At 30.6% G+C, this 72,089-nt stretch overlaps 1 protein-coding gene across 1 annotated transcript; it reads left to right on the forward strand.

Moving 5' to 3' along the window:
• Positions 1-17,839: 17,839 nt before the first annotated feature.
• On the forward strand, positions 17,840-53,341 carry LOC122504487. Its single transcript, XM_043615621.1, has 10 exons — positions 17,840-17,969; positions 24,332-24,808; positions 31,985-32,185; positions 37,634-37,870; positions 39,063-39,242; positions 39,297-41,534; positions 48,660-48,800; positions 49,795-49,932; positions 51,259-51,396; positions 52,960-53,341. Exons 2-10 carry the CDS (start codon positions 24,349-24,351, stop codon positions 53,172-53,174), a joined length of 3,948 nt encoding a protein of 1,315 aa, XP_043471556.1. The 5' UTR covers positions 17,840-17,969; positions 24,332-24,348; the 3' UTR covers positions 53,175-53,341.
• The last annotated feature ends 18,748 nt before the right edge of the window (positions 53,342-72,089 follow it).

Raw genomic sequence — 72,089 nt, forward strand, 5'->3', positions numbered from 1 at the left:
TAAAGCACAAGTTTTTAACAAAGTGATCATTCATATATTACGTCACGCAAATTTGGAAAATTTTTAACCCCTCCCCCTACGTCACATTTTGTTGCATAGAAATTGCTAATTTTTACTCAGGACGTCACAAAATTGAAGACCCCTCCCCCCTAAGCCTGTGACGTAATATGTAAATGATCCCAAATACAAAATCATTCAAAAACTAAACTTTTTAAATTGGTCGTGGAACCTATCACAGCATAGATACAGTGGTCGTTAAGTAATCTAAAGGTTTCAGGATTATTACACATAAAAGTTGATAAAATCTATGAGATCAATCTCAAAAAAAAATAAGGAAATCAATTTCCATCAATTTTCAACTAGACGAGTGCATACACTGTGTGACTGTAAAATAGAACTTTAAATCGGACCTACCCTAACTTGTTCGTCTTGAAAAACTGAAAAAAGTAGTATGTTGAAATTTCCCAAACACCCCCAAAATTTAATTTTTGGGGCAAAAAACCGTTAAAATCATGATTTTATTACTCAATCTTATTTTTAATTGACTTCTACTGGTATTATTTTGAAGTGCGAACATTGAAAAGAAAATATTTATTTGATTTTTTATTTATTTACGTATTTTAACTGTGACACACATGTCAGGACCGTGGCAAAATGTCAGGTCCGTGGCATGTAACTTTTGCGCTTTGTTTGCGTTTTCCATCGTAACTTTAGAAATATTCAAAATCTTATAGTTTCCTTTTGAACATATACTTCAATAACAAAAACGTACTAAAACATGTAATGAATGTCAAATTTGGTTCACTATTTTAGCGGAAAAACGTCTTATTCAAAAAATCACAGTAATTTGAAAATCACCCACATACATAATTTTTTTTTATACAACTCAGGCGTATTATGGTCACTTTATCTACCTGTACAGGCGCGTACTAAGTTCTCCCTTATAACCCAGCAGTCAATAAAGAAACCATTATAGCCCTAGGGAGATAAAGGGTATATTATTGACCGCTCACAGGTCAATAAAGTACCCTTTATCTCCCTATGGCAATAATGGTTACTTTATTGACCAGCTGGGTTATATGGGAGAACTTAGCATGCACCGGTACATGTAGCATAGAGTAACCATAATACGCCTTTGTTGTATAAAGCAAAGTATGGAACAAGGGAGGTAACCTCGTTTATTACCGAGCACAATATTGAAAAACGAGTCGTAGCACGAGCGAAGCGAGTGCGATGACGAGTCATAAACTCGGAAAAAAACGAGACATAAACGAGACATAAACTCGGACGTACCTCCCTTGTTGCATAATGTACTATTATTTCCATTTTTGGAATTCTTACTACTCGAATAGAAAAACTAAATACATGAATTTTCAAATTCTATGCAATGTACAGACAAAAGTCTGATCTTATTTATAAAGATTTAGGAATAATTAGTTGAATACTTTAATTTATAATTATACCAAATCAATACAAAATTAACCAAAATAAAAATTTGTAACTTATTGCATTTTATTTATACTTTATAACTTTTTTTAAACAAGAGAAAAAGATTAATAAAAATTATTTGAAGTAAATAATAAATATAAATTAACATGCACCTTCCATAGTTTATTAAGGAACTACTACACTTTAAAAGGCTCTAAAAAAACCAAATTTAAATAAAAATTTCTTAGGTCTTTTATTATAAATATGAAAAAAACTTTTTTGTCTATATTAGTACATATTTTGAGAATAGAAATAATAGTTTGTTTTAAATTTTTATTTAATATCATAATCTGCAGACAGCATCCAGATCGAAACTCCAAAAAGTTAATTGTCCAATTGCGGACAGTTTATCTCAAGATTGACAAATCAGAAACAGAAAATCCAAACTGCTTTTTAAAAAGGAAGGTGTCTTGCATAGAAATCACCCTGGTCCGACTCCCTGCTCTTATAATGAAAACTAGTTACCAGCTTAGTGACTTGTTCTTCTATCTGCGAAAATTGACCACGAGGAGGCGCTGTCCGCGTCCTGCTCTATAAAAGGCTGTTTTTATACATGCGAAATACTTGTAAATGGTGTAAATATTTTGCATTTCACTTTATTCGGTAAATTTAAATAATTTTGCAAAAAAATTTCACTTAAAAGACACTTCAAATGTTATGTTCTTTAAGCTGAAAAAGGTTTTATTTGAAATATGCCGAAATATAAGGGACGTTCGTGCATAATCCCAAATTGTAAATCGGGTTATGCATCCTCAAAACACAAATAAAAATTACATTTTTTTTCTGTTTCTGAAGGAGAGGAAAATGTAAAAAATGGCAAATTGCTGTTCGACGAGAAAATTTTATAGTGAAAAGTGGCCAAGTGGCATGTGAAAAGCATTTTCTTCCCGAGGATATCCTTTGGAAAAGAGACGTTAAGGACCCTAAGGAAACGTAATGGCTACAGTAAGTATATTTTATTCGATTTGAATTTATTAATAAAATAAAATGTTTACTAGAATTGAATACACATTGTAAATATTTAAAGAATATTTTATATAATAATTTTTTAACTAATGTTGATCATAAACATTTGAAAATATTTTCAAAGAAGTCTATGTATTATTTTCGTATTGTGTACATAACGTTTATAGGTAAATACTAATTGAATTATAAACTATGGGGAATATCTTAATTTTTATTACGTAGTACGTAGTTAATATTTATTGTGTCTTTTGTTATAGGAACATTACAAAGTACCACGTTTAAGGAAAGGAGCATTGCCATCGATATTTCCGAATTGTCCGAAGCACTTAACCCTCCGTCCGACACCTGGGTCCAGCCAGACCCCTAGGCTTTTTAACTTCATTTAATTATATTTATACACGAACTAGAAACTTGTGCTCTTAGTTTGTTTCATAAACTTCATACGTATAGCTAACGATTTACAAAAAAACTAGTCGAAAAAGTCTATCTTCAGAATATTTTATGAATCTTCGAAATACAGCATTTTGTAGTCGTCAGAATAGGTGTCGGACGGAGGGTTAACAGAAAAGTCGAAAAGTAGAAAGCCTCCTAAAAAAAGGAATATAGAACCAACCAATGTAAAGAGAAGAAAAATTAGTGACACTTCTGAAAAAAATTTGAATGCGGCGACGAAAGACGTAGACGTGCAAAATAAAATGGAAATTGATATTCCAGATACACAACTCGTTAGCCCTGATCTAGAGACCCCGCTGAAAGTCGACAATCTTACTCCAGAGGCTCCAGAGACACCCCTTAATGTGCCTATTTCAGATGAAAATGAAACAAACTCATCTAGTACTGGAAATTTGACAGAAATAGATCGATTAGAATTATTTGAGACAATCTTTTCAAGTAAAAATTCGGTTAAATTTCCTGTACCTTGATCGAGATGCGATATAACCGAACGTGACATCAAAGCTATTCAATTTTCTCATTGTACCGCTCGTAAGAATAATATACGAGATATTGTAGAAACAATTAATAGTAAAAAAGTTGTCTTATTTCAGGACATGTCCATGCATATTTATGTTATGAATATTAATGTGAAACCTGAAAAATTGGGCTGTACCACAAAATATATTTCATCGACAAAAGAATTAGAAGAAGTAATTGACAAAATGCACAAATCAAAAATTTGCAATGGATGTGCATCGCCAGATTCCGTTCGAAATATTGAAACGTCTTTTGCAACCCGAGATGGACTTGGAGTCTTACGACATAAAAATTGTTGCCTTATAACAACAAAGCAACAACAATTTCGAACTTGTCCTGACTGTTTGAAAGGAAAAAGCACTTTATCCAAGAGAACAATAAGAATTCATAACCAAAAATGTTTGCAACGCATCGTACTAAAATGGAGTCCAAATAAGGAGAGAAAAGACAATTTATTGGCTAAAAAATTGAATATTTCTACAAGAAAGGCAGTTAGGTCAGAAGGACAATTGAATTTGCTTAAAAAACAATTTAAGGAAACTCGAGATGAACTTAAATCAGTAAATGAGTTATCTATACAAGTTCAATTAGACAAACATAAATTGGTTGATAATGAAAAACTTGTAATATCAGAAATTTAAAAAGCAGCGAAATGTAAAAGTGAACGTGGGCGTCGATATTCAGATGATTGGTTGCTTCTCTGCATTGTTTTTCACATGCGGTCACCAAAAGCGTACCGTCTAATACGAGAGACTAAAGTATTACCTTTGCCTACAGTCAGTACGATTCGACGGTAATTATGTTTTTTATATTTAATTACAATTATTTTAATTCATTCTTTTTAAATATTAATTATTCTATGTATTTTTTACAGTTACTTATCACTAATAGATACACCCTGCGGATTTAATAAGCAATTATTCGCTGCTCTTGGTGAATCGTTAAGTAAAAAGCTTGAAATTGAAAAACACGGCATCCTTTTGATAGATGAAATGTCTACCAGAAGAAATATTAGATTGGATCCAAAATCAATGACTTATAAAGGTCTAACAGATTTTGGGGAAGGCTTATCAGCGACAAATGTGGATTAAATGGCAGATCACGGATTGGTTTTCCTATTTCAACCGTTAATGAGTGATTCAACTCAACCAATTGCCGTTTTCACATCCAAAGGACCAACAGAAGGTATTGTTTTAACGAAACTAATTATTCAGGCGATAGAATTGCTCGAGAAAGCTGGGTCGAAAGTTTAAGGAGTCGTTACTGATGGAGCATCCACAAATAGGAAATTTTGGAAGGAGGTCGGATGTATGGCGACTTTTGATAAAGTGAAAAACTGTTTTCCTCATCCTACAGAAGAAAGTCAAAACGTTTACATCTTCTCTGATACTCCACATTTGATCAAAACTATCCGAAATCGTCTTTTTGACAAAAGAGAATTGAAGGTATTTACATTTAACTATATTGTTTATTCCATTCTGGCATTTTCTCAAAAATTCTACTTTTCTGTTTAAGGTTGATCCAAATGAAAATTCCGTAAAATGGCAATATTTTGAATCTTTATTTGAGGTAGATCGTAGAAATATTCATGGTCGACTTTGTCCGAAATTGACCAATAACCATATTAACCCGAACAACCTGCTGAAGATGCGTGTATTCCTAGCTGTCCAGGTAGACTATTTCATTTATTTACAAGTAAAACAACAATTTTCATAATTTTTTTTGCAGAAAAAACCCAATTATTTTTATTGTTTTACTAATTGTTTATACTGTTTGAAATGGTTTTCTGATAAAAAAAATATTTGTTTAAATTCAATTTATTAAATTTTATTTGCAATATATTAATATATTAAATTATATTTTAATTATTATTTTGTTAATTAGATTTTTTAAAAACATTACATATGACAATTATAATTGTTTAATGTCTTAACAATTTATAATAAATCTCTCATATTTTTAAACCTCAGATTTTTAGCAACACAACTGCGCAAGCATTATTAAATTACAAGTCGTATTATGCAGAATTAGAGGGCTGTGAAAAAACAGCAGAATTTTGCATAATCATTAATATAAGGTATTCGATGCTTTAAATCGGACAAAGCCAACGAACGGAATCACACTTAAAAATGCAGACTATAAGGTGGAAAGTATCAAAAATATTAATAATTTAAAATCATAAAGTCATGTACATAATAGAAGAATATAATTTTAATCAACAGGTTTTGCAAGAAACCTTAAAATGGCTTTATGATTGGGAGAAAGCCATGAGAGATGGTTTAATAAATGCAAATCAATTTCTAACATCCAATACAAGTGAAGGACTCCGAATGACGTTACACTCAACTATAGATTTGTCCAAAATTTTGTTAGAAACATATAAATTTGATTTTGTCTTGACTGGCAAAATTAATCAAGACCCTCTGGAGGTATTTATTCGTCAATTAAAGTAATTTCTCCAACACTTGCTCTGAAAGGAGTACTTTTCTTGGTAGAAAAGTGTGGCGAAAGTAGAACTTTTCTCAACTGCTCTGAAGAGCGTGGCGAAAGTAAAATTTGGCGTGGCGAAAGTAAATTCAGCGTGGCGAAAGTAATTTTTAGCGTGGCGAAAGTAAATCATGAATTTATTCTTTTTTCTTCTTCTTTGACCGAGATTTATTTTGTATCTAACTTCTTCCCCACTCAAAACATTCGTCTTTTATTATATTAAACATAAGAACATTTTAAATTAAAATTATACGAAACTCACGAAGAAACCTTTCCTCGCAAGGCGTTGGAGAAAACGTAGTGCACAACTCGTGGTGAAAGAATGATTTTTCTCGAGTGATTGCTGCTCTCGCTACGCTCGAGCCGCAAACTTCACTCTCGAAAAATCACACTTTCGCCACTAGTTGTACAATGTACTATTTTTAAACTAAATCTTTTATATTTAATAGATTTTTGAAAAGGTTAAATTAAACATCGTTATTTAATATTTGTAACAAAAGAATGAAAATTCATTATGTCGCCTTTAACTACGTAAAATATTAAAGAAAAAATTTAAAAAATCAGCAAGTGAGAACAAAATCCTTCTTTTGAAATTCTATATATAATACCCTATCATTTATTATAATTATTTTATGTTTAGCGATTTTTCGGGACGGTTAGAATGGCTGGAGGAACGAATGACCATCCGTGTACACCGACTTTTTTGCAAATATTTAAAATACTGTCTGCATTTAGCATATTAAAGCCACCAAAAACGGGAAATTGTTCGACATTTGACGGAAATCCTCCAGTTCCAATTATTACAATTTCGGATTTGGAAGCTTTATATAAAACGAGTTCTAGAAGCGCCTTTGACACGTTAAAAGAAAAATTGACAGAAGTAATAAATTGCGTAACCGCTCACGACTATGCTTTGCCAGCTGTAAATGAGTGTTTATTGTATTACACAACCGGAAAATTAACGGCTCACGCTAAAATGCGTATTCAGTGTCCGAATTGTTTAAGCGCGTTTTTAACCACATCTGACATACAGGAAGACACTATTCCTTTTTTACGAAATGAACTGCTGGTATCTATGCATAGATTTTCGAGAGTAAATAAAGAATTCGTACATCCAAACGCGAGGCTGTATAAACTTCTATCAAGCATCGAGTGCCTTTATTTGAAATATTGCCGTCTCCAAAATTCTTTCGAGGTAATTTTAAATGATTTTATTAATTGTGGAGAGAAGTTTTACTTTCCTTGTCAGGAACACACGGATGTTGGAGTCGAAATGTTAGCTTTCATAATTCAATATTATTTACAAATAAGAATTAGAGATTTCGCCCATCAGGAATTAGCTAACATTAAGAAAATTAGTGCTTTAAAAAAAATCAGCCAAGCTGTATGTTAACTAACCAAACAAATCTTTATTTGTTACAGAGATCACAGAGATAATATATTGTTTAACAATATATTTTTAAAAGTTTGACTATTTATATATATTATATATTTATAAATTTTTGAAATTTTTAGATAAAATAAATTCTATTTTTCAACAAATATGTGTTCATAATTTAAAATTGTTAAATCCTGTCCTAAATTTTTCCTAATGATTTAAAAATATTAATTTATTAATATGAAGTATGTAAATTGATTTAATTTATGTGTTAAACATAATTATTATAATTATTCAATAATTTTTTATTATTAAAATAATAAATTTTAATCTTTTTAATAAATTATAATTTTTTCCTCTATGGATGTGCAAATATATAACTACATTTTTTGCGTATTGCAATTTAAGATTGATTATTTTTTCTAATATTTACTATTAATTTAAAAATTATGAAGTCTAAAGTAATTAATAAAGTGAGTTTTTCTAATTTCTTGCTTTAAAATTTGCGAATTTTTTAGATTTCATATATTTCTCAATTACACGGAGAGAAAAATCAAGCGTTTGTAGTATGAACAGTTAACCTTATTTCGTAAAAGAATGCACAATTGCACATGCGCAATATGCGTAAAACTTCTGCTGTATTTGTATAAATTTCTACGTTATCAGCATAAAAGTTCTACCTTTAACGCATGGGACGTCAGTATACTACGATTGCAAGAGATCCATGCTTTTTTAGTATATGTTTAATGCAACTGAGGTATAAAAACACGCCTTTTAAGCAGGGCGTTCATACAAAATTAGCATAGGAAGTCTCCATACTACAAACGCTTGATTTTTCTCTCCGTGTATCAAAACATATATTTGTAGAGCAGGACGCTAACAGCGCCGCCCTCGCGGTCAATTTCCGCACATAGAAGAGCAAGTCATTAAGAAACACCATTCGTTTTGCCAGTCGGACCGGGGTGATAGAAATTCACCATGAAGACTATATACAGGAGAAGCAACTATAGGTTTTTGGTGGGGCCGTTTTACGAGAACAGGGTTGGCGTGAAATGAGTTGCGCCAACAGTGAATTTGGGCTCTGCGCACACAAGCTGTCTGCTAAATCAGCTGATATGTCATTAGTATGTGCAGAACCCAAAATTCGTTTCTGGCGCAACTCACTCCACGCTATCCTTGTTCCCGTAAAACAGCCCGCAACTCTCTATACATTTGGAACAAAGTTTGCTCTCCTGTATATAGTCTTCTTGAAATTCACCATCAGTAATGAAAAATCGACTAAAATAAAAAAATAGCAGATGTTTCAATATTTTTTTTTAAAATACACTATGTTTTTCAGTATTTTTCTAGTCTGCAAAAATTTTGTTTTTAATTTTTTGCTTATTTTCTGGTGAATTCACACACAGGACATGCTAACAAACCAAACGACTTATTATTTATTAAAATCGGTTTAGTAGATTCAGAGATAAAGTGTCCGCAATTTAAAAAAACGTTATTTTGAGAAAAGCGCGTTTAAACCTTATATGTCTGGTTAGAGGCCATCCATAAATTACCTAAAATTCTTTTGAAAATTGAAACCTCTCCACTTTTTATTAAAACGGTTACGGAAAATGACCATGTACCCCCCCTTCCTAGAGCTCACAGTTTTTAATCTAGAGAGCTAAAAATTGGTATGCATATGTATTTTCAAAAATGGATTACAGGAAAAATATAGCGGAAATGATTTATTTTTATATTGTTTTCATCGAAAAACTAAAATTTCTTTTTGCAAGCTCGAAAATTCTTTAACCCTTGCTGGTTCTCTCAATTCTTAATCTATTGGACTGGCGATATAAATTTTTATTAATTTTTTCGTGTAGATTTCAACAAACATACAGAAAAAATTATTGAAATTCATCTTCATATTTTTTTGCGAAAAACTAAAAAAAAATTTCGTTTTAAAAAAAAGTGTGTACCCCCCCTTGGTTTTTACAATTCTAGGCCTATTGGACTACAGTTTTGCTTATTTGATGTATTTTCATGTGTAGATTTCAGGAAAAATACACCGAACATGATTCAATTTTATCTTAATATTTTTTTCAGCGAAAAACTCAAAATTTTTAAAATTTTCGTCAAAAAAGCGTGTTTTTTACCCTAGCGCCCACAGTTTTTTATCTGAAGAGATGAAAATTAGTTATTTATTTATTTTCACCTGTAGATTACAGAAAAAATACAGCGAAAAATATTGGAGTTGATCTTTATATTTTTATCAGCAAAAATGTAGAAGTTTTAAACGAGGGTACGGAACACTCGGTTTTAGTACGAGTTCTACTCGCACTTGTCCGGTTTTTTTTATATCAGACACTTTACATACATTAGCACTAATGTTTCTACTGGTAGAAAAGCTACTCTACAAAAATCTGGACCCCACCATCCTCTTAAAGACTTACTTAATTTATCAATGGCTCTTTATATTTATTGAATAATTTTTGAAACATTTACTTTTATTTTTTACAATTTGTTATGAATACTTTAGGAGGTGTTTTCTAAAGTCATAAGGAGTTAAATAATAATAATTAATAATTATCCCGGTCGGTTGCCAGGCGGATGAATGCCAGTAAGAATGTACTTTCGACTCTTTAAAAATTATTATTAACACAAAAATTGTTTGAAGCATGATGGATTTTGATATTTTTAATGTTATAAATTTATTTAAATACATTTATTATTATTAATTTTTATTACAAAAAATAAAAATAGCCAAACTTATTAGATTTTAAAAAATATTTGTGGTACCAGTAAGAAGTAAGGAATTGAAAAGTATTGAACATTTTTAACTTTTTACAGAAAATGCTAAATTATAAATATTTTTGAATTCCGTTTCTGTCCAATTCCTATGTATTCCTTTTTGAGGCAAAGATTTCTTGAAAGTGAATTCCAATTAATTCCGTTTTAATATTTCTTTAATTTTTGAATTTTTGTGAATTCCGAAATACTGTGTGATACTCGGTAAGTTCAATTCCTGCCTATTCCGTTTTAATATTTTGTAATTTTTTAATTCCTTTGAAGTTTGCAACACTTTGAGATAAGTGCTTCTAAAATTCGGTAGTTATAGTACAGTTTAAATAGCTGAGCGGACAAGCTGTTTGACTCCGACAATGAAACTTGAGGGTTCAAATCTTCGAACCGACAAATTTTTTTTCCGCTTAAAATATTAAAACGATATTCAAAAGAATAAACTTAGATTCTTTTCGGCTTCTCCAAATGAAAATGAAAAGAATTGGTCAGAAACGAAATTCAAAAGAATTAAAAATTTTGAATTCTTGTTAATTCCTTACTTCTTACTGGGGTAAGATTTTTAAAAGCTTATCTTGTCGAACTGGTCGTGGAATCAACCACAGCATAGATAAAGTTGTAGTTGAAGAATCTTATGGTCCATAGAGTTGTCGTATATAAATCCATGTGATTGATTTTTCTCATTTTAAATAGTCAACAATATATTATTCTTAAATGTAACACATGTTAACGTCACGCTCAAGTTATAATAAAAAATTAAACCATTGAAAACCTAAATTTGTCGAACTGGACGTGGAAACTACCACAGCATAGATAATGCGGTCGTTGAAACATCCACAGTTTTTAGAATTATCACACATAAAAATTGATAAAATCTATGAGATTAATTTCCCACATTTTTTGACTAGACAAGTGCATATATTATTCAAAAAAGTGTAACACAAGTTTAAATTCACCCACAAGTTTTTAACATACAGAGAACCATTCAAAAAGTAAATTTTTCAAACCAGTCGTGGAACCTACCACAGCATAGATAAAGCGGTCGTTGAAAAATTTGATGGTCATACAGCCATCGCAATTCGATATAAGTAAAATCTATGTGATTGGTTTCTCTCATTTTTAAACAGCCAACTTGATATTTTTCTGAAATGTGTAACGCATGTTAAAAGCACACTTAAGTTATAATCAGAAATAGAAAATAATACCATTCAAAAATTAAAATTGACAATCTGTACGTGGAAACTACCACATCATAGATAATGCGGTCGTTGAAAAATCCAAAGATTAAGAATTATCACATATATGGAAATTGATAAAATCTATAAGATTTATATCCCCATTTTTAAACTATTTAAGAGCTTATTATTCAAAAATGTGTAACATATACTGAAAGTAACTCACACGTTTTTAACAATACACAAAACCTTAACTTGTCAAACTGGTCATGGAATCTACCACAGCATAGATAAAGCGGTCGTTGAAAAATCTAAGGCTGGAGTCCCATGACAGCGTTTTGCGTTGCGTCGTAATAGGAGAGAAAAAGACGCAAATATACGTTTGCTGCATTCTCTCTCATTACAACGCAACGCAAAACGCTGCCATGGGACTGCGGCCTAAAGGTTTCAGAATTATCACATATAAAAATTGAGAAAATCTATAATATTTATTTCCTACAATTTGTAACTAATAAAGTGCATATTATTTAAAAAGGTGTGAGGCAATCTCAAGTTGTGATCAAACATAAAGAAAATCATTTTAAGATTAAACTTGTTAAACTGGTCGTGAAAACCCTGACACCTTAGATAAAGCGGTCTTTGAAAAATCTGATGGTCGTACATAGTCATCGAATTTAGATTTAAGTAAAATCTATGTGATTGGTTTCTCTCCTTTTCAAACAGCCAACTTTATAATTTTCTAAAATGTATAATGCTTGTTAAAAGGCACGCTCAACTTTTAATCAAAATTAAAAAGAAAATGATTAAAAACTCAACCTGTTAAACTGGTAGTGGAAGATAAAACCTAAGGGTGCGATCACATGTGAGCAGAATACGTCGACCGAAAGCAATAAATAATGAGAGTGAGAGATAAACAACAATATCTACCTATCTCTTTTGAACTCATGATTTTCTGTTTTCGACCAACGTACACGTCGGTTGAAAGCAAAAAATCAAACTTCTTAAACTTATTTCTGTACCTATACTGCAGAAACACCTATAGGGTCAGGCTGGAGTCCCATGACAGCGTTTTGCGTTGCGTTTTGTAACTAGGCCATAAGTGTGAGAAAGATACAGATATAGGTTTGCTCTATTTGCATTCATTGCCTAGTTACAAAACGCAACGCAAAACGCTACCATGGGACTCCAGCCTTAGGCTGAAGTCCCATGGCTGCGTTTTGCGTTGCGTTTTGTAACTAGGCAATGAGTGTGAGAGAGATGGAGATATATGTTTGCTATATTTGCACTCATGGCCTAGTTACAAAACGCAACGCAAAACGCTTCCATGGGACTGCGGCCTTAGTCCCATATCACCATATTGCGTTTTGTAACTACACGGAGAGAATGTATTACGAATAACACAAGATTTATATTGGTTCGTTTTTCGCATAGACTTCTTTACCTATTTTTGCAAATGACGGTGATAACACAGCACAGCTTGTGCAAAAGTTGTTCAAAATCCATGAAAAATCATCATGGATTTCTTGCAATATACGCAGTTTTGTGTGTATGCGCTTTTAGTACGTCTGCTCATGCAGTCTCTGTGTAGGCCATGAATGTGAGAGAGATAGTAATACATGTTTGCTATATTTGCCCTCATAGTCTAGTTTAGGCCTAACACAACTGGATATGCAACACTTACAACATTTTGAGGTTAGGAAGTCCATCTCCCGCTCAGCATTTACAAAAAACAGAGCACTCAAGGAGAATTTTTGAGAATTTAAAAAATTTAAAGTTCATTCATTACGAAACAAAAATAATTTATTTTTATTGTTTGTATTCTGTTGCTTATCTTGTTTAATAATATACAAATCAGCTTGAAAGTGGATTTACTAGGTCTGATTGAAAATGAGATAGAAAAGGACACAAATATATTATATATGTCCTTCTCTAACTCATGCTTTGCGTTCGCGAAATAGTTGTGCTTAAACGTCTTGAAGGCGTTTTTGACATTTCTTGTTAAATTTTTTTTCTACCAACAGTCATATAAATGTACCCTTAAACTTAACTACACTTTAGGGTACATTTATACGACGGTCGGTAGAAAAAAAATTTACCGAAAAAGTCAAAATCGCGTTCACACATCGCTTTTCCGATGTAATGGAAAAACTGTTTCTAGCATGAATTTAAAAATTTATATTTTATTAAAATGAATTAACACTGTTTTAAGTAAGAAAAATCAAGTTTTTATTAGATGAATATTGTTTTTAATGATTTACAATAGGAAGATGAATTTTCTTGATAAATAACCATGTAAATAAATATTAATTAACTTTTGTTTAGAAAAGTTGTAAGCAACGTCACAGCTGTTGTTGATGCGGAATTTTGTGTGAAAAAAATCCATTATGAACGTTACTCGTCTAAAATAAATGAAACCAAATAAAGATTTATTAGGGATTTAAATTATCAAACAATACATTACAACTGAATATTTTGTTTACAAAAAATTTACTTGCTTTATGTTGAAGTGTTTTCATACATTTATAGGCTATGTACACAATTACATCTACTACTTTTCGAAAAATAACTTATATACTTATGTACTCTCTAAATCTAAATCAGTGAAAATGTCACTGATTTTTGCAGTGAAAGAAAGTTCCACTGTTTTATCAGTGAATATCACTGAGATAAAAGTGAAAGCGACTGATGTAATCAGTGAATTAAAAAGTGACTGAAATACCAGTGAGTTTCACTGTTGAATCAGTGGCTTTGCAAATCTTATATTTGTTTAATAACTGAGTTTAATGTAATGATTGCAAAATTGTTTCATTAAATTTTAATTAAAATTTATTTATTTTTTTATAATTTATTAGCGGCTGGATCGAAGAAATTTGGGCATGTAAATTTTTCTCGGCCTAAATTTGAGTTCCCTGGACACTCAATTCGACTTCTGAATTTAAATATTTTAAATATGGGGCAAAATTCCTCAAGTGTCCTAACTTAAAATCGAAATCTTTCAAATCGGGCTGATTTTTGCACAAACTTTAGTACCCAGTAAAAAAAAAACTAATTCAAATGAATTGAAACGAATTAACATTTTTGGTAGGCTCCAATTCGTATTTGTCACAAAGCGGGATTCACTCAAGCTCTTTGTATATTCAATTGAATTTAATTCAATATGTACCAATTTGTCCAAACGAATTCGCATTCGAAAGAAATGGCCAAGGAATGCATTGAATTCGTGCTAACGAATTGAAAAAAAATTAAAGGCTCAAAACTTGTCCAGTGAATTGGTACGGATAGAAGGTTCGGAAGTTCAATACAGTTTCACGAATTCAAGAAAATTGCATCATGGCTCCAATTCATATTTGTCACAAAGCGGGATTCACGAAAGCTCTTTGTGAATTCTTTTTAATTCATTTAAATTAGTTTTCGTTTACTGGGTACTATGGGAGAGGACATTACCAATGAAATATTAAGAGATTTTATTAAAAATTGTAAAGGGGGGAATAGGGTAAAGTTTTTGGTAAAATGTGAATAGTGGAATTTGTTATAGCTCTGTAGCTGAAATACAGTAGAGTGGACAAAATTTTGAACTTTATGTTTTTAAAAGGTTTTTCCTCATCTTTCAAATAATGCAAAAATTTATTTTTTTAAACAAAATTTGACTTAATTTTTTCAAAATCAAAATTTTTTTTACTTTTTTTCAAAGAACGGCAGTTTTTCCCTCTTTTTTTGCTTTAAAATAAAGCTTTACCCGAAAAGGAAAAAATGCCGATTTTTTGTTTTCGATTTATGAATTAATTAATTAATAAAAATCATTAAGAACTAAGAAATTACTAAAAAATGAAATATTTTTCAACCAAATAAACTTTTCTCAATTATGAGCATATAATCGTAAAGCTTATCAAATTCCGCATCTAACTTTACTAATGATAAATTTCAAAATTGAGAATAAACTAGAAATTTCTAGCCTTAAGTACAGTTTATGAAAAAATAACAACAATTAATTGTTTAAACAATTTAAAAAATTGTTATATTTTTTTCGTACATTAAAAACACTTAAACATTATTTTAATAGGTTTTTGATGATTTCTTTGAGAATTTGTATTATATTCCCGCGTCAAAAGACCCTTGCGCGTGACGTCACATGCAAATCCAGCCCTGCTCGGGATTAACAATGTTTAAATAAGTTAGTTGTCAAAGCCGTGCCATTTTTTTTCTCAACGGAATATTACTCAGCGATAATAAAACAATAAGTACTATTTTTTTCATTTTAAAATTCGATTGAGAACATGGTTTTTTGCTAACTTGTTATAAACAAATAGTTTGTTTATTCAGACCTTCTCATGCAAAACTTATGCATGCAGGTTGCCATAGTAGCGTTCAAGAGTGAGAGAATAATTTCCTATCTCTCTCACTCATAAACGCTACCATGGCAACCTGCATGCATAAGTTTTGCATGAGATCGTGTGACTGTACCCTCAGTGTACCAAGGCAGACATTTGTCAAGGGAATCTTAAGTCCAACGCACAATAGTTTTGCGAAAGTCGTTTGTGAACAAACGCATGAGATAGAAAAGGACACAAATATAGTAAGAATATCTGATTATGAATCACCCCCAAGCGTGAGTGAGACTGAGCGCACATTGAACGTGGCATAAGTATCCTCTTTGCACTCGTGGACTGATTCATAGTTAGGTATTCTTACTGTATATCTCTGTCCTTTTTTAACTCATACGTTGCGTTCACAAAGCAGTTGTGTTTCAGCCTTTATGCTGATTCTACACTCACTGAGTCGCCCCGACTTTCCGGAACGAATTGCATGAGATAGACAAAGACGGAGACTGTCGCTGTCTTTGTCCTTTTCATGCTAGTCGTTCCGAAAAGTCGGGGCGACTCAGTGAGTGTAGAAACAGCATTACTTACGGAAGCTTCTACGCGCCACCATGCGGCACTCACTCGTGTTGTGCGGCACGTAGAGAACAACCGGCCTGTTCGTAAGTTCCATGAAGGTGAGGGTGGAGTCCCATGACAGCGTTTTGCGTTGCGTCGTAATGGGAGAGAAAAAGACGCAAATATACGTTTGCTACATTCTCTCTCATTACAACGCAACGCAAAACGCTGCCATGGGACTGTGGCCTGCGAAAAGAATAACGTGAACGCGAACGTATGACGTCATCCATTTGAATAACATTGTGACGTCATACGTTCGCGTTCCCGTGGATTCTGTTCTCACCTTGATGCGTGCCTCCCTATTACATTAATTGTATTATTAACAATTATTATTATTATTATTATTATATGTATAACAATTATTAAGAATTATAATATATATTGTAATTAAATAATTTAATTTATCTGAAAATTTGATTAAATTTATTAATTAAAGTAATTAATTAATTAATTATTATTTATACAAAACTTTAACACAACTTTCAGCAGTTGTAGCATTACATTTGTGACGTCAGAACAAGCGCGTCGTGTCTGCGTTGCGTGTACGTTGCGTTTGCGTTAGTTTCACGATACCCATTCTGGAACGGTCCTAAAAGAATACATGACAATATTTTATGTTCAATTGTTTATACTGTCTTTGTCAAAATTATATCACTTTTACTGTTCATTAAAGTTTATTATTAAACAAAATAAATAAATAACTAAATACAAACAATAAAAACAAATTATTTGTATTTAGTAATTAATTAAGCTCACTGAACTTTGAATTTTGTAAATTCTCAAAAATTTTCTTTAACATGATCTATTTTTTTGTAAATTCTAAACATATTATCGAGAAAATTTGTTTAACATAAATTCTCTAGAATTTAATAACTCTACTGATAGAGTTCTTTAAAGAGAATTAAAAGAGAGAATTTTTTTTTAAAGAGAATTTTTGAGAATTTACAAAATTTAAAATTTAGTGAGCTTAATTCATTACTAAATACAAAAAATTTGCATTTAGTTATTTATTTTGTTTAATGATAAACTTTTAAGAACAGTAAAAATTGTATTATTTTGACAAAGTAAAAACAACTGAATATAAAATGTTTTCGTTTTGTCATATAGTCTTTAAAGGCCAACGCAGAATGAATACGGTTACGGGAACAGGGCATGAGAAAGAAAAGGACACAGACAGCTTCAGTTATTTTCTTATGCATGCCCTGTTCCCGTATCCGTATTCAATCTGCTTAGGCTTTAAAGCGTAAATAAATGAAAATAAAGGCTGAAAATAATTCTGCACTATAAAGTTTTTAAATTCCATTTAGTAAACACTAACGCACAATAGGTTCAGGCCGCAGTCCCATGGCAGCGTTTTGCGTTGCGTTGTAATGAGAGAGAATGCAGCAAACGTATATTTGCGTCTTTTTTTCTCCCATTACGACGCAACGCAAAACGCTGTCATGGGACTCCACCCTCACGAACAAGATACATAACTTTGAAAAGGACACAAATATATATCTATCTCCTTTATTACTCCGTGATCCAGACGATTGCTTGACCAAAACACCGGAAGTATAGAATCACCTTAAGGCTTTGACATGAGTCCATCCTTATGATTCTATTGGAGACGCACCATTATATACCAAACGCTATTGTGATTAGACCTTTACAGTTGCTACTATAGTATAGTAGTGAAATTCGAAGCGTCCTTCTCTTGGATTATGTGTTTCTCGTTCTTGGATGGCGTCTTTTACTATTTTAGGCTGTGATGAAAAATGTTCTGGCTTTTTATGATTATTGTGTTATCAGAAGGTATTATTATAAATATTTATTTAATAAATAATATGTCAATAAATTTATTTAGATAATTATTTTTTTGATCTATATAAATGTATAAATATTTGAATGCAGTACTTGATTTATTGCAATGCCATGAATCTACATTCATACATCATTGTTTTTATAACCATAATGTGATTATGTCTATGTTTTTCAAAACCATAAATCTAGAAACTCATTTACCTTACCAAATTATTGTGATTGTTTTGTCTTAATTATCATTTCAAAATATTTGTGTGTAATTAATTTTAACCTATACTTGGTCGTTAAAGTAAATAATATTTGATATAGTGCAACAGAAGTAAAGTAATATTACCTTATAGAAATATTATCTTTAAAGTCAGGTTTAATTTTATTAAACGTGGTAATTGTATTTATGTAATAGTGGAAATTCTAAAGCTGTTTTTAATAATTTCTTGCTAAATTGTTGGTCATTAAAAATTTACAGCATATATTTTATTCTAAAGCAGAAATTTAAATACCAGTTATTAATAGTAATATGTTCACTGCCCCCAAATTTTTTAGATTAATTTAGTGCTTAGAATTTTTTTATTCAAATTGAGTAAATAATAAAATATAGATAATAGATATTTATTTAAATGTTTAATTAAGTATTTTAGAAAATAGAGAATTTTCTTTCTTCAAATTTTCGGATTTTTATAAATCTAAATGATTTAAATTGTCACATTTTTTACATGATGATATAATTTTTTTATCTCAATAAAGTATAAGAACTTTACTGCATACATTTTATTTTAAAACAAATGTTCGAAGATTATTTGTTCTTTAACTTGTTATGGCTATTATCTAACTCAGAAATTTATTACAATAAAAGTAAAATCAAAAGCAAATATCTAATGAAAACATAAATTTTCTAAAAAGTAAAATTTAAATATTTCTTTTACAACATTTTAAAAATATCTTATTATTGAAAGCATCCGAAATAATTTTCTAAGTTATTGAATGTTATATTATACGTTATATATTGAAAAAAGAAAGCTTTTATAAAATTCTCAGATGTATAATTTAATTTTCCTTTTGATGTTATTTAAATTCAATCGTATGTTATTATTTATTATGAATTATTCAATGAGTTATTTTTGGTGGGAACGTTGTGTAAATGAGTTAGAATATTTTAAATTTGGGATAATATTACTTTTATTTTGAATGTTTTTTTGATTAAAATTAAATTGATTTTTCATAAAATTAATTAAATGCCTTTTATAATTAAACTGGAGAAAAATAATTTTTATGGAATTATTTGATTTCTTGTGTAATATAAAATAAAATTGCATTTGGATTAGATAATATTTTTTTAATTTTATTGAATTGTATTTTAATTAACAATTTTTGTGTTTCAAATAAAATGCAATCTTATTAACTTAAATTAAAATTTTTTAATACAAATATAAAATTTTTAAAAATTTCTCAATACATGGAAAATATTCAATGTTTTTAAAAGTTCTTGTGCCCGTTTTAACCCTCTGCCTACGCTGACTTATCACCACTCTAGCGTTTTTGAATGTAATTCCCATAGTCCCCATTAGACGACCGAATTGTCCTTTTTAGTCGATAACGGTCACTTCCGTCTACAGAGGGTTAAAAATATTCTCTTTACAATCGAAATTACATGTAAATAATAAGGGTTGGTTATTAATATTTCATTTGTTAAATGAGGCTGCTTTTCTGATTATTTTCATAAATAATAAAATAATTTCACAAGAATTCTATTATTTACAAATTTTTGTATAAATTTCTACTCAATAATTACATTATTTTCATAAATAATTAAACTCATCGCAGAATTTTAATTATTTTTAGTAGAATTTTAATCAAATACCTCGAAAAATATAATTATTTTTAGGGTGTCTAACGGTCATAGAAAAGTCAGGGAATGTCAGAGAATATCATTCAAAGTCAGAGAAATTTCTATAAATATTAAAATTTTTTGTTAATAAAAATTTCTTAATCTAACACAACGTAAAAGATTTTTATTATCATTTGTTTCTATCATTAGATATTATATTATTGTTAAATATGTCAATTACTATATTGTTGTCGCAAGAAAGCAAAAATAAAATTAGTAAACAGCCAGGAAAAAGGCAAGAAAAGTCAGGGAATTTTTTCTTAATCCTTGTTTAGACACCCTGTTTTTAAAAATTTTATTAAAATTTGTCAAAAGAATTTAATTATTTAAAAGTTTGTTGATAAAATTCTTTATAAGAATTAAATTTTAAGAAATATTCAATATAAATTATTTATTTTTTTATTTAAATAATTTAATTCTAGTAGAATTTTCTAATATTATTGATTTAAGGGGTAACACTACCCTAGAGTCTGAAAAAGAGACCTATATTTTTGATGATTTGTTTTGAGAAAATGGAAACTAGAATAGAATTTCTTTTTAGAGGGTTTATTAAATACATATTGAAGTGTAGAAAAAAAATTTTTATTCAAAATTTTGTAACAAAATGGCGGCGATAAATTTCATAGTAAAAATCGACTACTTTTTTACGGCCGGAAAGGTTTCTTGAAAAGTTTAAGTCCTAGGGACTAGTTTCCATTTTCTCAAAACAAATCATCAAAGATATAGGTCTCTTTTTCTGAGTCTAGGGTAGTGTTACTCCTTAAGTGAATTTCAGTTAAAATTTTACATAATAATTGAATATTAAAATCATTAATTATAGCGTGAATTTTTAGAAATAATTGAATTTTGAAAAAGTTTTAAATTGAAATTTTTGAAAATCTGAATTTTTCATATTTTTAACTAACAATTCTGTAGAATTAATTTTTTCAAAAAGTTTAATTGAAATTATTCGAAGTTTTTATTTTCAAATATATGTGACCTGGTCAATGAAAAGGGACCTTACGTGTCAAAAAATCATTTTTTACTTTTTTGTTGATTCGGATAGGGTTTGAAACGCTCTTTAAGATGGTGAAAACCAAAAAATCATAAATTGATAAAAGTTTTTAAAAAAAATTTTTAAAGTCTAAAGAAACGAGAGTAAAAATACGAAAAAACTGATTTTTGTTATTATGCAAATTAAAATAATGAAGACGATAATTTTTTATTATTTAGAAAAGTTAACAGTTTCTTTGACAACTATCAACAGTCAAAATTCAAATTTGATATCATATTCGTAATCAGCGACCTCAAAAACCTTATTACTGTCTTTTTTACAAAAAACGATCACTTTTTAGAGAAGTTGACAGCTGCCAACTGTCAAATTGTCAATTTAACATCATATTCGTAATCAGCGGCCTCGAAAACCCTTACAAACATGTGTCACTTATTTACACTTATTGTTGCTAGTTAGAAAACTTAGATTATTTTTTCTATGTTTGGGGAGTTTGTTATTAATTTATATAAACAATTATTAAAAAAAAATTTCATTACTTGTACTTTTTTTATTTTGATACTGTGATTCACGGTGAAGAAAATAAGCCTAAATTGATTAAAAATATTAATATTTAAAAAAGTTACAAGGGTTTTTCTAAGTTAAACGCACGTAAGGTCCCTTTTCACTGTCCAGGTCACATATATTTAATTGAAGAATTTCCGAATAATCGATGAATTTTCGTAAAATTGAATTCTAAATAAATACATATGAAAATTCTCAAAGAACTTTCTCAAAAATGATTAAAAATGATTGACTTCAAGAAGAATTTTATAGTTAAAAATTCTAGAAAATAATAATTGAATTGAAATGATGAAAATAATTTTGAAGAAGTTACAGTAAAAATATTTTTTATAGTAGAAAATGATAATCTTATTACTCTTATTACTCATCTTCAATTTTATAAAACATAAATTGTTGAATTTCAAAAATATTTGAATTAGAAAATTTTGAAAATCTTAATTCCTATGGAAAAATAATAATGATTAAATATTTTTTTGAAAAAAGAAGTTATTGTTGTTTTCGAATAATTTTACAGTTAAAGAAATTCGTAGGCAAATAAATGTAATAAAACATTTTTTTCAGTATCTAATCATTTTTAAACTAAATCGCAGAATATTCTTTAGGGAAAAAGTCAAATTATTGTCTGGAAATCAGGGAAAAACAAAATTAAATTTTTGTGGCAACTGATTAAAATCGAATCATTTTTAGAAAATGTTATGGAAGCTATATGATAAACAATTTGAATTATATATACAAGTTGTATAAACAAATAAATTTTTATCCCCTTTTTGAGAAAAAAAATTCCCTCTTTCACCTTTTTTGAGGAAAAAAGGTACTGTGATGCCTGAATATAATTTAATTAAATTAAATTTAATTAAATTCAATGTTCAGATTTATCGCGTTTTCTGTTTCATTCAGATTATTGACGCCCCAACATAAAATAATTATGTTTTTCTGTCCTAAGCTTAAATACTCTGAAGAAAAAATTGACACTTGTCACAGTTCTGCTCCAGTACTGAAAAACACTGGTGGAGTACTGGCTGCAGTAGTTGAATCAGTACTAGTATTTAACCGAAATTATACCTACCCAGGCGGAAATTTTTAACTGGCGCGGTACCGCGCCTGTACTAACGACAGTAGAAAAACTGTACCGAAAGTCAGATCCGTCTTTATACCGCGCCAGCAGACATTTTACATCCGAATCGGTACAGACTGCCTGCACTGGCAATGACTCTCCAATTCAACCGGCGCGGACGCTAGACGGTTCGACGATTCGGTATTCGTCCGACTTTTCTGCCTGGGTAATGTTTTTAAAACTGTTTATACATTACTGGTTCTATAAGAAGAAATTGATACTTTCTTAATAAAAGTTATTATTAAATAATATTTAATACGAACTAATTTTAATTAGTGGTTCAATGTTTGCTATAAATCAGAAAAATTTTGCTAAATGGTTTATAAAATGATTGGTTTTATCAATTTATTTGTAAAATTTAAGTGTTCTACACACAGCAAAAAATTAATGACTAATTGAAATTAGTCAAAATAACTAATTTTATTAGGGGAGAGGGCCCCAACATGGATATGGTTCCGATTTAATGCTCTACAGTCCAAACCCAATAAAATATGGTAAATTGTAATATACTGAAAAAAGTATAATATATTTGGTATCTTTTGGTCACAGAAAAAACTTCTTATTTTGAACACAAACATTTTTTTAAGTATTTTTTTAAATAGTTAAAATTTTTTATTTAAAAGATGGCCCTAAGATGGACTCCTTTATAATCTCTAAAAAATCGCACAAAAGTATTAAAAGTTGTGTATGATAATAATCGAAAACAAAAGTAAATAAGAATATAAAAAACAAAGTTTGAAACTATTTACTTTTTAAATTTAATATATCAAGCCTCAGTTACTTTTATCCGCAAGAAAAATTCTGCGTGTATGAAATTTATTTTTATGATTAACATAAGCAAAAAATGAAATCTAATTATTCGCCTCTGCGTTTGTTTAAATTTCAAAAAATCCAAATATTTCAAAATTGAAGTTTTATTGAAATTTCCTAAAATATATATCGAGATTTTAACCTTATTAATAAAATATTCCTGAATATTTAACAAATCCGTTTAAGAGTTTCAGCTCTACATTTGTATAAATCTCAAGAACTCGCTATTTTTCAGTTTTCTTTACTTAAATTCTATAAAAATATCAAAAATGTTGAATAAACTTAAGAGAATTCTTTCTTTTATCAGTCGATATTTTGAGACTATACTTGAGTTATATAGGTTTGAAGGGCTGATTTTATATTAATAATGACTATACGGGCCAACGCAGAACAAATACGGATACAGAAATAGGGCATCAGAACGAAAAAGATGTTCCATTGCATTCTTTTTTCTCGTATCTATATTCACTCTGTTTGCACCGTTTATCAAAATCCATACATTTTGAAACAAACAATTTTTTGGAACTTTTTTTTAGAGTTTTTAGAAGTTTGCTACAAATTTTTCTTAAGTTTGCTACAAAATTATCTACTGCCTTTCGCCACGCAGAAATTTACTTTCGCCACTCTCTTCAGAGGAGTTAAGAAAAGTTCTATTTTCGGCATACTTATCTAACAAGAGAAATACTCCTTTAAAAGCAGGCGTTGAAGAAAATATTTTTCCGACCGCTTGTGTAACGTCAGCGGGGGGAAAAATATTTTTCGACCGTTCTCGATTAAAGATGTCTAAACGCATCTCGATTTCTGACTGCTTGTGTCCTCAATGCCATAATCTCCATCTATCCATTTTGTGCCTCGGGCGCAAAATTGTGTTCCCTTGGTCCCTTAATCTCGCCATCGTCACAATCACATAAATTGCGCTCTTGATAGGAAAATAACAATTATTACACAATGATTTACAATGCTAATAAAAATTTTCTTTTCTTTTGTAGCTTAATCAAAATTAAAAATGTCGTCGTCTAATATTCAAACTTTAGATGAAAGTTATTTCGAAGTTCGTTTTGTAGAAGGAAAAAACAGGTGTTTATTTACCAATAAATTCATAAAGAAAGGAACCATTGTCCTAGAATATCATGGTGACCTAGTTACGAGTAAAGCTGAGATGGATAAGCGAGAAGAACAATACGCGAATAATAATAAAGGTTGTTTTATCCTCGAAATTACACTTAATGGCAAAAAAGCATTCATCGACGCGACAGATGAAACTGAATTTAAGGCTCGCTTAATGAGCCATTCAGACAAACCTAATTTACAGCCATTCAAACAAATTATCGATGGTGCACCACATGTATTTTTTAGAGCAAAATACGATATTGAGCCTAACAATGAATTGGTATGGAACTACGGTGAGAGAAGGAGAGCAGTCCTTGAGTACAATCCATGGTTGAAACCTACGGCAAGATCACAAGGTATATTTTCTTCTTACGCAACAAATTTGTATGGTAATTTTAAGCGAATCCCAGTAAAAAAACCATTCAGAAGAAAAAAGTATTGGTGGTAACTTAAGCTGAATGCGTTTTCGCGTATAAACCGTATTGGAAGGTTGCGGTGAATACATTTTGCTTATCGTGAATACTTTTTTTAAAACTTTCGAATTAAAGATTTCTAAGCAAGGTTGATTTAATATTTATGAGGAACGCAAGTGAGCTGAAGTATAAAAATTCTTATTACGAGAATGAAAATTAGAAATTTTGTGAAAATATGAGAAAATGAAATGTGATAAGCAGATTGTAAATAGTTGATCTATTACAATATGCTAAAGCATATTGTGCTAGCAACGTATAATAAATTAAAAAGGACATGACTATTAAAAACTTACTAAGAAGCGCGGTAAATCTAAAAGTGGATAAGAAATCCTTGTGAAAGTAAATGTACTTAGTAAGTTTCTATCGGTAACGTCATGTTCTTTTTAATCTATTATACGTTGCTGGCACAGTAAAGCATTTAGTAATAAATAAAAATTTTGCATTCTGTCTGGCTTATTTCATTTTCTCATATTTTCACAAAATTTCGTATTTTCTTCTCGCAATCTGCATTTTTAATACTTTTGGTCACTCACGCTCTTCATAAATATTCTCAACCTTTCTTAGAAATCTTTAATTCAAAAGTTTTAAAAGAAAGTATTCTCGGTGATCAAAATGTATTCATCATAACCCACAAGGTTTTCACGCGAAAACGCATTCCGCTTAAGATACCACCAATACCGACCAATACTCTTGTTTTCTGAATACTTTTTTTACTGGATTATTGTGAAACTCGCTAAGTAGATATTTCATTATTTGGTTAGCTCAATAACTTTAACTATTCTTAAAATAGAGAAAAATAGCAAACCACAGCCCCTCTACAACCAGCATATTAACTAAATTTTAGCTAGTTTGTAAATTTAAACATATAATATATAGATATATATATACAAGTTGAGTAAAATTTAGATGCTGTGTTGGTTATAAATGCCCTGATTCTTGCCATTTTCATACAATGGAGTTGACCAGGAGAGACGATGGAAAACTATTGGGATCTCTTTTATTGTGAGACTCTCTCAATGCTTAGGTTGAGTCCACAATAGGCACTCTTCTTAAAGCGATGCATACCATCTACATCGATTTCTATTGTTCGAACAATGGAAATCGATGTAGAGGGTATGCATCGCTTTAAGAAAAGTGCCTATTGTGGACTCAACCTTACAAAAATTTTCAACAGAGATTTCTGTTGAAAATTTTTGTTACCATTAAGAGTAGGTCGTTTTGTTTAATTTGGCCCAGCTTCCACCAATCAGCGCAGCTTGTTAGCCACGCCCCCAAAAATGATTTTAATTAAATACATTGAAGAATGAGGGTGAGCTGTTGCACATTTTAGGGTGCGACATAGTTTTGTGACATAGTTTTGTGTACAACTGTAAGACTTTCTGTAACATGTAACAGGATAATCATTTGATTGTAACGTAAGGAAGTTGTCATAAAACAGAATTGTTTTTTAATCAAATTGTCAAGTAACAATATTGACATTTACATTATTATTATTTGATCGAATTGTCAGGTAGGTAATAATTTGGTAACATGTCCGTATTTAGTAAAGTGATAATTCAATTAAGTGAATTTGCACAACGTTACCCGAAAATGTACAAAATGAGCCTTCTCTGTTTTCAGTTTACCAATGTTTATTGAGATTACGCAGAAATTATCTGGAGAATTTGATACTAAAAAAGATAAATAAACTCATGACTATGTGAGATATATTAAACACATATTCTTTCTCAAAATATAGTATATACAGAAAAATATTTTTTAGGATATGTAATAAATAATATTCAAACATAATTTTTCTTGTAAAGTTTCTTGTAAAAGTTGTTCAGAATTTGCTTAGATTAGTTTAAAAAGTATAGGTTTAATTTGGACAAGTAGTGAATAACGTGTCGTTAAATTCTACATACCGTCCAAACTAACAATCTTTACCGCACCAAAGATAATAGTGAATTTTTCTTGTATAATTGGTAAGTAAACTTTGCCTTTTTTCATGATGCACAAACTTTTTAAGGTTAGTTTAGCAAGCTTAAATTAAACACTAATTAAATCTTATTAACAGAATCATATAATGCTTAGTTATATTAAGACTATTCTTTCCAAAAATTATTTTACTTTACTGCAATCATTGAGTTAAATCTCTAAAATGTTTTAATTTTTAAATTTATCTTGATTTTTTCCCGTATGCATAAAGATGTATGAAAAATTCCATTTTGGACATACAACTATTTTCATAAAATTTAGAAATTTCAAGTAGTGGTATGTAACCCTTACAGCGCACCCTCGGTGTCTGAAACGTACCCATACTCAACCCAAGAAGTATTTGCACTCTAAGGTCTCGTCTAAATTCGTAAAATTGAAGAGCATGTGGTGCCATTAGGCCGTATATTTTATACTTATCTTTACGTTTCTTTAGCGACATTAGTCACTATGTTCGTTTCTATTTTCTTCAAATTCCAATTTTTTTAATATATTAAGATCAAACAAAGGACCATGGAACATTTTCTCTTCAATATTGATATACTGAGATACCTAAGATAATTTTGCTGAAAGATAATATTCAATTCCAGGTTACAGAACACACTTTAACCCTTTAACGCCCGACTTTTTAGAAAAGTGCAATTTTCGTCATCTTTTGTATTTAGGTTCTCTTGGGGTCGATAATTACGAATATGAAATCAATTTTTCCAAACTCAAAATGGAGGATCCAATATGACGAACGAATTTTTTAAAATTGATCGGGTTCGTTTAAAACTGTCACTGGAGGGTTTTTGGGGTCTCTGATTACGAATGATGCCAGTCTTTTCAAAGTTGTAAATTTTGACATAAACATTCTTTTTTATTATTGCACAGTGGTCCAGAAATTTTTTAAGTCATTAATAAGAGTAGACATTTTTTAAAATCAGTTCTTCCCTCCTGATTGGTTCATGACAGATCGCGCACAATGAAACTCACGTTTCGAGAAAGAAACACTATTTGTGAAAATGCGCACCGTTTTTAAATGGAATGACTAATTTTAAATAGGGGAGACTAGGTGCAGTTGTTACAATTTTGATAAAAACAGTTTTAGTGATTAGAGTTTAACTCCAATATGTTTGGTCATACAATTAAATCAAAGGTATATTATCTAGTTTTAAAAGGCCATAATAGTTTTAAAAGGCCATAATTGATTTAGCTCTATATCTATTATTTAATTAACTAGAAGCATTTGAGTGAAAGCATTTGAAAGTATTTGAGTAAATTGTAACAACTGCACAAAGTGAATGTCGGTTGTTACAATACCAAGAATAATCTATAACATTTCTAAATTGAAGACAAATAATTTTTTATAACAATTTTTATTAATTATTTATAATTTTTGGCACAACGTAATAGTACGTGACAGTTCTATAGAAATGGCAGCGTTAATATTGTTTCGAAGTGAAAAAAACTTAAACAATTTTTTTTTAAATTAATTTTGAAGACGAATTTAGAAAAAACGAGATTTTTCATAAAAAATGAGTGTAAGAGTAACTTTAAAATTCGCACAACTTTAAAACTAGTTTTTATTTACTTATTTTTTATCCTAATTTGGTTAGAAATACGAAATTATTATTATTTTAAAGACCAAAAATTATTGAAAATATCATTTTCAATAATATATTAATAAGTGTAGAGCTTTTTATGCCCGTTTGTACATTTAAATAAATAAATAAATAAATTTTCTTAACTTTTTTATTTCAAGACATGTAAGAATTAAATGATGAAATCAAAAAATTAATCAATATTTTATCTTTCTTTAACGATATAGTAGTTTTTGTGTTTTGAAGTAAGACATAAATGTAGAAACCTAAAAATTAATCGATATTGTACCTTTATTTGACGATATTGGATCCGCCATTTTTTTTTAATTTTGACGTTAGATTTGAATTCAACGACTGTAAATACCCTCATATCAAAAGTTTCATAAAATTTCAGATAATAAAAAAATCATGTCTGCCATATTGGATCCGCCATTTTGAATTTTTAAATTTTGATGTCAGATTTGAATTCAGCAACCCCAAAAACCCTTATGCACTAAGTTTAATAAAATTTCGGGTAACATAAAAAAATCATGTCCGTCATATTGGGTCCACCATTTTGAATTTTTTAATTTCGATGTCGCATTTGAATTCAGCGACCCCAAAAACCCTTGTGTGCTAAGTGTCACAAAATTTTGGGTTAAATAAAAAAAACCATATCCGCCATATTGGATACGCCATTTTGAATTTTTGAATTTTGATGTCAGATTTGAATTCAGCGACCTCAATAACCCCAGAGAAACAAATGTTATAAAAATTTATTCACTTTTTCGACTTTTGGCCATGTTTTCGGCGATCTGGACCACTGTGCATTGTTATAAATAAAAAATTGTTAATTCTTTATAGCAATACAAATTTTTTTCATTAAGTAGAATAAATTTGTGGATGTTGGATGTTTGGAAATCAAAAATATTTTAATTTTTGTCAAAGTTATTAAAGTTTAAAGTGAAAAGTGGTTTTAGTCAAAACCGATGGGTGTTAAAGGGTTAAAGATAGTGGGTGTCAAATACCTATGTGTACGGATTAACTCTCTACATACTCATATGACCGTTATCGTCTAAAAAGTCAATATCAAACCTTGATTGAGAAGTGTGCGCTTTAAGGGTTAAATAAGTGTTACAGAGAAGGTAAAATGAAGCTATAATCTATGCATGTAAGTAGCTTATTTAAAAATCTTAAAAGTTCTTAAGATTGAGTTATTACAAAATAAAATTACTGTACTTTTGTTATGCATTATTGTTATTTGTGTTTACTTCACTAAAGGTGTTGTTATTCTCTACTTGATGGGTATGAAGAGGATGACAATATTATGAATTTAGCCGTAGAGTTATGTTTCTGTCTCTTTTTGTTCTGGTTTTTGAGTGTCTTAAGATATTCAGGGAAAAATCAACCATGATTCTGATTTCACATTTCACACTCATTCATTCTTTATTACATAATATGTTTTTTAACACTTTTCAAAACATTCTTCTCAGGTAATTTTTTGCTTTATCTCCTTAAAGATAAAATCTAATCATATTATCCATAGAATACTTGCATGGAATGTACTATTTATACTTTTATCTTGATAAAAGTGATGCATATGAACATTATGCATTTTTAAATAATTCAAACTATTGAAAAATGTTAATATGAACTTCTATTGATTAAATAAAATCTAGAACATCGAATATGTAGTCAAAAGAATATTTTTTATATGTATCACTTATACGAACATTAGGGTGGTTCTTATTTTGGAAATGTTGAACTACTTTTTCATTAACTACCACAAGTATAAAACTTCTTATAAAAATTTCAGTTTAGGGGAGAATGGGTAGCTCCGGACAGTGGGTAGCCCAAAACACTCTTAACTTTTTACTACTTAAATAAATTACAAATGATATCAAGTCCAATAATTAAGGCACTTTTCCTATATGACGGTTTGAAAAAATCGATTTTTTTTGCATGTTTCAAAAGTACAATATTGTAGAAATATCGTATAAAAGATTTAGACAGATATTTGAAAAACTAACAAAGTTACAGCGCGTAGAATTAAACAGTGCACGGGTGCGAGCTACAGCTACCAAAACTTTAAACACGTTTTTCTCAAAACCACTTTTTTCTAACTGGTGACAGGGATTACTCAAAATCTATTAAACCGATCGGTCTGCAATTTGGAGGCATTATTCTACACATGAGTGGCTATCGTGTGAACCTCGGTCATGATTTTACATAAACATTTTCCTATTTTTTTTAACAACTACTTACGAAAAAAATTGTTTATTGAGGTTCACACGATAACAGTAAGCCTATACTGTGGAAAACTACGTTTGATTTTTTTATTTCAGACAATACTGAAGAAAGTTATCGTTGCGACCGTTCACTTGTGCATTTTCAAAGGAGTCACCTTTGACTCATAAAAATAATTATAAAATGATTTGAAAAATCACTAAAAAAAATTTTTTGTATATTTTTAGACACCAATTATAACATGTAAAATAAGTTATAGAATTATATTTTATTTTCTGTGAAAAAAAATTCCTGAAAAAAGCCTGAAATTTCGGCCGTCACATAGGAAAAGTGCCTTAAAATATAAAATATTTTCACAAATGTCCGGAGCTACCCGACAAATTGTTGAAGGTTAAGATATAAATACTGATACTTTTTATAAAATCAAGTTTTCAAAGAGTTAAATAAGTTATCACAAAAAATGGTTCTGTAGGCAAATCTAGTTCATATATAAGAATTTAATATATTTTGCATGTTGACAATATATTGAATTGCTAGATATAAACTGAAATTTTCCCAAAAAACCTTTATACTCTTGAAATTTAATGTAAAAGCAGTAAAAAATTTAAAGGTGTGCAAAAAGACCGAATCCCGATCGGGTAATTTCGGGCTTTTCAATTTTCGGGTGGGGTCGGGCCGAAATATTTCAGGTACCCGACTGAATTCGGGTTCTCGAAAGTTTCGGGTACTCGACTGTATTCAGGTTCTTGAAAGGTTCAGGTACTCGACAACCTTCGGGTTCTCGAAATTTTTAGGTACCCGACTACATTCGGGGTGTTACGAAAAAACTCTTATTTATGCCGAAAACTTAAAATAAAAACTGTATTTTGGTTCTATTTTCTTCGGGAGTGTTTTTTTCGTAACACCCATCGACATCTCATTTAAACTTTAACCCTTCGATGGCACGGGTTAATATTTATGAAATGGACTGTTCTTGTGCGTTATTCATTTTTTACATTTTAATTAAAATTCTAACTGGTGATCTAAGAAATTCCAATTTTTCTAAAATGAGAACCACCCTAACGAACATCTACATGATCAGGTGCATATTCAATCATTACTTTTTATTGGAAATTTGTAGAAATAATAAACTGAGAATCATAAGAACTCCTTACTTGTGCATGCTAAAATTACTGCCCTGCCACTTAAGTTTGCAATTTTTATTACATTTAGATATAAATAAACATGCTCATTAACGTAGTTTTAAATATTGTTATATTAAAATGTTTTGTTTTAGTTAAGAAGAATGTGCCTGTCCATCTAAACGAATCTTATGTATTATTAGAAAAATTGAATTTACATACATCCCTGAACAAAACAAGTGACAGTTGGATAAATGGTTCTATTAATTCCATAGACAGTAATAAAATATGTAGCCATTCAACACCTCTCAATGGGTCCATAAATTCGACGGATTGTGAACATGTGAATACTAACGGTATGTATTATCTCAAAGCTTCCAGCTTCTTTTATTACTTCAGAGCACCACATGGAGAAACCTTCAAGTAGGGTGATTGTGCGTATTACTACGTATTTCAAAATCAGCCACGTTTAAATAATTATTTGAAGCTTTTAATCTAAATTTTTTTCTACATTTTTTTGTACTGAGTAGTTAATCTTTCTTAGAACTAAAAAAAGTCTTTGGGTCATAAAAATAATTTAATTTGTTTAAAAAAAAGGAATATTTAAAAAAAGTGCACAAGTGTAAATTACTACGAATTTGCTTGAAATACTACGCGTGCATTACTACGCTGTGTCTATTAATACGCGTGAATTATTACGAACGTTCCAAATGCTAAATATTATTACTATAATTGAAATTGTTATTTAATAACCTAGATTTTAGCTTTTAATTTATTTCGAAAGGACAAAATAATATATTTCATTTTTTTATTATTATATAAAACTTTATTTATAATATGAAAACAAAATATTTATTTTTGATTAAATAACAAAATTAAATTGAATAATTAATAAAGGTTATATGTTTAATCATGTTTTTTATTTATTAAACAAAAATTTTAGTTCGATTTCCTTCGTATACTGCATCCTAATCTTTGACATTGTGCTTTTGTGCAGTTTTCACAATATTAAAAACTATAAAATACTTTTATATATTAGCTAAAATCTATTTTCATTGCGTTCACTACAAACATTATAAACAAACACGAACTGTCAACAACTATATTTCAGGTTGTGTTACATGGCGCAGAAATAAACGCAAGCGCGAAAAATCCTGTGTCTAATTTTACGTCTAAAATTAAATAATAAAAACGTTAAAAACATAACATTTTCTTTAAATTTATAAAAACTAATGTTATTGCTTTATTTAGAAATAACTTAACATTAAATATTTGTTCACAAAATACATAAATATATTTATCTTTCTGAAAGCACTCTTAACTCACTAATGCAACTTTTTGTTCTCTCATCTAAACTAGATATTTTGAAAGTTTAATAAAACATTTCAGAATGCATTTTTTTAGAAGTTTTCATTAAAAATAACAATTAATATAAACTAAAGTTTTATTATAGATGTTTTATAGACTATTATCTGTCAAATGAAGTTTTAGTTTAATATTTTTAATGAAATTCGTAGTAAATGGAGCACTGGTAGTAATACGCACAATCACCCTAGTCTGCTCACCCGAAACTTATGCGTCAGCGCCACCACGAAACTTGTTCATCTGCACTCCCAAACTGGGTGATCCACGTACCCAGTTGTCATATTCTAAACTTTTTGGGAAGTTTGTCTATCGAAAACGGTAACGATACGCACCCAGTGGCGGGCGATCAGACTTCCCATGCAGTGAGAAGCGAAATATTTTGACAGTGGGAAGACAGACTTCTCAAAGGTTTCTCCGTGTCGGAAATCCGTGGGGAATCCGAATCCGCCAGAATCTTAAGAAATCGTAAGGATTCGTCTTTTACGATTCCAGTCGAATTCTTATAAATCCATTTAAGTACTGTTCACAAATAAATTCAAGATTTGTAATATAATGATTATTTAAAAATTCTAGCCAATTAACATAAGAACACGAGAGAGTCCTTTGCGAATCCGTCCGAATCTAAAATAATCGTAAGAACTCGTCCTTTACGATTCTAGTCGATTCCTTGCAAGTAAAAATAGCTTTTGAAATATTGTTGAATTCGATTCTGAGTGAACATCCCCTCGGATTATTTATGAATCCGTTTCATTGACAAAATTTTTCTGATTTTCACACGATAGGGGCAAGCTTACTTTTCAAGAAACTAGTAGAGTTTTGTTATATAAATCACATGAATTTGAAATATCGTGTTCGCTAATCACAAATAATGGCAATTTCAGGCGGCAATGACAGCAAGATAATTGTTAATATACAATAAATAAATTTTTTTTGGTATTTTGAAACCTTTTCTTTAATATACAAAAAGTTTAAAGTAAATAAAATAAATTGTGCAATTAAAAAAAATATTTTATAAAAGTGACTGAGATGTGTTACTAACCCTTTATGATAAATAGTAACGGATTTAAATAAACAACTTAAATTTATAAAAATAATTGAACATATATGTATTTAAAAATTTTCTCATCTGGCATCAATCGAACAAATTGTTTTGCGTATAAAATCACTCCACAAAATCTTTTCAGACATTCGCATTTAGTAAATAAAAAAAAGCTTATAATTTTCTGATCAGCTTTAACCTTGGCTATTTTAAAATGAAATTATCGTTCACAAAAAGTATGTGGTAAAATACATTTGCATAAAAACTCTTTACCGCTGGTAATTAATTTCACAATAAATATCTACCATTGAGTAGAAGTCAGGTTTTGTGGAATTAATTCCGATACGTGGTGGGGATCGTTTTTAGGTCCGCGTGGCTTCACTAGCTGGTAGTGATAGAATTCGCCCACACTGGCCAAAATCGTGAGATCCTGAGATTAATTTGAATGTCGCCTCACATTTCCTAGTCAAGGTTTCGCCAACTTCAGCCGATACTTCCAAAAATTGCAACCTCAGCAAACAGATAAAATATAGGCGGCGTCATTTTGAAAATATCACTCGGTGACAATATATATTTGTGCACCAACAGCTTTACAACATTAAATTTTACATTAATCCAAGATTAATGAATAACATTAAAAATTAAATTAACATTAGTCGTCGACAATAATAAATAGATTTTATTAATAATAATTCTTATCGCCGAGAAAAGCAATGACAATATGTCCTTATAACATACATAGATTCTTTACAAATCGAGTCAAAATTAATCAGTCTTACACTGCAGTGTATTTTTCGCGAAAAACTTTAATTTTACTGAAACGAGCTGGAACGATAATACCGGTGAAGATAGACTCTGTTATAAAGTTCCCTTAATCCGCGAATTATCATCATGATCGACCAGAATAAAGGCATTTCGATTTAGAATTTGTTCCATTCTTTAGAGCCCTTCAAATAAATGAAAGAACTTCTGTGTCACTCGCTGAGACACATCGGATAAATGGGGCACCCGCAGAAGTACCAATTAATTAATTGATGCTTTTTGACCTACTACACGTTCATCAAATGCTCACTGCATGTGATCTCTACCCAACTGCAATTAAACCCATGCTGCGACAGCGTTTCACGTAAAATCGGGAAAAGCTAGACTAATCAGCCTTCCAAACTGTCGACGTGAATTGTGATCCATGATTACTGAGAACGCGTTTTGGGATTCCCATTTTAAGAAAATAACGTTTTCAGTTTCGGTAAACAAGCTAATGGGGTAAAGTGCAACACATTTCAAGAAATCATCCTGAACCACAAAGTTGTATGTTACTCCCGCTATAGAGGCAGGCAGAGACTGTTTCGTACGCTGATACGTGTTACAACTTCGGGTATAATCATTAACATCGCGACGCATGTATACAGTAAAAACAAAGTCATAATTTAATCTCAAGAGTTGCCTTCTTTTCAGTTGTAAGTGAAATTAGACCGAATGCGATTAATTTCAACATGGGAAATAAAGTTTAAAAGAATCAAAGCACAAGTCTGTAAATAAGCAGCTTCACTGAGAAAAAATGCTATTGAATCTATAGCACGCATATTCACATACGTTCAAAAGCAGACGTCATTAACTTAATGCAATATGTAGTTCAATTTATAGCATCACTATTGAATCAAAGTAGTCATTTTCTGATTTAAAAGCAGTGCTATAAAATAGACTACATATCAAATCAAGTTACTGACATCTGCTTTTGAACATATGTGAATATGCGTGCTATAAATTCAATAGCATTTTTTTCTCAGTGTATGTCTCAAAATCGTTTTCAAAAAAACTACAGTAGTACCTTTCTTCATAAAATATATATTATAGCAGGAGATTACAATTCCACAACAATAAATACACTTTACACGCGTAACCCAACGAACTTCACTTCCATGACATTAAATATCCAATATTTATTTTTAGATAGGGGAGACTGGGGCGAAAGGTTAAACTGTCAAAACAGTTAAAATTCATTATCTTTCGAACGGAAATAGTTAGAGCTTTGCAATTTTAATTATAGAAGGGTGTTTCACACTAAATAAATGTCCAAAGTTATGTGACATTCTGTTCATTTTTGTGGTGTTCATATTTAAAGTTTGTTTTCACCCTACTTTTAAAAATTTTTTCGTAAAAGAAAATATCAACTTTAAAGTATATTTTTTGAATTTATTCTTATCGCGATTTTTTAGGTCCTTATTTGGGTCCCCTGAAGAGATACCTAAAGGTATTTGCTAAATATCTTTAGTCAGATTTTTTATATTTGTTGTTAAGAAGAGGTTCCCATTGCGGGAGTCAAAAAATTGATTTCTTTTTTATTGTATTTTTTGAAAGCTATATATATGTAGAATATGTGTATAGCGATTTTTTTATCCGAAGAATATGTGTCCTGACGCGGTAAAAGGGACCTTACGTCCACAAAAATTAATTTTGAGTTATTAATACTATTCTATAGATTTTGAGTTGCTCTTTCACATACGAAAATCAAAAATTTATTTTACTTACAAATTTTTTTATTATTAACGATCAAACTTGTTCAATTTGAAGTGTTTTACATACAAGCAGAAAGCAATTCAGAAAATCAGCCCCTCTATTTTTTTATACTACCTTACATGCTATACACATACGATTATTTTGCTTCGTGTAACATGGACAAATATCAATGTGTGGCGACTAGTGGGGCAGAACTTTAACTGAACATCTCCGCCAATCAGAAAGATTCAACTTCTATTACAGTTTCTGTATAATTCACTGTTTTAGCGTAAGACCTTACGTCAGGACACATATATTCGTTTTTATAGTCTTGAACTCACCGGCATCCCGAGCACTGAGTAACAAATGTCAGGCAAATCAAATCGATTTTAAAAATTATGTAAATCTGACTTCAGAATCGTAAAGAGCGACTCTAAATACCTATAGATATTTATCATATACGCAAATTGAACAAAGAATTGCAAAGAATACAATTATTGCACAAAAAATTTTATCAGATTTTATATGCGTTTTTCTCGAAACAAGATTTTTCAAACTGGTGGGCATCGTAGCGTCTAAACTATTCAATTAATCAACTTCGGGTTTGCGGTTAATTTAAGGTAACTAAATTCTTCTGGGGTTATACCTATAATATGATAAAATTGTTAATAATAGAGATTTTTACAAGAGATCAAATATGGAAAAATAATGTGTCCGCCATTTTGTTAACTTTTTAACTATTTTATAGATATAACCTATTCTTTAGGGCGTCATCTTTATAAAAAATTTTGAGTTTTTGTTTTAGACTAAAACTTGCGCAGTGTAGAATGCCCACCGTTTTCTCTATTTAAAAAACATTATTTTCTAGACTACCTCAATAATAATTCTACCATGTTTCTTTTAGACTCAATAAATTCGTCAATTTCTCTAAGAAAGGCAGTAATAAAATTGGAAAGGTTGTCAGTTCCACAAACGGATTTAAATGATACCAGTGCAGCTCACAGTGGTGCAACTGAAATTTTAGACCTGATCGGGGATAGTTGGGTGAATGACTCCATTGGTTCCGCTGGATGCAATGGAAATATTTTCCATTCCACACATCTTAACGGATCCAAGAAATCTTTTTCGACTTATGAGTGCGGTAAGCATGAATGGAATAAAATAAATCTGATTTGTTTATGTTGGTGTCTACTTTTAGTCTATTGTCTATATAAACTGTATCAAATTATCAAAGCAGCTAAAGGCAATTAAAGAACAAATTACTATTATTTTTGAATTACAAATGAAAAATTCAACTTTATTTGCAATTAGTGACATATATTAAATATCATTAAACTCTTTGGTTTGTAGGGGAGAGTGGGACAAACTGGCCATACTAACGGTTTTTCGACTCTTGTGACTAAGTGAACCAACCGATTTAATTTTTCATTTTCTTGTTTGAAAAATCATTCAATTGCGCAACTTTTTCCCAGAGATACCTATACTTTTTCTTTTATTGTTCAGTTGCTGTGTTAACTTTAAAAAATCTTGCAAACTGGACGGTTTACCCCACCCTCTGGGGTAAACCGTCCAGTTGGATTTTTTATATCCATAATATTGTATTTACATAATCTACAATAACAAGAAATTAAAGACTCATGTGAACAATCAATGGTTGTAGTAACATAAATTATAATACAGGATTGAATTTTAATTAAATAAATATTTTCTTTAATAACAAAACAAAAATCTTTGTTATTATCAGGAAAACAATATTAAAGGGTCCAATTCTCATTGGAAGATAATTATTTTTCATTATAAGCAAATATTTTAATAAAAGAAACATAAATTATGCTGAGAAGTGTACCTTCGAAACCTAAGGCAAAATGTTTGTAAATATTACACGATTTCCTCAGAATGTCCTTAAGAATAAATTCGCAAAAGTGTATAACGGAACTAGAAAAAATGTTTTGCTTCCAGCATTTCAAAACACCTAACTCTAAACCAATGAGTATAATGATATCTATTAGATATATTAGATATTTTTCATAAAATTTTCTAGTAAATTCAATTACAATTCAATTACAATTCAATTCGTCAATTCAATTTAAAGAAATAATATTCTACTTTTCATTTCAGTAGTCGTCCAAAAACACTGCAAAAAAATTCAATTTACGATTTACTTTTATATAATTACTCATTTAATTTAAAACTTCTAATGATTTTTGTCTTATTTGATTGCAAATATAATTAAGATACCAATCAAATAGTTCGCCATTAAATTAATTTATATAAACAGAGTTATTTTTCAAAACTTTATTTTTATTAAATAAACTTTAATTTTATTAATTTAGAAAATGAGGAAGCTGATTCAACTCCACCACGAAAATTAAATCCATCAGAAACTTTAATTATCAACAACAACGACGAAAAAATAGAACCGGTTTGTTTTTCCAAGGAGAAAAATCCTTCGCACGGTGGAAGAGCCACTACAGTATCTAAAAGGGAAGAAAACTTTCTATTAAGAATTGATGGTGATAGTCAACAAGAAAATAAATCGAAGGAATTATATACTCACCTATCATAAGACATTAATAATGATTCTTTAATTTATCCTGAGAAGAAATCTTTGAAAGACAGTAGATGCATCGTAGTACCTGAAAATCAAATAAAAGTTGTGATAGAAAATGATGCCGATAGTCAATTAGATCTTGCATTTGTCGAAAATTCTATCCTTTCATCAAATCAGTCTATTATCACCACTGCATCTGTAAAAAAAGAAAAAATTATATTGAGGAAGGATGACGACAGTCTGGTTCATGATAAAATAGCAAAAATAGAGTCTATTTCTCCACACAAAGTAGAACAGGTTAAATTGAGTACTGCAGATTCGGTGGTCGATTCTGTTAAACAATCCTGTTTCGACGAAAGTACAGTTCCTATAGCATCTGAAAAGGGAGAAAAACTTCTAATCAAATTAGATCTCGAGAATCAATCAATTACAAAAGTAAATTCTGCAAATTGTTTCGACAACCAACCCTCTTCACGTGACAGTAAATCCGACGTTGTTTCGCAAAATAATGTATTTATCACCGTACCTGATTATCAATTGCAAGCTTCTAGTAACAATGACACCAGGCAAGATCAACTCGAAATTTTTCCTCATCAGTCAGAACAGGAAACACTTATAAATGAAAATTCTTTATCATATTCTGATGAACAGCCGATTCCACATGATTGCACACCGATTGATTCCACACCCTTCGTCGAGTCTGAAATTGAAATTGAAACATCAGTTATTAATGAAGTCAATAATAATATAATTCTCGAAGTTAATAATTCTGACAAACCTATAAACATTGACAGTTGTGAAATTATATTTGTCGACACAATTTTACCAGGACAACAATTTCAAGAAGAAGATAATACAGTTCAATCTGTTAAGCCAAAAATTATTAATGAAATTATAATTCCACCCAGTGAAAGAATTTCATTAATTTCTGCAAATGACGAGAATAGTGCGTTAAATACGGTTCCGGAGAATGAGAATGCTGATGAAGATCACGATGATTATGAATATGACGAAGATGATGAAGATGATGAAGATGATCTGTGTGATAAGGATTACCTGCCTATGGATGATGACCAATCTGAAGAAGATTCAGACGATGATGAAGATGAAAACCTTAATGAAAAATCCGAATGCACCTTAAACGCAACTCAAGAATCTACGATAAATGTGTCTACTTTTTCTTCCTTGTACGCAGGCCCTGGAAAGTCAGGAATACCGGCTGCTGGTTTGGAAGTACTTTCGTCAAAAGGAAAAACTGGAAAATCAAAAGTACACTTTTGTTACTATTGCCATACAATGCAGCTTTCCATTGCCCGTCATTTGGAAAGACGGCATGCAGATGAACCCCTGGTGAAGGAATTTATGTCTTTAAAAAAGAAAAGCAACGAAAGAAAAAAAAAAATTAGTGTTATCAGAAAAAAAGGAGACTTTTTACACAATACGAGCAATGATCACAATAAAGGTTTTATAATAACTGTTCGAAGATTACAGGTTGGTCGAGAGAAAGCAGCTGAGGAGATAATAAATTGTCCGAAATGTTACGGCTTCTATACAAACAATAATATTCGTCATCATTATGCAATATGTAGTGAATCAAGTTCAGCCAGTACGAGGTCCATATTGCAAAATGCAGCACGCAAGATCGGTCGTGTTCATATTGACGCTAGTTATAAAATGAGGCATCAAATACTTCCTGTTTTAAGAAACAACGACGAAATTACTAACATCATCAGGTACGATAGGCTCATTATACTTTACGGCAATTTTCTTTCAATAAAACATAAAAAAGATCAGCAGGATAACCTGATTCGTGCTCAACTTAGATTGCTTGGTAGGTTGGTTTCCGCATTAAAAGGAATTGATAATAAAATTGAAGATCTAGCTGCAGCATTCCATCCGACATTGTTTAATAAAGTGTTAGAAGCAGTAAATGTTGTCGCACAGTTTAATGAACGGAATCAAAAATATGGATCACCAAGCACAGCTTCTAAATCATTAGAAGCTTGCGAACTACTAAGAAATTATTCAACACTTTGTGGAGCAAAGAGACCTGAAACTCTTAGAGGAACGACACTAAGAAAGCACCTAGCAACAACTTGTTCAGAAAAATATTCGGAAAAGCAAATTTCTCGAGTAGCGCAATTCATGGGACACGATTTGAAAATTCACAAGAATATTTATCAGCAACCAACAGCTGCAACAGATATCATCGAGATGTCAGATGTATTAAAAACTACTCAAAATCCTAACAAAGGTTCGTATTTTACTTACTTATGCCCAACATTTATTTTCACTAGGACTTTTACTTCACTTTACTTTAAACTATCTCTTCACTTTCACTCTTACTGACACTATCACCCCTTCTAGCAAAAATTGATAAAAGACGATTGAAAACAATAGGAAAAAATTTCTATTGTCATCAATCGCGTTCTTGCAATTGAGGCGATTTACTTTTTTAATCGTTCTCAATCGTGTTCAATTAATTGCACACAGAATAAAAGTACGTTAAATTTTTATTGACTTGGTGCTTAACTTTTGGATAGGATATAAAGTGATATAAAAATTTTAACATTTTAAGTAGATAATATTTGGGTGATTTTTTTAAAGTGCTACTTTTAAACATCAATTTATTTTTTTTCAATTGTATAATTTTTCTATTAAAACAGGGCTCGAACTAGGTCTTTAAATACCGTAACAGTCCGTAACTTTGCTTGAAGTCCGTAAAAGTCCGTTTTTTTGAAAAAAGGTCCGTAATTTCCTTAAAAGAGAATAAAAAGTTCGTAAATTGTACGATATAATTTGGATAATTTTAGAGAAATTACAAATGATTACAGAAATTCAATTATTTTCAAAAGTAATAAAATTCTTCGCAGAAATTCAATTATTTTTAAAAATTTTCCTCAATTCAATGATTTTTAATATCTACTGTTTTCATAAAATTTTCCAAAAGAATTGAATTAAAAAAAATTAATAAAATTCTAGACAAACTTTTAATTATTTTCAAAAAATAATAGAAATTTCACAGGAATTTCATTTTTTACAAATTTTTTTATAAATTTCTTCGCAATCATTTAATTATTTATAAAAATAATAACATTCTTTTTAGAAATTTAATTATTTTCATAAATAATGAAACTCATTGCAGAATTTCAATTATTTTTAATACAATTTTAATCGAATTCCTCGAACAAAATTTAAAAATTTCATTAAAATTCATCAAAACAATTCAGTTACACTGAGAAAACGTTATACTATATTTAAATAGAAAAATAATTTTAAGTGATTTTATTTAATTAGAATTAGTTTGTAAGCTTAATTCCAATATATAAAAAATATTTACTGCTTTGATTATTCAAAAATAATATTTGTTTGAATAATTATATTTAATTCAAACATATTTTCTGCTGTGATTTAAACAAAAATTATGTTAAAAAATTTTATGTTTGATTCAAACTTAAAAATTGATTATAAAAAATTTAAAATCACCCACAACTTATGTTTGAATTAAATATATTATTTCTTTAAATGAACCAAAAAATATGTTTGAATTGAACTTAAGTATTTGACTGTAGAGAAAAAGTATTTTAAGTTTAATTTAAAAAAAAATTTTAATCAAATACATCGTTTTCTCAGTGCATTTAAAAATGTATACATAAAATTCTTTATGAAAATTCAATTTTAAGAAACATGCATTTATTCAATAAATTGTTTTTTTTTGTGGTTATATAATTGAATTCTAGTAGAATTTTCTCATAAACATTAATTTAAAAATGGATTTCAGTTAAAATTTTATATTATAATTGAATTTTAAAAGCATTAGAGCGTAAATTTTTAGAAATAATTAAATTTTGAAAAGGTTTCAAATTAGAGTCTGAAAATTTAAATTTTTCATATTTTTAGCTAATAATTCTGTTGAATTAATTTTTTTGAGAAACTTTAATTTCTGATTTTTTTTTAAAATTATTTAAAGTTTTTATTGTTTAATATATATTTAATTGAAGAAGTTACGAATAATTGAAATTTTGTAAAATTGAATTGTAAACAAATGAATTTGAAACTATTAAAGAACTTTTTCAAAATTATTCAAAATAATTGATTTAAAGAAAAGATGCTTAGTTAAAAACACGAAAAAAATTCAATTTTGTAAAAGTTACAAATAAATGCAAAAATTAAATTATTTTCAAGAGTAATAATATTCTTCGCAAAAATTAAATATTGTTGAAAAGTAACAAAATTCTTCTTTGGGAGTCAATTATTTTCACAAATAATAAAAATCATCGTAGAATTTCAATTATTTTTAAAACAATTTAAATCGAATTTCTCGAAAAATGTAATTATTCTTAAAAATCCTATTAAAATTCGTGGAGAGAATTCAATTATTTGAAAATTTGTTAATAACGATTCTTTATGGGAATTGAATTTTAAGAAACATTCAATTATTTATTTTTGTGTTTATAAATAATTGAATTCTATTAGAATTTTCTAATAAAAATTGATTTAAAAATGAATTTCAATTTAAATTTTAGATAATAATTAAATATTGAAAGTAATATAGCGTAAATTATTAAAAATAATTGAATTTTGAAATTAATTTTTTTGAAAAAGTTTAATAGAAATTTTTTTGATATTATTTTAAGTTTTTATTTTTTAATATTTATTTTATTGAAGAATTTACGAATAATTCAAATTTTGTAAAATTGAATATTGTAAACAAATGGAATTGAAAATTGTCAAAGAACAGTTCCGAAAATTATTGAAAATAATCGATTTAAAGAAGAATTTTAGTTAAAAGTTCTTGTAAAAAATAATTGAATCGTAAATAATTTTATCACTCTGTCATCTTTATGGTACTACTACACTTTAGAAGTCTCTTAAAAGACCAAATTTTAAAAAAAATTTCTTAGGTCTTTTATTATAAATATGAAAAAAACTTTTTTGCCTACATTACTACATATATGGAGAATAAAAATAATGGTTTGTTTTTAATTTTTATTTAATATCATAATCTGCAGACACCATCCAGATCGAAACTCCAAAAAGTTAATTGTCCAATTGCGGACAGTTTATCTCAAGATTGACAAATGGGAAACAAAAAATCCAAACTGCTTTTTAAAAAGGAAGGTGTTTCGCATAGAAATCCACCACAGTAATGAAAAATCGACTAAAATAAAAAAAATAGCAGATGTTTCAATAATTTTTTTAAAAATACACTATGTTTTTCAGTATCTTTATAGTCCGCAAAATTTTTTTTTTTAATATTTTGACTATTTTCTGATGAATTCACACACATGACATGCTAACAAACAAAACGACTTATTATTTATTAAAATCGTTTCAGTAGATTTAGAGATAAAGTGTCCGCAATTTGAAAAAACGTTATTTTGAGAAAAAGCGTTTAAACCTTATATGTATCGTTAGAGGCCATTCATAAATTACCTAAAATTTTTTTGCAAATTGAAAGCCCTTCACTTTTTTTATGTCAGGCACTGTTACATACATTAACACTAATATTTTTACTGGTCGTCACAAAAAGCTGGACCCCCACCATCCCCTTAAAGACTAACTTAATTTGTCAATAGCTCTTTATATTTATTGAATAATTTTTGAAAAATTTACTTTTATTTTTCACAATTGGTTATGAATACTTTAGGAGGTGTTTTCTGAAGTCATAAGGAGTTAAAACTTGGGCTGGTTATATTTTTGTCAGTAATTGGTCCGTAAAGTCCATATTTTTAAATACTTTGACTGGTTCGAGCTCTGATTAAAACTACTTTATTTCATACTCAAGAGTAAGATCTTTAAATTACTAAAAATTAATTGTTAAAAATATTAGTTATTCTTCTTTGAAAAAAATTGACTTTGTTGTTCCTTTAGATTAGTTTTATTTAATTCGCGAATTTTTCTATTAAAAAACACACTAATATAGTTTACGTGTAATCCAAAATAAAATTACAATGTTAAAACGCTTCGCGCGAAAGCTCCCTGGTTTCACAGGGTGGAAAGCTGACCGGGATTTTAAAAATTGGAATGGAAATGACCAGGAAAATTTTTTTGAACCGGGAATTTCTTGTGTTCTTTCCATTATTTGTTCTTAAAATTTGTTAAATGTCCTAAAATTATTTTTTTTAATTTTACCAATGTAACTCTAATTTAATTTAAACGTCTTTTTATGACAATCTTTTAGTGTTTTTCTGTAGCTGCTACTACTTAAAAGCGTTTAAAAGTTACAATTAAATTTTCTATTCTTCCGTATATTCAGCAAAATTCTAGGGGGTTAACAGTATATAAAAAATAATATAATTGAAAAGAATTTAATTCAAACGCCTTCATGCTTTTTCATTCTCATTCTTGATCATTTAAAAAATTATGCAATAATTTTGTATTAAAAGAAACTTGTAAATAATTAAATTAATTCTGGTCGTTTATAAGACTAAAGGCAACAATTATTCATTAAAAACTAATAAATTTATGATTATCCTGCTCAGAAACAGGACATCCTAGTATATCCAAAGGTTTATTATCTTGTTTCTATCCCAGGCTATCCCTTTTTTATTCCCCTCAATTTCTTTCTATCTTCCCTTTTTATTCAATCTCTTTTAATAACCCTTACTTTATCGCCTTTTATCCTCTTACTATTCACTTCTTTCCCTTTCTATCCCTATTTAAATCTCAGTCCATTCTTGTCTCCTTTTATTCCTTTGGTTCTATCGGAGCACGAAGAAAAATGCGTTTGCTATTATATGGATAGCTAATTTTTAGCTATTATAGTTAACAATTGCTGTTTTAGCAAAACAAGTTAGCTATTTTAGCTAATCATTAGCTGCATTAGCTAACAATAATTGCTATTCATATAATAGCAATTAAGGTTAGCTAAGGTAGCTAAAAATTAGCTGAAATAGCTAACTATTTTTCTCCGTGAGTCTATCTCTTTTCTATTAAATTTAAAAGAATTCGATTTTTTCTTTTTTCTTAATCTTTTTCAATAACCTTCATTATACCCCATTGAATCTTTTTTCAATCCCCAAAGATAACTTTTTATACCCTTTTCAATGTCACTTCATACTTATCCAGTTTTATATCTCCCTGCTGGAGGTCAAGGGATAGGAATCCTGTCTCCTTGAATATTTGTTTATCTCTGAGATGGAAAGAGTTAAAGTTTATCTCTCTTAATCTATCTTCATTTTTATTACTACTATCGCTTTCTATCTTCTCTTCTTCTCAATCTTCTTGAATAACATTTTTCTTATCTTCTTCAATACTTTTCCTATCTACTTTCTTTCCTTTCTGTCGCTGCTTTAATCTATTTAATCTTTAAACTATAATTAAATAAAAAACTTTAATCCAAGAACACACTGATCCCTGCTTATGACCTTCCTTTATCCCAGGCTTTTCCTTTTTTAATCCTTTCAATCTCTTTTTATCTCATATTTTTTCTCAATCTCTTTTAATAACCCTTATTTCATCCTTCTACTATTTACTTCATTCTCTTTCTATCCTCATTTGAATCTTAGTATTTACTTTTTTCCTTATCTTTGTAAACAACATTTTTATCCCACGTGCACAAAAATGGCGCTTTTAGATAGCTGACGACAGGGAGTAAAGTCACTCATTTGTTTGACCATATGAAAATGGCGTCCATTTTCTCCCATGTGCAAACATAACAGCTAATCCCATGCGTTATTTTTGCCCAAGGGAGAAAACGGCCGCCATTTTCATGCAAGTCGTCTGCTATCTGAAATCGACACTTTTGTGCATTAGGAATAAAAAATATCGTAAGTAACACGGGAATAAAGGCAGCCAATTTGTTTACGATGATTTTTGTGACACCATTGGAGGTCTCGGGGCGCCCTCGACCTCCACTCGTGTTACAAAAATCACCGTAAACAAATGGCTGCCTTTATACCCTTGTTGCTTAATATACTATTGTTTTATACCGATCTATCCTTTTTATCTTTGTACTTCTCTCTTTTTATCCACATTTTAATCTTAGTACACACTCATCACCATTTACACCTTGAGTTTAATCTTAGTCTATCACCTCTCGATTCGATTCAATCTCTTTCCATCACCTACTTTTGCTCAATCTCTTTTAATATTCTTTACTTTATCTCTATTAATTCTTTTACTATTCACTTTCTTCTCTTTTTATCCTAACTTTATATATTCTAATGCCATACTTTTTTCTTTTTATCCCCTCGATTCTATATCCAGTCTATTTCTTTCCAATTCGATTGAAAAAGGCCTTTTCTTCTTTTATCTCAATAATTTTGTTATGACATTTATTATGCACCTTTTAGCCCTTATACTATTCTCTTCTTTTTCTTTCTAATCCCAATTACATATCAGTACATACAATACTTATCACTTTTATTCCTTTTACTCAATTGCAATAGACTGCAGTCTATTTCCTTCCTATACATTGAATTAGCTACATATGTGACGATTTCATGATAAACAAAGAGAAATTAAAACTTTAAAAAGGAGATCAACTGAGAGATAAAGAGTGATAGAGTAAGAGATAAAAAGAGATCAATACAGTCCCAAAATTTAAAAGGTGGTTCAAGAAAAATATCTTCCAAGCTAGCGTGGCTGTGTGACATGTGTATTCGACTTGCGTTCCGAAGGTTCAGGGTTCGAGCCCTCCTGCGTGCGAAATTTTTCAAATTTGGTTTTAAGTGTTATGTGTACAATGTTGGTTAATAATGTGAAATGAAATATAGATTTAAACAATAAATAATAATTTCATAACAAATAAATAAATAACTTGATTTGTTAAAAAATAAAAATAGGTTATAAACAGAAGTACGAAAACTATAAAAATATTTTTATTTAAATAATAAATTCAATTGAAATTGTAATACTTCATAAAGTCTTTAATATTGTTAATAATATTGGTTAATTAATTCTTTATATATTAAAAAGGATAAAAATTTGCAGCAAAGAGAAATAAAAAGAGATAAAAGTACATAGGTATACAAAGAGATCGATAGGGGATATATCATCGGAATATGTTGAGGACATTCTCAGAATATCTTAAGGATATAATAAAAATATCTCTAGAATTCCCTAAGAATATTCCTAGAACGTTCAAAGCCAATTTGAAAAAATATCAACTTTCTTTTACTTATATTTTGAATATATTATAGATATTCAGTGACATTTTTATTAACTTATTCAATTTATAATTGTATCTTAATTTCTAGATTTACTTTATCTAACATGTAAGAAATTATTCTAAATTATTCGATTATTATTATTCCCAAGTTAAAACTTCTTTTTAATATTAAAAATTGAAGCACCAATTAATATCGTATACTTTCTTCTTCATGGTTAATTTGCAAATATTATCAATCCGCAATAATATTATTCCCTTTTTCAGGTCAAAATAAAAAAAGAAGCATCGGAACTTCTGACAGCGACTCGGACGTTTCAATCCAATTGAAACATAAGAAAAAAATTGTACGATTTTCAAACAGTCACGAAGATCCTAAAAACTCAAAACTGCAAAAAAAAATGGAAGGTATGATTTAAAAAGAAAAAAAAAGTATTCAGAATAGAGAAAAAGAATTGGTGGAGACGTTCGGTGAATGCGTTTTCGCGACAAAACCGTATTGGTGGGTTACGGTGAATACATTTTGCTTACCGTGAATACATTTTTTTTAAACTTTCGATTTAAAGATTCCTAAGTAAAGCTGAGAATATTTATAAAGAGCGTAAGTGACCTGAAGTATAAAAATGACGATTGCGAGAAGGAAATAAGAAATTTTGAGAAAAAGCGAAAAATTAAATGTGGCAAACCTTCAACGTATGATGATGAAAAGGAACATTGACGATACCGACAGAAACTTGAGAAATCCAAGTAAATGTATGTGAAACAGTAAATTCCGCCGGTAACGTAAAAGTTCCTTTTAATCATCATACAACAAACATTAATCATTCACATTTATAGTTGATCCTTTTTTGTATTTTCTTTTAAAAAATTGCAAACATAACCTATAATTTTATGCTATTAAGGTCCCTTTCTTTAGATCGCGTCACATTTCATTTTCGTGCCAACAAGATACTAAATTCACACACTGTATTTAACTTTATTAAAGGGTTGATAAAGTTAACAATCTATCCAAATCATTTTTCACTTAAAGCTTCTTTAAATTTCATGTATCGACAGCACAGCCGTCCTAACACAGAAATGGGCTTTTTCAGAAAAATATTTTCAAAATTAATTAAAAGTTTCAAAATTATTAAAGAACTCAGAAAAAATCCGTAGCATGGTGGGATACGAGCCAACGACCTTTCTATTGCCAGTAGACTGCTTTGACTACTGAGCTACATGCACACCGAGATTCTCCGAGTTCATTGATATATGTATATAGTAGCGAATGATAAATTCCTTTCCTATAAATGTATTTAATTTTTTCTTAACTCAGAAACTAAATTTTTTAAATCATTTTTTTGACCATTTTTCATTTCGATTTTTAATATGTAGACAGTAGTAATTGTTTTGATTTCTTCAGGTCGAAATATAGAGGCGAACATCACAACTTCCGAAAGCGATTCGGACTCTTCAATTCAGTCGAGACAGAGCACGAAAACAGTCGATTTTGCAAATACTCTGAAAAAGTCAAATATTTCAAATGTGGTAAATACCAAAGGTACGCAAAAAAAATTGAAACAGTAGATGAATATATGCCAATCAATCCAATATATCAATATCAATCCAATCCACCTGACTTGGATTGATTGATATATTTTCATCTACTGTTTTATATTTTAGACTAAGACAATAATTATTCTCAATTAATCTATTTCACTTTAATTTTTTCAATTAACCCCTACTCAGTCTAGTTAAAAATTGCTCATAGGCCTAAAACGGTCCGAAAATTTTCTAAAAAAGTGTGATCTCATCATGTATATAAGTTTTTTTGGTCGCTGTATTCAAATTTAAGGTTTGCTTTCCATAATTTGGAATGGCAGATAATTTTAAAATTGATGCGTTTCAACCAAAATTCATTTCTCAGGAGTTTTCGAGGTCGCTGATTACCAATCTAATGACAGATTTCCAAAATTCAAAATGGTGGATCCAATATGGTGACCAAATTTTTTAATAGTTGGCGGATATGTTTAAAAATATTTACTCGGGAGTTTTTAAAGTTATGAAATTCGAATTTAATGTGAAATTGTAAGTTGTAATTCTCTTTTTATTTTTTTAATTACAGAACCGTACGCTACACTTCTAATTAGTCATAAACACTGCCATCCATAATTAAATGGACATTGTCATTTAAAAGGGTGTTCATTGCACACCCCTTTTACATTATAGTGTGAAAAGAATTAAACGTAGGAAAACAATAAAAATTATCTCTATTTTTTCCCTAAAATCAGCCCAGATAGCCAAGCGTACTAATGGTCCAAAATATCGATAAATAAATTTAAATCTACATTAAATAATTATTAGAATGTGTTCAAGAAGGTTAAAAAATGTTAATCAGCTTCGGAGAAATTAAGAAAATCATGCAAAATCAGATATACAGAACAAAAAATTTGACTTAATCTCTTCTATTTTGTGTCATATTTTTATAATTTCACCAGCTGTTAGGAAAAAATAGAGATATTTTACTCTTTTTGTTTTGATCGTTTAAAGCTTTTTACATAATTTTTAATTGTTTTAGTCCATTTTGGGTCCGACATTTTATATTTTTTAAAATCTGATTTCATATTCGGATTCAGCTATCCCAAAAACTTTAGTATACCCGTCGATACTGAAATCAAAGTATATTTAGTAATTTTTTTAAATGGCCATATGTGGCCACTGACACAAAGGTTATACGACTTTGTCTTGTCATATATGGGTCAGGGACTGTCAAGGGGTTGAAGTGCTTTAATAGAGATTTAATAGTCTTAAAAATTTATTTTTTTGATCGTCTCTTCATTTTGATTTTTAATATGTGGATCAGCAGTAACAGTTTTGATTTCTTCAGGTCGAGATACAGGGGCGAGCATTAAAACTTCCGAATGCAATTCGGACTCTTCAATTAAGTTGAAGCAGAGCACGAAAATGGTTGATGTTCCAAATACTCTGAAAAAGTCAAAGACTTCGAATGTGGTAAATACCAAAGGTACGCAATTTAACTACATATATTAGATTAATTCATTACACTGCAGATACTTAGAATGCGATCACCTTTTTGATGGGGTTGTCCATATATTGCATCACTAACAACCTGCAGAAAAAGTGTTACTAATACAGTCGAACCTGGATAAGCGAGAGTTCGAGGGACCGGCAATTTTCTCTCGCTCATAGAGGTTTCTCGCTTATCCAGTTTCTCACCTACAGAAGCCTGTATATGTATCAGAGCATATTATAAATTATAAACTCGGCAAAAATATTTTAGAGTTTCCCATTAATTGAATTGTTTGATATTTGTTATTTTGGGGTTTTTGGAGTCGCTGATTATGAATGCGTACTCAGATTTTCAAAATTTGAAGTTTGGGTACGCTGATTACGGATTTGGAGTCAAATTTTTAAAGTTTTAACTAGCGAATCCAACATTGCCGTGGATTTGATTGGTGTGATGTAAAAGTTAAGGGGCACACCTAGTGTGAGTGACTGAAAAAAACGGTGATTTTTAGGAATTTTTTTCAGGGAAATTATTGCATCTAATTTTTTTTAAAGTTTTGTACATGTATATTTGTATAAATAGTGAACATTTTGTAATTTTTTTAAAGAAAAATATCTTTTTTTAAAAAAGTTATTCGCTATCTCCTGAGTGTCCGAAAAAAAGTTCTCCCACTGCTGCAGTGATTGCGGCCTTCTCAGTGACCTAAATCAAAAAAACCAAAAAGATTATTAAACTAGAAGATATTTGCCGTACAATGACCCTCGGATGTCAAAAAATATTGAATTGCAACAAAATGGCGGAGTTTTGAAAAAAGCTTTTAAATTTTGCCAAAAAAATCCGATGGTTTTTGGCATCCCAAAATTTTATTTTTCATCCAATCAAAAAACTGGAGCCTCATTGTACGGCAAATATCTTCTAGTTTAATAATCTTTTTCGTTTTTTTGATTTCAGTCACTCAGAAGGCCGCAATAACTGCAGCAGTGGGAAAACTGTTTTTTTTATATAGCGAATAACTCTTTAAAAAAAGGTATTTTTCTTTGAAAAAATTACAAAATGTTCACTATTTATACAAATATACATGTACAAAACTTTTAAAAAAATTAGATGCAATAATTTCCTTGAAAAAAATTCCTAAAAATCGACGTTTTTTTCAGTCACTCACACTAGGTGTGCCGCTTAAGTTATTTTATTCAACAGATTACAAATATATTTTCTAGTTTTAGTATAGGCTAGAAATACAATCTAACATTTAGCCCAGTCTCCCCTATATTTATTATATTAAAAATCGCATATCAGACTCTGCAATTTAAATTATTTATGAGTCAAATTTGTAGCTGTTGAGATCCTTTTACTGATGATATAAATTATAAATTATTATTATTATTATTATAATTATTATTATAATTCATATAAATTATTTTTTTTAATGAGTTATGAACAAAAAAGCTTAGGTATGGCAATCTGCAAGCCTTTCCCCTGCAAAAAGAATTTACTCTTATTATTTAAGTTCCCACGAAATTAGTATACAGAAAGTTTAATTTAATTTATATCAAATTTTAGATATTGGTGTCAAAAAGAAAAAAACCAGATGGACACAGAGTGAAATTGATACAGTATTAAATGCCTTTCACAGAAATATTGAGGAACAAAGCCTACCATCCGCATCACAAATATCGAAAATAAAGGAGGAGAATGCGTGCCTCTGTAACAGGACCACTGCAACTATTAAATCTTGGATTCACCATTACATAAAAACAAACAAAACTAGTCACTGAAAGAATCATTTTTATACAAAGACTAATCTTTTCATTTGTGTCTGGCCGGTAGTACACATCACATAATTTTATTTGCATTCTTATTTTAACTTTTAAAATTATCGATATAAAACATAAATAAGTTATTTCAGTCTTGGCTCACGAAATTATAATCTAAAATTTTGTTCACGAGTCATTCTTATTGTCCAGAAAATGTCAAAGACATGAGCCATTAGGCACACTCTCACTTTATTTCTGAAGTTAAGTTCACAAAAAATATTTTTTGATTATGAAAATATATATACATAGACTTGATGATACGAGTTTATGGTTCTACGGTTGTTATTTGAAGTATTTGGTGCAGAATAGTATAAATTAATATTAAGATTTTTTAGCAATCATTTTGCTCAACAAAGGTCAGTTGTTCATATTTATAAGCCTTGAAAAATCATTAAAAATGTGAGGCAATGTTCCTGAACAAATTTTTAGTATGCTGTCCAATGCGCCAACTACCTCAATTTAAAAATTTTTATTGTTCTTTTATACTATTTATAAGTCAATTATAATCAGCCTTATGTTCTAAGTAGAGTATTTATATGTATTTATAACTTACAAACTACTTATAAATGTATAACTTAAAGCATATACTTTGATGTACTAGCCTATGTCCTAAATTATTTCCTGTCTTTGCATCCAAATTTATATATTCCATAATGTGTCCAATAATTTTCTGATAGCTGTTACGGCCAATCAATCTTTATTAACCAAGTATATAGTCTCATAGAAATTGGTTCATAATTTCGTTCGGATTAATGATAGACTAACGCGGATCATTTTCCGACATTTTTGTACAATTATTTATGGAACTAATCCATACTAATATGTCAGGATTTAATCAGGATTAGTCCGAAATTTTTACCAGGGATGTAATATGATTCGGGTGGCCGACTATTACTGGATTCTTAAGTTGCATAGAACAACTCTGGTGGTTTGATCAAGCAATCGGCTGAATAAATTTTCACGGTCGGATCACTTAATCTGATTGGCTGAACTAAAGATTCCATTTTCACTATTTCAAATTTTCAGAAACAGCAAAAATGTAATTTGCTCTTCAACTAATCAAATTGAGTGACCTGTCTGTGAAAATTAATCTTGACGATTACTTGAATAAAACACCGAAGGTATAGAAGCACCTTTAGCATACATGTATTTCGGATTGTTTCGTATTTGTTTCGGAATATGATTTTACCACACTAATTCCGAATTGAACCGGATTAATGTCGGATTCTTCGCGTACAGATTTTGGATTATTTTGTATTTGTTTCGGATTATGCCTTTTTATTGGATTAAATCCAGATTGTTGCAGACAATTTCCGGATTCTTAGCATACAGATTTCGGATTTTTCGGTTTTTATCTTTCAATTAGATTAAGGGGGTATAAGGTTTTAACGGTGAAAAAAGCATGCTTTTAAGATTTTCTTTAACGTTATAGTCCGGGAGCTAGCGACCAAAACAACTATCTCATTTCCTACCGTCTGAAAATTTGAGTATAGATTACTGAAGACATGTAAATAACAAAAACCCACGTCTGGCAGGCCGGCGCTGGGGTAGGGGCGAATAGGTGAAAAATAATGTAAAATTTTCTCATTTCATACCGCTTAAAACCTTCAAAACTCGAAAGTTTACACCCACACGAGTATAAAAATGTGCGTCTGGCAGTTCTGGGGTGGGGCAAAGTACGTCTGGCAAAGGGTTAAAAACGCAAAAAAAACGAAAAATTTTTCTGATTTCATACCGATTAAAACCATCATAACTCGAAAGTTTACATCTATACGAGTGTAAAAATGTACGTCTGGCAGTTCCGGGGTGGGGCAAAGTTCGTCTGGCGAAGGGTTAAACACGTAAAAAATCGAAATTTTTTTTCTCATTTCATACCGATTAAAAGCTTTAGAAATCGAAAGTTTATATACAAACAACTGTGAAAATACCCATCTGGCAGCCCTTCGAAGATGCGGCAAATGGGTCAATAGGTAACAAATAACTTACATTTTTCTTATTTCATACCGATTAAAACCTTTATAAAACGAAAGTTTACATCTACGCAAGTGTAAAAATGAACGTCTGGCAGTTCTGGGGTGGGGCAAAGTACGTCTGGCGGCCTTTTGAAGATGTAGATTTTTACATTTGTTTAAATGTAAACTTTCAATATATGATGGTTTTAATCGGTATGAAATGAGAAAAAAATTTCGATTTTTTACGTGTTTAACCCTTTGCCAGACGAACTTTGCCCCACCCCGGAACTGCCAGACGTACATTTTTACACTCGTATAGATGTAAACTTTCGAGTTATAATGGTTTTAATCGGTATGAAATGAGAAATATTTAAATTATTTTTCACCTATTGACCCATTTTTCGCATTTTCGAAGGGCTGCCAGACATACTTTGCCCCACCCCAGAACTGCCAGACGCACATTTCTACACTCGTGTAGATGTAAACTTTCGAATTATAAAGGTTTTAATCGGTATGAAATGAGAAAATTTACTTTTTTTTCACCGCTTGACCGATTTGTCGCATCTTCGAAGGGCTGCCAGACGTACTTCGCCCCACTCCAGAATTGCCAGCCGTGTATTTTTACACTTGTTTGAATGTAAACTTTTGATTTCTAAAGGTTTTAATCGTTATGAAATCAGAAAAAATTTTCGATTTTTTTACGTGTTTAACCCTTTGCCAGACGTACTTTGCCCCACCCCAGAACTGCCAGACGTGTATTTTTACACTTGTTTGAATGTAAACTTTTGATTTCTAAAGGTTTTAATCGTTATGAAATCAGAAAAAATTTTCGATTTTTTTACGTGATTAACCCTTTGCCAGACGTACTTTGCCCCACCCCAGAACTGCCAGATGCACATTTTTACACTCGTGTAGGTGTAAACTTTTGAATTATAAAGGTTTTAATCGGTATGAAATGAGAAAATTTACTTTTTTTTCACCGCTTGACCGATTTGTCGCATCTTCGAAGGGCTGCCAGACGTACTTCGCCCCACTCCAGAATTGCCAGCCGTGTATTTTTACACTTGTTTGAATGTAAACTTTTGATTTCTAAAGGTTTTAATCGTTATGAAATCAGAAAAAATTTTCGATTTTTTTACGTGTTTAACCCTTTGCCAGACGTACTTTGCCCCACCCCAGAACTGCCAGACGCACATTTTTACACTCGTGTAGATGTAAACTTTCGAATTATGAAGGTTTTAATCGGTATGAAATGAGAAAATTTACTTTTTTTTCACCTATTGACCCATTTTTCGCATTTTCGAAGGGCTGCCAGACGTACTTTGCCCCACCCCAGAACTGCCAGACGCACATTTTTACACTCGTGTAGATGTAAACTTTCGAATTATAAAGGTTTTAATCGGTATGAAATGAGAAAATTTACTTTTTTTTCACCGCTTGACCGATTTGTCGCATCTTCGAAGGGCTGCCAGACGTACTTCGCCCCACTCCAGAATTGCCAGCCGTGTATTTTTACACTTGTTTGAATGTAAACTTTTGATTTCTAAAGGTTTTAATCGTTATGAAATCAGAAAAAATTTTCGATTTTTTTACGTGTTTAACCCTTTGCCAGACGTACTTTGCCCCACCCCAGAACTGCCAGACGCACATTTTTACACTCGTGTAGATGTAAACTTTCGAATTATGAAGGTTTTAATCGGTATGAAATGAGAAAATTTACTTTTTTTTCACCGCTTGACCGATTTGTCGCATCTTCGAAGGGCTGCCAGACGTACTTCGCCCCACCCCAGAACTGCCAGACGTGTATTTTTACACTTGTTTGAATGTAAACTTTTGATTTCTAAAGGTTTTAATCGTTATGAAATCAGAAAAAATTTTCGATTTTTTTACGTGATTAACCCTTTGCCAGACGTACTTTGCCCCACCCCAGAACTGCCAGATGCACATTTTTACACTCGTGTAGGTGTAAACTTTTGAATTATAAAGGTTTTAATCGGTATGAAATGAGAAAATTTACTTTTTTTTCACCGCTTGACCGATTTGTCGCATCTTCGAAGGGCTGCCAGACGTGTATTTTTACACTTGTTTGAATGTAAACTTTTGATTTCTAAAGGTTTTAATCGTTATGAAATAAGAAAAATTTTTCGATTTTTTTACGTGTTTAACCCTTTGCCAGACGTACTTTGCCCCACCCCAGAACTGCCAGATGCACATTTTTACACTCGTGTAGGTGTAAACTTTCGAGTTATGAAGGTTTTAATCGGTATGAAATGAGAAAATTTTACATTATTTTTCACCTATTCGCCCCCCTGCCCCAGCGCTGGCCTGCCAGACGTGGGTTTCTGTTATTTACATGTCTTTAGTAATCTATACTCAAATTTTCAGCCGGTATGAAATGAGATAGTTGTTTTGGTCGCTAGCTCCCGGACTGTTACGCAAAAAGTTAATTTATTTTATCGCTTTGCGTATAATATTGTAACATTTGCACAATATTTCTCTAAATTTTAATTAAAAAATATTAATTTTTAAGCAAGATAATGAAATTTTCCTCAGACGACCTAAAAAAATTGATTTGGGGTGTACGCTCTAACTCGCAACTGAATCATCCAAATCAAAAAAATCAAAGTGCTTCTGTCAAGGGAGATGTTTTTGAGGTACCGCTGTGAGCGTTTTTTAAACTACAAATTTTACAATAACAAGTTAATCGATTTTTTAAAGCGAAAGTCGAGTTTTTGGCTTTTAACTGCTACAAAAAATTGAAAAATAAAAAAAATTCCTTTCAGCGTTACTTCAAAAAACATCTCCTTTAATAAATGCACTTTGATTTTTTTGTCTTAGATGATTCTATTGCGAGTTAGAATGTACACCACAAATTAATTTTTTTAAGGCGCCTGAGGAAAATCTCATTATCTCGCTCAGTTTTTAATATTTTTCAATTAAAATTTAGAGAAATATTGTTTAAATGTAGCAATATTATATACAAAGCTATAAAATAAATTAACTTTCTGCGTATCGACAAAAAAAATTCTTAAAAACATGCTTTTTTTCACCGTTTGGACCTTACCCCCCTTAAATCCCAATTGTGCAGATAATTTACAGATTCGTTGCATACAGCTTTCGGATTGTTTCAGAATAAGATTTTGACACACTTAGTTTCAAATTGTTGCGGACTAATACCGGATTTCTTGCGAACAGAGTTCGGATTGCTCCGGACATTTTACGGATTAAGTTTTTTTAACTAGATTAAACTCGGATTGTTGCGGACAGATTCCGTATTCTTAACATATTAATGTCGGATAATTCCGTCCTTATTTTAGAAGAATTCTTCACCGGTCATAAATGCAGATTGTTGCGGACTAATTACGGACTGTACGACGATCAGATTTTTCAACGACCGCTTTATCTATGCTGTGGTAGGTTCTACGACTGGTTCGAAAAATTTACTTTTTGAATGGTTCTCTGTATGTTAAAAACTTGTTGGTGAATTTAAACTTGTGTTACACTTTTTTGAATAATATATGCATTTGCCTAGTCAAAAAATGTGGGAAATTAATCTCATAGATTTTAACAATTTTTATGTGTGATAATTCTAAAAACAGTGGATGTTTCAACGACCGTATTATCTATGCTGTGGTTGTTTCCACGTCCAGTTCGACAAAATTAGGTTTTCAATGGTTTAATTTTTTATTATAACTGGAGCGTGACGTTAACATGTGTTACACATTTTAAAATAATATATTGTTGACTATTTAAAATGAGAAACATCAATCTCATAGATTTATATACGACAACTGTATGACCACAAGATTTTTCAACGGCCGCTTTATCTATGATGTGGTAGATTCCACGACCATTTGGACAACATAAGGTTTTGAATGATTTTCTGTGTTTCTATAAACTTGTGAGTTACTTTTAGCATGTCTTACAGATTTTTTAATAATATTCTCTTGGCTAGTTAAAAAATTGGTGATATAAATCTCAAATTTTATGAATTTCCATATGTGATGATTGTAAAACCTTTGAATGTTTCGACGTCCGCCTTATCTATTCTGTGATATGTTCCACGACCAGTTTCAAAAGTTTAGTTTTTGTATGGTTCTATATTTGTTAAAAACTTGTGCACTACTTTTAGAATGTTTTACACATTTTTTAATAATATGGCTATTTGTGAATAATATTGGCTAGTTAAAAAATGGGAGAAATAAATCTCATAAATTTTATCAATTTCAACGTATCATAATTCTGAAACCTTTGGGGTTTTCAACGACCGCCTTATCTATTGTGTTAGGGTTTCCACGACCAGCTTAACAAGTTTACATTTGGAATGATTTTCTTTTCTATGTTTAATTGCAACTTGAGATTGCCTTACACCTTTTTGAATAATGTGCACTTGGCTAGTTACAAATTGCGGGCAATCAATCTCATCTAATTTAAAATCTACGTTCGAGCTTTGTAGTTGTTAAAAGTAGTGTACACTCTTTGAAAATAAAGTTTTATTAGGAACGTTATTTTGATGTTTTTGCTAGTATGTGCCTTGGCACGTGGAACGCCATTTGGAACACCCTGCCAATAAAGTGGTTAAAGTAAATTTTGATTTATATGTCACACAATAAGATTTAACGAAAATTAAGAGAGTTACAGTCGATTAAATATCAAATTTGACGAAAAATTTTGATGATTTGTGGACACTTAAGTAACTTTTACTATTTTTACCTCATTAAACAATAAAAAATATTTTGTTTTTCATTTTTTTTATTGAGAGTTTATAACATTGCGAAAATTTTTAGCCCTTGTTTACCTCGATTGTTTTGAAAATGACAAATGTAAACTGGATTTAGTGAACGAAACTACTGTTTCATTTTTAATATTCCTTCAACATTTGCATCAAAAATTTAAAAAAATTTAGTTATAAGCGCTAAAGATACTAAATTCAGTAAATAAATTCTGAAGTCGCTGATTTCGAATCGAATGTCAATTTTTCAAATTTCAATAGGGGCAATTCACATATTACGTCACAGTTTAAGGTGGAGGGGGGTCAAACAATGTGTGACACCCTGCAGAGAAAACGGCGCTTATGTATGTAATAGAGTGTGACATGGGGAAGAGGGTATCAAAAATTATCAAAAATAGTGTGACGTAATATGTGGATGGCCCCAAATGGCGGATCCAAAATGGCGGACAAGTTTTTAAAAGTCTATCAAATTCGTCTTAAAATCTGTTACCCGAGGGTTTTAGGGGTCGCTGATTACGAGAAGGGTTTAAGATTTCTAAAATTCAAAGGAGTAGATTCAATAGGTGCGAATTCGGCCCTGGTTAAAAAACCGGACAGATTTCGGACTAATCCGAAATTTGTCCGATACAATGCGGTTTATAGTCAGGTTTTTGTTACCCGCAATTAATCCGGAAAAATCCGAATTCTATACGGTTTGTGAACAACTAATAAAACCGGAGTTGGTCCGATGAAGTCCGAAATTAATCAGTTAATTTTAACTAGTTAATCCGGAATTAGTCCGAAACAGTCAAAAGTTAGTCCGGACAATTTAGTGAATGTTAATAAAAAAATAATTATACAAGTTTTACATATTAATTATTATTACTTTATGCTACATTCATCATATTTTTCGATTTACCTGTCGCAATTTTATTTACATTAACTTAAAATTTCTAACGCTTGGAGATTCGAACCTACACCTATCTAACATTATATCGCACCGAAATCGAATACACTAACTACTATACCACGCTCGCATGGAAGTTCAAATCCATAATAGAATTTATGAAGTGCCACGAAAAGAAATGACAAGAAAATAACACATCAGTGTTAATTTTAATATTGAAACAAGATAACTAATAATACCTACTAGTAAATTTGTAAAAACAAACTGACTGCAGAATTAAATATTTTATTTACCGTAAGTAAATACCCTGAATAAAAAGTGGGACCGATTTCAGATAAATCCGGAATTTGTCCGCAACAATGCGGTTTATTGTGGGGTTTTTTTACCATTAATTAAGTTTGAAATCAATACCGTATTTTATAACTATGGAATTCGTAATTAGTCCGGTTTAGTCTGCAGTTAGTTCGATCATATGTAACTAGTAAACGCAAAATAATCTGGTTGGTTTAACCAGTGAATCCGCAGCTAGTCCGAAACAGTCTGCTTATGGACAGGTTTTTGTCGCTCGGAATTTGTCCGGATAAATCCAAACTCAATGCGGTTTGTGTATAACCAGTGAATCCGGAATTAGTCGGATCTAGTCCGAAGTTAGTCTGATAATACGCAACTTGCAAATGTAAAATTATTAAATCCGGAATTAATCTGGTTTTGGTCAGGCTTTGTCATACGAAATTATAATTACAGTTTGAATTTATCTGCATTTAATACAAATTGTTTTTAATATAATTTACAGATTCGTTGCATACAGCTTTCGGAATGATTCGGAATAGGATTTTGACACACTTAATTTCAAATGGTGGAAGACTAATACTGGATTTCTTGCTTACAGAGTTCCAATTGCTCCGGACATTTTGCGGATTAAGTTTTTTTAACTAGATCCCGGTAAGAAGCGTAGAATTGAAAAGAATTCAAAAGTTGTATTCTTCTTAATAGGCGAATTTACCTCGGAGCTCTATTCCACGGGAACCACCAAAATTTCAAAAAAATATATTATTCTGAATTGACATCACAAAAATATGAAACGCACATTCAAAAGAATCAGAATAGACAGCAAATCAGTAGAAATTTCTGTTCCACTGAACGGACTCACTACCACTCAAGATTCCACTAGAAAGTGAGGTTAGGTTTCAAAACTTGACATTGTTAAACATTGAACATATGAAAATTCCTTTCAGTAAGAGCATTATATATTTTATCGTAAGCACTTTGCGTTTTAACCATATTTTCACTAGTTTTAATATTTAATTTTAATAGTTTAGCACTGAAATTACAATGAAATTCACACGACGCGAAACATAACTGTCACTGCGTTTTATTTTAAGACAATAACTAAAGAAGCTCCTACAGACAATTGGAAAGATTAGGCTTTTCCAAATTGTTTGTCAAAAATTTGTATTCCTTTTAATGCGCTTTTGAAATTCGAAGCAGTCTATTGAGAAGAATAAACATTTCATATTTACTCGTCGAACATTCTATTCTTTTGAATTGACTACCCAAAATGGTTAGAAGTCAATCCAGTCAATTCAAAAGAATAGAACTCCATATTTTTTTCAAGAACTTTTAATACCATAAAACTTTACGCATTAAGAAAAATAGAAAAATTGGATTCTTTTCTATCTGCAAATCTACGTGAGTAATAGAGAAGAATTGATTTTTCTAAAATTTTGATGGTTCCCGTGGAATAGAGCTTCGAGGTAAATTCGCGTATTCAGAATAATTCAAAATTCTTGTTTTCAAGCATATTTTCTGGAAATTGAATTATTTTCTATTCTACTCTACTTACCAGGATTAAACTCGGATTGTTGCGGACTGATTCCGTATTCTTTACATATTGATATCGGATAATTCAGTACTTATTTTAGAAGAATTCTTCACCGGTCATAAATTCGGATTGTTGCGGACTAATTACGGACTGAATACGTAGACATTCAGGATTACTCCAGAGTGTTTTCGGATTCCGGTTTTCGTTCGGATTGATATCAGACTAGCGCGGATCATTTTCTGGCCTTTTTCGTACAATTTTCAGACTAATCCATACTAATCTGTCCGTATTTAATCCGGAATTAGTCCAAAATTTTTACCAGGGGGTGGATTGAAAAAAACTCGTCCACCATAATGGATTTATCATTTTCAATATTTGAAATCTGACATCGGATTCGTAATCAGCAACCCGGAAAACCATCGAGTTACAAATTCGAGACAAATTTGATCGACTTTTAAAAAATTGGTGAGCGATTTTAAAATTTGAAAAACTAACATTGAACTCGAATTCAGTGACTCTCAAATTTGTTAGTCAATGGTTTTTAGGGCTGCTTATTATGAATTCCATGTAAATATTTTACGAATATTGTAAAGAAAGGATTCATTATCTGTTACTCTAGCCTTACCGTACTCTGCTACTAGGGCCCTTTCGCGAAGCATACTATCGATCCACTTAATTAGCGTCTCCGGCACGCCCCGCATTCTGACTGCCCTACAGATAACTTTGATAGAGGTGTTAGGGGAGGCACCTGCAATGTCAAGAAAAGTGCCAACCGCATAGACGCCACTATTAATTTGTCCCTCTATTCTACTTACTGCAGAATTCAAGGCTGTTTCAACCCAGAAACCTGCTTTATAAGCATGTTGTCTCGGATGAGAGGAAAATTATTTAGACATTCCTGTCTAATAAAATTATCCACCAGTTTCTCTAACGCTTTTAATATAAAAGAAGTTAGGCTAATTGGTCTGAAGTCCTTGGCGGCAGTATAACCTGACCGACCGGCCTTCTGAATGAATACAACCCTCGTCTTTTTCCAAGACTCCGTTGTATAACCAAGAGCTATACACGCTCTCATAATTTTACACAGAGGTAACCTAATACACTTTATTCCCTATCAATCCCATCCGGAGTCATAACTCTGGCTGCTAGTTTCCAGATTTCCCGATTTCCTCGAGTCCTACTGGGTCCCACGTCATAGTCATGCTGCAATCTTTCTCTAAAGTCCGGGAAGTTTACTTTCATCAGATACTTTAGACACTTCCTTTTATCTTTGGCAAATTGCCCATTAGGTAGCTTAATGGTAGTTAATTTGTTCATTGGGTCTCTAGCTAGTACTTTATGGAGTCTTGATGCTTCTCGCACTTTTTCGATTCCCTCGCAAAAACTCCTCCATTTAATACCCCGTGCCTTCTCTACCTCTTATAAAAATTACGAGCAGCATCCCATGCTTGCTGATTCTTACATTTCTTGGCTTTATTAAAGCCAAGTTTACTTTTTTGGCTGCACTGTTACTTTTAAAGGAGCAGATTATTGAATCCCACACATATTCTGCTGCTAGTTCCTACTCTTCATGCGTTCCGTAAGAGGTGGGGAAGTCATCCATGGAGGCCTTGAGGTCCTCAATATATAAAGCCTAATCAGTACTCCTAGGATCATACAAACTTGGAAAAGATCGTGATAACCAACATTTCTTTCCTGTTAACAGTAACGAAAGTTGGCTCATTACCATCATTTAGAATTTCTAAATTCGTATCTATCAGAAAGTCTAAAAGTCTTCTGCCTCTATCGTTAATGTCAGTCCTACCCCATACGACGTGGCCATTGACAGAAATCTACCAACTTCTCCACCTCTTCAGGTATTGCGGGTTCATCCCCCGATCCCGGAAAATAAGCTAGAATCGCCGAAGCATCCTTACAATGCGATGACTGTAGGACCATCAGATTTTTCAACGACCGCCTTATCTATACACTTGTCTAGTTAAAAAATGGGGAAATAAATCTCAAAGATTTTATCAATTTTTATGTGTGATATGGTTTTATTTTTTATTTCTGATTATAACTTGGGTGTGCTTTTAACATGTGTTACACATTTCAGAAAAATATAAAGTTGGCTTTTTGAAAATGAGAGAAACCTGGTAAAAAAACCGGACAGATTTCGGACTTATGCGAAAATTTTTCCCAAACAGTGCGGTTTATGGTCAGGTTTTTGTCACCCGAGATCAATCCGGAAAAATCTGAACTCTATACGGTTTGAGAACAGCTAGTGAATCCGGAGTTGGGCCGATGAAGTCCGAAATTAATTAGTTAATTTGAAATAGTGAATCCGGAATTTATTCGAATCATGCGATTTATTGTCAGGTTTTTGTCATCCGGAATTAGTCCGGATAAATCTGAAGTCAATACGGTATGTATACAACTAGTCAATCCGGAATTAGTCAGGAACAGTTAAAAATTAGTCCAGACAATTTAGTGAATGTTAATAAGAAATTAATTATACAAGTTACACATATTAATTATTATCACTTTATGGTACATAAACATTCAACATATTTTTCGATTTACCTATCGCAATTTTATTTAAATTAACTTAATATTTCTAAAGCTTGGGGATTCGAACCTACACCTATACTATAACAAAAAACGAATACATCAGTTTTAATTATTATATTGAAAGAAGATAACTAATAATACTAGTAAATTTGTATAACCAAATTGACTGGAGAAGTAATTATTTTATTTACCATAAGTGAATACCCTGAATAAAAAGTCGGACCCAGTTCGGATTAATCCGGAATTCGTCCGCAACAGTACGGTTTATTGTGGAGTTTTCTCACCCTGAATTAAGTTTGAAATCAATACTGTTTTTTATAACTATTAAATCCGTAATTAGTCCGGTATAGTTCGAAGTTAGTCAGATCATATACAACTAGTAAATGCAGAAGTAATCCGGTTGGTTTAACCCGTTGCCTGTTAACGACTCAACGTTGGGTCGTGAAAGTTTTAGCAAAAAATAGAAATTTGTTATTTAAATTATAAAATATATTTTTTATATCATTATTCATATACTATAGGTATCAATGATACTAGAAAAAGTAATAAATAAATAATTGTTTATTATTTTTAAGTAATATAACAATTTAAAAGATTTTGATGGACATTTTGGGACACTAAAATGAATATTTCGTCGGCTTGGAGGAAAACTATACCATTTCAGGAATTCGTTATAAACTGTACCATTTCGGTAAATGTTTTTAAAACGTACCATTTCGAGAAAAAAAGTTTTTTGCTTTTTTCCCAGGTTTTTCAACACTGCTTACATAAAATAAGGATATGCATTTTTAAAAAGACGTTTCTTAAGAATACTCATCTTCATCTTATCAATGTATTAATTCAAAATTTCTAATAATTTGAATTAATTGCTTGTTACTCATTAGAAATTCTTTAGTGCAACGCTTTTATAGATCTTAATCGAAATGGTATGTTTTATAACAAACTTTAGAAATGGTATAGTTTATAACGAAGGGGTTAAGCCAGAGAATCCGTAGCTAATCCGAAACAGTCTATTTATGGTCAGGTTTTTTTTACTCGGAATCAGTCCAGATAAATTCAAACTCAATACGATATGTGTGTAACCAGTGAATCCGGAATTTTTCCGAAGTTAGTCTGAGAATACTCAACATGCAAATGTAAAATTATTCCGATTAAATCCGGAATAAATCTAGTTTTGGTCAGGTTTTTCTCATACGAAATTATAATTATAGTTCAAATTTATCTGCATTTAATACAAATTGTTTTTAATATACAAATTCAATATTATACAAAAATCATTCCGGATTAAGTCTTTGAATTGAATTAAATATGGATTGTTTTGGACTGCCTGGGTTGTACATAGTTACAAATTCCATATTATTATAAGACTTATTTTTGGACTGATTTCGGATTATTCCGTATTTAATTCAGATAAATTTTTTAACTGACATAATTTCGGATTGTTGCGGAATAATTACGGACTTCATTCATAGACATTTAAGATTACTCCAGGCTGATTTAGGATCCATAAATTCGCTCGGATTGATGTTAGACTAACGCGGATCATTTTCCGACATTTTTGTATAATTATTTATGATTGTACTGGGGAATTAGTACTGAGAGCTCAGTGCTATTTCAGTGAAAATTTGGTGCGTTTCAGCACTGAAATTGTACTGGAAAAAATTACCTGCAAAATGGTCGCTATAGGTGATGTTTATGGCCTGACCGTCATTAAGTTGAAGAACGAATATTTCTTTGTTAATGTTAAAAATATTTTTTATTTATATTTCAACATTATATTTGTTTTTCCTGAACTCAGATTCTTTACAAGTAATTATTATGTATGCTAAATATTCATGTGAACCTAAATTCAAAAATAATATCCATTTTTACGTAACAATTAGAGTTTGCTAGATAGTTTATAACTTTTTTTAATTAAAAAATTCTTATACTGAATTTTAGATATTTGTAATCATGAAACATCACAGATTAAAATTTTTTTGTTTTGAAAATTAAATTATTTAAATTGTAAACTTTTTAAGCCATAAAATTATAATCCCATACAACAATAGGCTTTCTGGTCTATTGTTAAAGCAGGGCTTGCAATATAAGTTTAAAATTTAACGGGAATTTCGTTGAAAATTTTGTTAACCTTTTTTATTTTCACTTCTAGACTGTTAACAATGGTTTGTTGACATAACCTACATTTGAAACTTTAAAAATGTCTACCGAAACATTAAAAAAACGGACTGAAATTGTACTGGAGGCCAGTACAATTTCAACACTTTTTCAGTCCATTCTTCCGGCAGGGATCGCCAAAAAAAATTCTTCAAAACATTCTATTTTTCACCGTTTGAGCCTTCACCCCCTTTAATATCCAATTGTGCAGATAACACAGGTCAACAAAAAAAGACTAACATTTTTTTTATGAGATATAGGAATGGTTTCCGATGTATTTTTGAACGCTGAACACGATCCCGACTTCCAAAATTGCCCATCACGTCAGGATTTTGAGAAAAGTGGGGGTAAAGACCCCAAAAACGCTTTTTTGAGGATTTTCAACATTTTTTTTCTCTTTAACCTGACGTGCTAGAGACTTCCACAAGGTCTTAAATTAAAGCTTGTAATGTGCACTACAAGACCCATATTCATAAAATAAAAAAAAATAAAGATTTTTTTTTAAAAATGGGGTTGAAGACACTAAAAAATGTGTGTTTTTGGATTGCTTTAATAGACTTCTTGCAATTGCTTGGATTCGATTGAAAATGGTTACTTAGGGTTTTTGGAGTCGCTGATTACAAATCCGATATTAGTTTTCAAACATTCAAAATGGCGAATTTGTAATCAGCGATCCCAAAAACCCTGAAGTAACAAACTTTTAAGCGAATCCAAGAAATTCTTAATTTTTATATCTGCCATCTTGGTTCCGACATTTTAAATTTTTAAAAACTAATTTTGGATTCGTAATCTACGACTCCAAAAACCCCGAATAACAAATTTTAAGCGAATCCAAGCAATAGCATGAAGTCTATTAAAGCAATCGAAAAACCCACCTTTTTGGTGCCTTCAACCCCATTTTTTAAAAAAACTTCTATTTTTTTTTTATTTTATTGATATGGGTCTTCTAGTGCACATTACAAGCTTTAATTTAAGACCTTGTGGAAGTCTCTAGCACGTCAGGTTAAAGAGAAAAAAAATGTTGAAAATCCTCAAAAAAGCGTTTTTGGGGTCTTTACCCCCACTTTTCTCAAAATTCTGACGTGATGGGCAATTTTGGAAGTCGGGATCGTGTTCAGCGTCCAAAAATACATCGGAAACCATTCCTATATCTCATAAAAAAAATGTTAGTCTTTTTTTGTTGACCTGTGTAATTTACAGATTCGTTGCATACAGCTTTCGAATTGTTTCGGTATAAGATTTTGACACACTTAATTTCAAATTGTTGCGGACTAATACCGGATTTCTTGCCAACAGAGTTCGGATTGCTCCGGACATTTTACGGATTAAGTTTTTTTAACTAGATTAAACTCAGATTGTTGCGGACAGATTCCGTATTCTTAACATATTAATTTCGGATAATTCCGTCCTTATTTTAGAAGAATTCTTCACCGGTCATAAATGCGGATTGTTGCGGACTAAATACAGACTGTACGACGATCAGATTTCACCGGCACAAAAAAAAATTTAGATTGCCAGGACTGCCATGTGGTAAGTATTCTTCCTTAAGGTGTATCTAAAGAGAAAAACATTGTCCGACCTAAAAGTCAATTCGTGTTCTCATTTTACAGGCTTGGTAGAGGGGTGAAGTTTGAGAATCTGATTTTTATGGGAATTTACTTAATTTCTATAAATAAAGCTGAATTTTTGCTTCTTCTGAATGTTTTTTTGAATTTAGTGACTTTAATAACATAATAATTTAATATATAAAAAAATAAAAATGGCGGATCTAAAATGGTGGATTTAAAAAAAATTGTCCAGATTTCCTTGAAACTTGTTACTCAGGAGTTTATGGGGTCGCTGATTAAGAATCTGACATCAGATTTTTAAAATTCAAAATGTCGGATCCAATATGGCGGACAAGATTTTTAAAAATTCCCCGCATTTACTTGAAACTCGTTACTCGGGGGTTTTTGGGTCGCTGATTACGAATATGATGTTAGTTTATAAAAATTCAATATGGCGGATCCAGTACGACTTACGACGAAATTGTTCTCAGATTTTCTTGGTTCTTGGAACTAAGGTGTTTCCTCAAGTCGCTAATTTTAAATCTGAATATTTCATAATCCAGAAATGGTTTACTGTAAATGTTTTACTAAAATTTAATCGCATTTATGTGATACTACAATCTCAAAAAGTGTTAGACCTATGTAAAATTAGTTTTCGTGTTTATTTATTTTCTTTTTTCGCAACTAGGACACCTCCCCGTGGTGTAGGCGGGCAACGAATTCTCGGCTAAGTTTCTAGGTTAAAATTAAGCCTTCATGTCAAAAGTAGGAAAAAAGTTTACGATGCAGAGGAGGGATACCTCAGTATCGGCGGTTGGTCAGGTTGAGAAAGCCTAGCTTGGACAAAAATGGTAAATGTTTTGAGTATTTGTCGAAGAAGTTTACGAAACTGTCTGACGCTACAATCAAAGAAGGCGTGTTCGATGGGCCTCAGATACGTAATAAGTTGTTAATAAATAATAAGTTAATAAGTTAAATAAGTTTAGTTGTTGTTGTTGACGAAAAATTTGTACAAACGATGAAGCTTAAAGAAAAAGCAGCCTGGACAAGTTTTAAAGAAGTTTGCTTGGAATTTCGAAGAAATAAAGAAAGCCACAGATATAGAGAAATTGTAGTAAAAATGGTAGAGAATTTTAAAAAGCTGGGATGTTTGATGAGTTATAAAATTCACTTTTTGGATTGACATTTAAATGAATTTCCTGAAAATCTAGGAGACTAGAGCGAGGAACAAGGCGAGAGATTTCACCAAGATTTAAAGGATATGGAGAAACGCTAACAAGGGAAATGGTGTAGAGACTGAAACTTAAGAGAAGAGAAAAAGAAAAATTCTGTTCTTTTTTGACCGCCATATTGGAACCGCCATATTGAATTTTAATAAACTAACATCATATTCGTAATCAGCGACCCCGAAAACCCCCGAGTAACAAGTTTAAAGGAAATCTGAACAATTTTTTTTAAGTCCACCAATTTAGATCCGCCATTTTGAATCCGCAATTTTTATTTTTTTATATATTCAATTCTTATGTTATTAAAGTCACTGAGTTCAAAAAAAAATTCAGAAGAAGCAAAAATTCAGCTTTATTTATAGAAATTAAGTAAATTTCCATAAAAATCAGTTTCTCAAACATCACCTCCCCACCAAGCCTGTAAAAAGAGAACACGAAACAAACTTTTAGGTCGGACAATGTTTTTCTTTTTAGATACACCTTAATGATAGATCGTCCAACATCCTTCCGGCAGGACGAAAAAGACTCAGGTGAGTCCCTCCGAAATCACTAAAGAAAACTAACATGGATCCAGATAAATAAAAAATGATATATATCATTGGAAAGGTAACGAAACAAGCTTTCAGCGCATATAAATATCGAGCTTGTAAGTTCAAAACTAAGGGCTGGGTAGTTTGAAGAAGTTACATGTTCCAAAAATTGACATAATTTTTAGTCACAGAATGACGAAGCCCGGTCCTGCCGGCAGGACGCTTTTCGCTTTATTCAAGAGACTACCTAGCCCAGGTTTATAAATTTAAAGACTCGATATTTACATCATTTGAAAGCTTGTTTCATTACCTTTCCAACGATATACTTAGTTTTACATTTATCTGCTTCCATATTAATTTTATAGAGCAATTTCGAAGGGACTCGCGCCTGAGTATTACTCAAATATACTGAAAAATATTAAAAATGAATTTTTTTTTAATTAAAAAATTAGGTTTCATTCTTTGAACGTTTCTGAAGAGAAAGAGACTTGCCGGTCAAAAAATATTGATTTTTGGGGATTTTACATTAAATTTTCGAAAAAATGTTTTTTTCACTGTTTAGAAACATAGCAAGTTTGAAGGCTTTGAAAAATGGTTTAAATTATTATTTTAAAAAGTCAAAAATATGTATTTTTTCGTCTTTTCGTCTACTTTAACACCAAAGAGTGCCAGAAAAGAAAAGTTGAATTCCCTTTTTTTAAAAGCCTTTTTTTCGGAACGTCCTTCCGGCAGGATGGGCGTTTGGACGATTTATCATTAAGGAAGAAAACCTACCACATGGCAGTCCTGGCAATCCAAATTTTTTTTGTGTGCCGGTGTTTTTCAAAGACCGCATTATCTATGCTGTGGTAGTTTCCACGTCCAGTTTGTCAATTTTAATTTTTGAATGGTATTATTTTCTATTTCTCATTACAACTTGAGTGTGCTTTTAACGTGTGTTACACATGTCAGAAAAATATAGAGTTGGTTGTTGGAAAATGAGAGAAACCAATCGCATAGATTTTACTTATATCTAAATGCGATGGCTGTATGACAATCAGATTTTTCAACGACCGCATTGTCTATGCTATGGTAGGTTCCGCGACCAGTTTGACCAGGGAGTATAGACTTAAGGAGACCAATGTAGTGTGTATGAAATCAACCATTTTATGTCGGAAGTTCATAGTTCTGAATCTTCTCGTATAGCGCGCAACGATCGCATATATACCTGAAGTTTTAAAATGAACATGGATTTCTATAAGTTTACTAATTCATGTATATATATATATTTAAATTATAAAAATAAATATAATAATAATAAGATAACAATATAAAGTCTATATTACAGGGCTCGGATTGTGCGACTTTTTTGTGAAAAATGTGCCTAATCGACTTTTTAAAGATTTTTTTGATTCAGGAGTGTCGATCGCTTGACATAACCTCAAACTAAAAAGTGATTCTTAACAGCAAATGAAACAATAATTAAAATGATTTC

Source organism: Leptopilina heterotoma, unplaced genomic scaffold (genome assembly GCF_015476425.1).
Source record: "Leptopilina heterotoma isolate Lh14 unplaced genomic scaffold, ASM1547642v1 Lhet_3, whole genome shotgun sequence".
NCBI lineage: Eukaryota > Metazoa > Arthropoda > Insecta > Hymenoptera > Figitidae > Leptopilina > Leptopilina heterotoma.

Bases quoted from the DNA above. Each gene is read 5' to 3' on its own strand.
- LOC122504487 (XM_043615621.1), top strand. From the start codon at position 24,349: ATGTCGTCGTCTAATATTCAAACTTTAGATGAAAGTTATTTCGAAGTT. The intron at 39,243-39,296 runs GTGATAGTCAAC...ACCTATCATAAG, and splicing joins CTTTCTATTAAGAATTGATG to ACATTAATAATGATTCTTTA. The intron at 41,535-48,659 runs GTTCGTATTTTA...TCCCTTTTTCAG, and splicing joins TACTCAAAATCCTAACAAAG to GTCAAAATAAAAAAAGAAGC.